The sequence below is a fragment of the Ostrea edulis genome, chromosome 3 (assembly GCF_947568905.1).
Source record: "Ostrea edulis chromosome 3, xbOstEdul1.1, whole genome shotgun sequence".
Lineage (NCBI taxonomy): Eukaryota > Metazoa > Mollusca > Bivalvia > Ostreida > Ostreidae > Ostrea > Ostrea edulis.
The window spans coordinates 87,665,782-87,737,870 of NC_079166.1; the positions used below are offsets into that span (position 1 = coordinate 87,665,782).

The following is a 72,089-nucleotide window of genomic DNA, read 5'->3' on the forward strand; positions in this document are numbered from 1 at the left end:
TGTTTATACACAGTACATTTAGTATAGGTGTAGATATGTAGTAGTGTTTATATACAGTACATTTAGTATAGATGTAGATATGTAGTAGTGTTTATATACAGTACATTTAGTATAGATGTAGATATGTAGTACAGTGTTTATACACAGTACATTTAGTATAGGTGTAGATATGTAGTACAGTGTTTATATACAGTACATTTAGTATAGGTGTAGATATGTAGTACAGTGTTTATACACAGTACATTTAGTATAGATGTAGATATGTAGTAGTGTTTATATACAGTACATTTAGTATAGGTGTAGATATGTAGTACAGTGTTTATATACAGTACATTTAGTATAGGTGTAGATATGTAGTAGTGTTTATATACAGTACATTTAGTATAGATGTAGATATGTAGTACAGTGTTTATATACAGTACATTTAGTATAGGTGTAGATATGTAGTACAGTGTTTATAGACAGTACATTTAGTATAGGTGTAAATATGTAGTACAGTGTTTATACACAGTACATTTAGTATAGGTGTAGATATGTAGTACAGTGTTTATATACAGTACATTTAGTATAGATGTAGATATGTAGTACAGTGTTTATATACAGTACATTTAGTATAGGTGTAGATATGTAGTAGTGTTTATATACAGTACATTTAGTATAGGTGTAGATATGTAGTACAGTGTTTATACACAGTACATTTAATATAGGTGTAGATATGTAGTAGTGTTTATATACAGTACATTTAGTATAGGTGTAGATATGTAGTACAGTGTTTATATACAGTACATTTAGTATAGGTGTAGATATGTAGTAGTGTTTATATACAGTACATTTAGTATAGGTGTAGATATGTAGTAGTGTTTATATACAGTACATTTAGTATAGGTGTAGATATGTAGTACAGTGTTTATACACAGTACATTTAGTATAGGTGTAGATATGTAGTAGTGTTTATATACAGTACATTTAGTATAGGTGTAGATATGTAGTAGTGTTTATATACAGTACATTTAGTATAGGTGTAGATATGTAGTACAGTGTTTATACACAGTACATTTAGTATAGGTGTAGATATGTAGTAGTGTTTATATACAGTACATTTAGTATAGGTGTAGATATGTAGTACAGTGTTTATACACAGTACGTTTAGTATAGGTGTAGATATGTAGTAGTGTTTATATACAGTACATTTAGTATAGGTGTAGATATGTAGTACAGTGTTTATACACAGTACATTTAGTATAGGTGTAGATATGTAGTAGTGTTTATATACAGTATATTTAGTATAGGTGTAGATATGTAGTAGTGTTTATATACAGTACATTTAGTATAGGTGTAGATATGTAGTACAGTGTTTATATACAGTACATTTAGTATAGGTGTAGATATGTAGTAGTGTTTATATACAGTACATTTAGTATAGGTGTAGATATGTAGTACAGTGTTTATATACAGTACATTTAGTATAGGTGTAGATATGTAGTAGTGTTTATATACAGTACATTTAGTATAGGTGTAGATATGTAGTATAGTGTTTATACACAGTTCATTTAGTATAGGTGTAGATATGTAGTACAGTGTTTATATACAGTACATTTAGTATAGGTGTAGATATGTAGTACAGTGTTTATAGACAGTACATTTAGTATAGGTGTAGATATGTAGTACAGTGTTTATATACAGTACATTTAGTATAGGTGTAGATATGTAGTGTTTATATACAGTACATTTAGTATAGGTGTAGATATGTAGTACAGTGTTTATAGACAGTACATTTAGTATAGGTGTAGATATGTAGTACAGTGTTTATATACAGTACATTTAGTATAGGTGTAGATGTGTAGTACAGTGTTTATATACAGTACATTTAGTATAGGTGTAGATATGTAGTAGTGTTTATATACAGTACATTTAGTATAGATGTAGATATGTAGTACAGTGTTTATATACAGTACATTTAGTATAGGTGTAGATATGTAGTACAGTGTTTATATACAGTACATTTAATATAGGTGTAGATGTGTAGTAGTGTTTACATACAGTACATTTAGTATAGGTGTAGATATGTAGTAGTGTTTATATACAGTACATTTAGTATAGATGTAGATATGTAGTACAGTGTTTATATACAGTACATTTAGTATAGGTGTAGATATGTAGTACAGTGTTTATAGACAGTACATTTAGTATAGGTGTAGATATGTAGTACAGTGTTTATATACAGTACATTTAGTATAGGTGTAGATGTGTAGTACAGTGTTTATATACAGTACATTTAGTATAGGTGTAGATATGTAGTAGTGTTTATATACAGTACATTTAGTATAGGTGTAGATATGTAGTACAGTGTTTATATACAGTACATTTAGTATAGGTGTAGATATGTAGTACAGTGTTTATATACAGTACATTTAGTATAGGCGTAGATATCTAGTAGTGTTTATATACAATACATTTAGTATAGGTGTAGATATGTAGTACAGTGTTTATATACAGTACATTTAGTATAGGTGTAGATATGTAGTACAGTGTTTATATACAGTACATTTAGTATAGGTATAAATATGTAGAAGTGTTTATATACAGTACATTTAGTATAGATGTAGATATGTAGTACAGTGTTTATATACAGTACATTTAGTATAGGTGTAGATATGTAGTACAGTGTTTATATACAGTACATTTAGTATAGGTATAAATATGTAGTAGTGTTTATATACAGTACATTTAGTATAGGTGTAGATATGTAGTACAGTGTTTATATACAGTACATTTAGTATAGGTGTAGATATGTAGTACAGTGTTTATATACAGTACATTTAGTATAGGTGTAGATATGTAGTATAGTGTTTATATACAGTACATTTAGTATAGGTGTAGATATGTAGTACAGTGTTTATATACAGTACATTTAGTATAGGTATAAATATGTAGTAGTGTTTATATACAGTACATTTAGTATAGATGTAGATATGTAGTACAGTGTTTATATACAGTACATTTAGTATAGGTGTAGATATGTAGTACAGTGTTTATACACAGTACATTTAGTATAGGTGTAGATATGTAGTACAGTGTTTATACACAGTACATTTAGTATAGGTGTAGATATGTAGTACAGTGTTTATATACAGTACATTTAGTATAGGTGTAGATATGTAGTACAGTGTTTATATACAGTACATTTAGTATAGGTGTAGATATGTAGTACAGTGTTTATATACAGTACATTTAGTATAGGTGTAGATATGTAGTACAGTGTTTATATACAGTACATTTAGTATAGGTGTAGATATGTAGTACAGTGTTTATATACAGTACATTTAGTATAGGTGTAGATATGTAGTACAGTGTTTATATACAGTACATTTAGTATAGGTGTTGATATGTAGTACAGTGTTTATATACAGTACATTTAGTATAGGTGTAGATATGTAGTACAGTGTTTATATACAGTACATTTAGTATAGGTGTAGATATGTAGTACAGTGTTTATATACAGTACATTTAGAATAGGTGTAGATATGTAGTACAGTGTTTATATACAGTACATTTAGTATAGGTGTAGATATGTAGTACAGTGTTTATAGACAGTACATTTAGTATAGGTGTAGATATGTAGTACAGTGTTTATAGACAGTACATTTAGTATAGGTGTAGATATGTAGTACAGTGTTTATATACAGTACATTTAGTATAGGTGTAGATATGTAGTACAGTGTTTATATACAGTACATTTAGTATAGGTGTAGATATGTAGTACAGTGTTTATAGACAGTACATTTAGTATAGGTGTAGATATGTAGTACAGTGTTTATATACAGTACATTTAGTATAGGTGTAGATATGTAGTACAGTGTTTATAGACAGTACATTTAGTATAGGTGTAGATATGTAGTACAGTGTTTATACACAGTACATTTAGTATAGGTGTAGATATGTAGTACAGTGTTTATACACAGTACATTTAGTATAGGTGTAGATATGTAGTACAGTGTTTATATACAGTACATTTAGTATAGGTGTAGATATGTAGTAGTGTTTATATACAGTACATTTAGTATAGATGTAGATATGTAGTACAGTGTTTATATACAGTACATTTAGTATAGGTGTAGATATGTAGTACAGTGTTTATAGACAGTACATTTAGTATAGGTGTAAATATGTAGTACAGTGTTTATACACAGTACATTTAGTATAGGTGTAGATATGTAGTACAGTGTTTATATACAGTACATTTAATATAGGTGTAGATGTGTAGTACAGTGTTTATATACAGTACATTTAGTATAGGTGTAGATATGTAGTAGTGTTTATATACAGTACATTTAGTATAGGTGTAGATATGTAGTACAGTGTTTATATACAGTACATTTAGTATAGATGTAGATATGTAGTACAGTGTTTATATACAGTACATTTAATATAGGTGTAGATGTGTAGTACAGTGTTTATATACAGTACATTTAGTATAGGTGTAGATGTGTAGTACAGTGTTTATATACAGTACATTTAGTATAGGTGTAGATATGTAGTACAGTGTTTATATACAGTACATTTAGTATAGGTGTAGATATGTAGTACAGTGTTTATATACAGTACATTTAATATAGGTGTAGATGTGTAGTACAGTGTTTATATACAGTACATTTAGTATAGGTGTAGATGTGTAGTAGTGTTTATATACAGTACATTTAGTATAGGTGTAGATATGTAGTACAGTGTTTATATACAGTACATTTAGTATAGATGTAGATATGTAGTACAGTGTTTATATACAGTACATTTAGTATAGGTGTAGATATGTAGTAGTGTTTATATACAGTACATTTAGTATAGGTGTAGATATGTAGTACAGTGTTTATACACAGTACATTTAGTATAGGTGTAGATATGTAGTACAGTGTTTATATACAGTACATTTAGTATAGGTGTAGATATGTAGTACAGTGTTTATATACAGTACATTTAGTATAGGTGTAGATATGTAGTACAGTGTTTATATACAGTACATTTAGTATAGGTGTAGATATGTAGTACAGTGTTTATATACAGTACATTTAGTATAGGTGTAGATATGTAGTACAGTGTTTATATACAGTACATTTAGTATAGGTGTAGATATGTAGTACAGTGTTTATATACAGTACATTTAGTATAGGTGTAGATATGTAGTACAGTGTTTATATACAGTACATTTAGTATAGGTGTAGATATGTAGTACAGTGTTTATATACAGTACATTTAGAATAGGTGTAGATATGTAGTACAGTGTTTATATACAGTACATTTAGTATAGGTGTAGATATGTAGTACAGTGTTTATAGACAGTACATTTAGTATAGGTGTAGATATGTAGTACAGTGTTTATAGACAGTACATTTAGTATAGGTGTAGATATGTAGTACAGTGTTTATAGACAGTACATTTAGTATAGGTGTAGATATGTAGTACAGTGTTTATATACAGTACATTTAGTATAGGTGTAGATATGTAGTACAGTGTTTATAGACAGTACATTTAGTATAGGTGTAGATATGTAGTACAGTGTTTATATACAGTACATTTAGTATAGGTGTAGATATGTAGTACAGTGTTTATAGACAGTACATTTAGTATAGGTGTAGATATGTAGTACAGTGTTTATAGACAGTACATTTAGTATAGGTGTAGATATGTAGTACAGTGTTTATACACAGTACATTTAGTATAGGTGTAGATATGTAGTACAGTGTTTATATACAGTACATTTAGTATAGGTGTAGATATGTAGTAGTGTTTATATACAGTACATTTAGTATAGATGTAGATATGTAGTAGTGTTTATATACAGTACATTTAGTATAGATGTAGATATGTAGTACAGTGTTTATATACAGTACATTTAGTATAGGTGTAGATATGTAGTACAGTGTTTATAGACAGTACATTTAGTATAGGTGTAAATATGTAGTACAGTGTTTATACACAGTACATTTAGTATAGGTGTAGATATGTAGTACAGTGTTTATATACAGTACATTTAATATAGGTGTAGATGTGTAGTACAGTGTTTATATACAGTACATTTAGTATAGGTGTAGATATGTAGTAGTGTTTATATACAGTACATTTAGTATAGGTGTAGATATGTAGTACAGTGTTTATATACAGTACATTTAGTATAGATGTAGATATGTAGTACAGTGTTTATATACAGTACATTTAATATAGGTGTAGATGTGTAGTACAGTGTTTATATACAGTACATTTAGTATAGGTGTAGATGTGTAGTACAGTGTTTATATACAGTACATTTAGTATAGGTGTAGATATGTAGTACAGTGTTTATATACAGTACATTTAGTATAGGTGTAGATATGTAGTACAGTGTTTATATACAGTACATTTAATATAGGTGTAGATGTGTAGTACAGTGTTTATATACAGTACATTTAGTATAGGTGTAGATGTGTAGTAGTGTTTATATACAGTACATTTAGTATAGGTGTAGATATGTAGTACAGTGTTTATATACAGTACATTTAGTATAGATGTAGATATGTAGTACAGTGTTTATATACAGTACATTTAGTATAGGTGTAGATATGTAGTAGTGTTTATATACAGTACATTTAGTATAGGTGTAGATATGTAGTACAGTGTTTATACACAGTACATTTAGTATAGGTGTAGATATGTAGTACAGTGTTTATATACAGTACATTTAGTATAGGTGTAGATATGTAGTAGTGTTTATATACAGTACATTTAGTATAGGTGTAGATATGTAGTACAGTGTTTATACACAGTACATTTAGTATAGGTGTAGATATCTAGTAGTGTTTATATACAGTACATTTAGTATAGGTGTAGATATGTAGTACAGTGTTTATATACAGTACATTTAGTATAGGTGTAGATATGTAGTAGTGTTTATATACAGTACATTTAGTATAGGTGTAGATATGTAGTAGTGTTTATATACAGTACATTTAGTATAGGTGTAGATATGTAATACAGTGTTTATATACAGTACATTTAGTATAGGTGTAGATATGTAGTACAGTGTTTATAGACAGTACATTTAGTATAGGTGTAGATATGTAGTACAGTGTTTATACACAGTACATTTAGTATAGGTGTAGATATGTAGTACAGTGTTTATATACAGTACATTTAGTATAGGTGTAGATATGTAGTACAGTGTTTATACACAGTACATTTAGTATAGGTGTAGATATGTAGTACAGTGTTTATACACAGTACATTTAGTATAGGTGTAGATATGTAGTAGTGTTTATATACAGTACATTTAGTATAGGTGTAGATATGTAGTAGTGTTTATATACAGTACATTTAGTATAGATGTAGATATGTAGTACAGTGTTTATATACAGTACATTTAGTATAGGTGTAGATATGTAGTAGTGTTTATATACAGTACATTTAGTATAGATGTAGATATGTAGTACAGTGTTTATATACAGTACATTTAGTATAGGTGTAGATATGTAGTACAGTGTTTATATACAGTACATTTAGTATAGGTGTAGATATGTAGTACAATGTTTATATACAGTACATTTAGTATAGGTGTAGATATGTAGTGTTTATATACAGTACATTTAGTATAGGTGTAGATATGTAGTAGTGTTTATATACAGTACATTTAGTATAGGTGTAGATATGTAGTAATGTTTATATACAGTACATTTAGTATAGGTGTAGATATGTAGTACAGTGTTTATATACAGTACATTTAGTATAGGTGTAGATATGTAGTACAGTGTTTATAGACAGTACATTTAGTATAGGTGTAGATATGTAGTACAGTGTTTATATACAGTACATTTAGTATAGGTGTAGATATGTAGTACAGTGTTTATATACAGTACATTTAGTATAGGTGTAGATATGTAGTAGTGTTTATATACAGTACATTTAGTATAGGTGTAGTTATGTAGTACAATGTTTATATACAGTACATTTAGTATAGGTGTAGATATGTAGTACAATGTTTATATACAGTACATTTAGTATAGGTGTAGATATGTAGTAGTGTTTATATACAGTACATTTAGTATAGGTGTAGATATGTAGTACAGTGTTTATATACAGTACATTTAGTATAGGTGTAGTTATGTAGTACAATGTTTATACACAGTACATTTAGTATAGGTGTAGATATGTAGTACAGTGTTTATATACAGTACATTTAATATAGGTGTAGATATGTAGTACAGTGTTTATATACAGTACATTTAGTATAGGTGTAGATATGTAGTACAGTGTTTATACACAGTACATTTAATATAGGTGTAGATATGTAGTATAGTGTTTATATACAGTACATTTAGTATAGGTGTAGATATGTAGTACAGTGTTTATATACAGTACATTTAGTATAGGTGTAGATATGTAGTACAGTGTTTATATACAGTACATTTAGTATAGGTGTAGATATGTAGTACAGTGTTTATATACAGTACATTTAGTATAGGTGTAGATATGTAGTACAGTGTTTATATACAGTACATTTAGTATAGATGTAGATATGTAGTAGTGTTTATACACAGTACATTTAGTATAGATGTAGATATGTAGTACAGTGTTTACATACAGTACATTTAGTATAGGTGTAGATATGTAGTACAGTGTTTATACACAGTACATTTAGTATAGGTGTAGATATGTAGTACAGTGTTTATATACAGTACATTTAGTATAGGTGTAGATATGTAGTACAGTGTTTATACACAGTACATTTAGTATAGGTGTAGATATGTAGTACAGTGTTTATACACAGTACATTTAGTATAGGTGTAGATATGTAGTGTTTATATACAGTACATTTAGTATAGGTGTAGATATGTAGTGTTTATATACAGTACATTTAGTATAGGTGTAAATATGTAGTACAGTGTTTATACACAGTACATTTAGTATAGGTGTAGTTACGTAGTACAGTGTTTATATACAGTACATTTAGTATAGGTGTAAATATGTAGTACAGTGTTTATACACAGTACATTTAGTATAGGTGTAGTTACGTAGTACAGTGTTTATATACAGTACATTTAGTATAGGTGTAGATATGTAGTGTTTATATACAGTACATTTAGTATAGGTGTAGTTATGTAGTACAATGTTTATATACAGTACATTTAGTATAGGTGTAGATATGTAGTACAATGTTTATATACAGTACATTTAGTATAGGTGTAGATATGTAGTACAGTGTTTATATACAGTACATTTAGTATAGGTGTAGATATGTAGTACAGTGTTTATATACAGTACATTTAGTATAGGTGTAGATATGTAGTAGTGTTTATATACAGTACATTTAGTATAGATGTAGATATGTAGTAGTGTTTATACACAGTACATTTAGTATAGATGTAGATATGTAGTACAGTGTTTACATACAGTACATTTAGTATAGGTGTAGATATGTAGTACAGTGTTTATACACAGTACATTTAGTATAGGTGTAGATATGTAGTACAGTGTTTATATACAGTACATTTAGTATAGGTGTAGATATGTAGTACAGTGTTTATACACAGTACATTTAGTATAGGTGTAGATATGTAGTACAGTGTTTATACACAGTACATTTAGTATAGGTGTAGATATGTAGTGTTTATATACAGTACATTTAGTATAGGTGTAGATATGTAGTGTTTATATACAGTACATTTAGTATAGGTGTAAATATGTAGTACAGTGTTTATACACAGTACATTTAGTATAGGTGTAGTTACGTAGTACAATGTTTATATACAGTACATTTAGTATAGGTGTAAATATGTAGTACAGTGTTTATACACAGTACATTTAGTATAGGTGTAGTTACGTAGTACAGTTTTTATATACAGTACATTTAGTATAGGTGTAGATATGTAGTGTTTATATACAGTACATTTAGTATAGGTGTAGTTATGTAGTACAATGTTTATATACAGTACATTTATTATAGGTGTAGATATGTAGTACAATGTTTATATACAGTACATTTAGTATAGGTGTAGATATGTAGTAGTGTTTATATACAGTACATTTAGTATAGGTGTAGATATGTAGTACAGTGTTTATATACAGTACATTTAGTATAGGTGTAGATATGTAGTAGTGTTTATATACAGTACATTTAGTATAGATGTAGATATGTAGTACAGTGTTTATATACAGTACATTTAGTATAGGTGTAGATATGTAGTAGTGTTTATATACAGTACATTTAGTATAGGTGTAGATATGTAGTACAGTGTTTATATACAGTACATTTAATATAGGTGTAGATATGTAGTACAGTGTTTATATACAGTACATTTAGTATAGGTGTAGATATGTAGTATAGTGTTTATATACAGTACATTTAGTATAGGTGTAGATATGTAGTACAGTGTTTATATACAGTACATTTAGTATAGGTGTAGATATGTAGTGTTTATATACAGTATATTTAGTATAGGTGTAGATATGTAGTAGTGTTTATATACAGTACATTTAGTATAGGTGTAGATATGTAGTAGTGTTTATACACAGTACATTTAGTATAGGTGTAGATATGTAGTGTTTATATACAGTACATTTAGTACAGGTGTAGATATGTAGTACAGTGTTTATATACAGTACATTTAGTATAGGTGTAGATATGTAGTACAGTGTTTATATACAGTACATTTAGAATAGGTGTAGATATGTAGTACAGTGTTTATATACAGTACATTTAGTATAGGTGTAGATATGTAGTACAGTGTTTATATACAGTACATTTAGTATAGGTGTAGATATGTAGTAGTGTTTATATACAGTACATTTAGTATAGGTGTAGATATGTAGTACAGTGTTTATATACAGTACATTTAGTATAGGTGTAGATATGTAGTGCAGTGTTTATATACAGTACATTTAGTATAGGTGTAGATATGTAGTAGTGTTTATATACAGTACATTTAGTATAGGTGTAGATATGTAGTAGTGTTTATATACAGTACATTTAGTATAGGTGTAGATATGTAGTACAGTGTTTATACACAGTACATTTAGTATAGGTGTAGATATGTAGTAATGTTTATATACAGTACATTTAGTATAGGTGTAGATATGTAGTAGTGTTTATATACAGTACATTTAGTATAGGTGTAGATATGTAGTACAGTGTTTATACACAGTACATTTAGTATTGGTGTAGATATGTAGTACAGTGTTTATACACAGTACATTTCCTCACCGATTGTCCATTTTTCGTTGAAGAAAGAAATTTGGTTTCTTTTTTGATTATATATCCAAGGTCAACAAGAATTTTATATAGTTAACTAATAAGGATTAATTTCTTTGGTTGATGATTAATGAAGACATACCAGTAATTATCAAAGTGGTTGAATATTTTGTTAAAACATTTAGAAAAAGAGGTGATATTATAAAACTGCAAAAAAATGAATGTAGTTTATCATTTATGAAAGGTGAAGATAACAGTTATCAATCTAAAGAGAGAAAAAGCAAATACAAAATACAAGTAGATAGTTTTAACATGACCTTTTCAAGTGTGTATTTGTATATTTATTTCAACTATTGTATTTTATATCATTTGATTGTACAGCGTGGAACGTTCTTAGTGCAGATCATGTTTTAGATTTTAGTAATTTTACTTCACGTTATTAATGTTTTGCTAGCATTATTTTGATATTATCTGTCTTAAATACTTCTGGTGTGTCCAGGGGTCCGTGTTTGCTCAACTATTTATTTTGTATTACTTATAGGAGTTATGAGATTGATCATTGACCGTTATCTTCACCTTTTATTGTAATTTTGTTTCTACTTTTATAACACGCTGTATCATATTTATTGTGTGCAGCGCTTTAGAGTGGTTATTGATTGATTGTATATTATTTAACGTCTCTCGAGAGAATATTTCACTCATATGGAGACGTCACCACTGCCGGTGAAGGGCTACAAAATGTAGGACTATGCCCGACGCTTATGACCATTGAGCAGGGAAGGATCTTTATCGTGCCACACGTGCTGTGACACGGGACCTCCGTTTTTGCGGTCTCCTCCGATGGATCGCCCCATTTAGTCGCCTCTTACAACAAGCAAGGGGGTACTGGGGACCTATTCTATCCCGGATCCCCACGGGACTTAGAGTGGTTATTCATAGTCATATAGATTGTTATTATTATTATTACATGTAGATAGTTGGGCAATCACGGACCCCTGGACATAGCAGAGGTGGGATCAGATGCCTAGGAGGAGTAAGCATCCCTTGTCGACCGGTCTCACCTGCCGTGAGCCCTATATCTTGATCAAGTAAAACGGAGTTATTCGTAATCAAAATCAGTGTGCCAAAAACGGTCTAAGAATTGGTATGAAACACGTCAGACAGGATTTGACCCAATGATAGGTTGTATTGGCAAATTAGATCGTTTTAACGACTATAGAATTTGCGAAATGCTGACTTTAAACAAGACTGTTGAAAACCCTGCACCATCAACTTGGTTGTCAGTAGCTTACCTCGATTTGAAAACTGATCATAGACAGAAGAACAAGCTGTTGCATTTGGAATTATATAAATGTATATAGAACTAAACAAGATGTACTGTGAGCAATGCTCACTAAGAATACCCCCCGCTTACCCCAATCTCCCAAAGGGTGTTGTTAATAGGTATAAATTACCTCTTTCCTGAGTGTAAAAATATGGTATGCATTTGTAGAAGAAAATGTAAGATATAGTCCGAACACAAATCCATGGCATAAACCTATAATTTTGACCTTGAGATCAAAGGTCAAGGTCATAAAGAGGTCATGAATGTACATGACACATCGTCTCATGGTATACACTCATGTGTCAAATATGGTATGCCTATGTCAAAGAACAAAGAAGTTATGGCCTGGACACGAATCCATTGTAAAAACCTTTACTTTTGACCTTGAGGTCAAGGTCATATGGAGGTCATGAAGGTACATGACACATCGTCTCATGGTGATACACTCATGTGTCAAATATGGTATGCCTATGTCAAAGAACAAAGAAGTTATGGCCCGGACACGAATCCATTATAAAACCTTTAATTTTGACCTTGAGGTCAAGGGTCAAGGTCATATAGAGGTCATCAAGGTACTTGACACATTGTCTTATGGTGATCTACCTGTGTGCCAAATATGGTATGCCTAAGTCAAAGAACAAAGAAGTTATGGCCCGGACACGAATCTGCACAGACAGACAGACGGACGGACAGACGGACAGACAGACAACAGAGTGATTCCTATATACCCCCCAGAACTTCGTTCGGGGAGTATAGTTATAGTGGCCCATGACCCTCTTACTATCGAATTACAGTTTGTATTAATCTAGATGCAGTTCGGCTAAGTAAAGAATTTATTTAAAGAACAAGCTGGTTTGCTTGTACTATTCAGCAGTAGATTTAGATGGGCGTTACAAGAGTCATCACCCTTTGTTTCAATATCTTTTAACTAAATCAATCTTTTGTATTAGTAATTTTGGACTCTTCACCCCCTTCCCTTTGAAAATTTTCTGGATACGTTATGATATAACAGGGACTGTATTTGATTCATTTTCTAATAAATCATTCAATTTTACCTCACTAATTTAGATGGACTCAAAATAGTTCAAGAGACATAAAGGATACAACAAAAATGAAATTAAGGCTGTTTGTTCGTGCACTGAAGTTTACTTTACATATTTAATCTTAAAATCACAACCCCAATCTGTAGCAGAAATTGAGAGAGACCTGTAAATAAGAAAATCTCATTATTACAAGGAATATACACAGGATATGAAATTGACACGAGTAAGAATGTACAAGCCATAGTGTACTCATATAAAGAGAACTCTACTCACCAGAGTAAACGAACAATCGGTGAGCTCCGCTGCTTTGTCTGGCTACAAAATACAATGTAACACGTGATACAAGGATATCATTATACTAGTAATTATCATGGTGTATAAATGATCATAATTGTACAGGTATAAAAAATATTCGGAGCTATTTTCTCTCATTTTGAAATATGAAACGAATATTTGTCAGTGATATTCAAAACTGATTTCTCTATTTGTGAAAAGACTTGTATACACATGTTTTTGTGAGATGAACTTTCTTGATATCAAATTTACAGTCATTTCAAGCGTATGATTTTACAATATCGCAGCCCTCATATCAAAATATCTGACAAAAAATTAAATAGACAAAGAACTAAAACTTGAAAAGATATGAACCAAGCGTTTAACTACCCTGGCCTATATGAATACTTGATATAAAGCACATAGAAATTCACTATAACCGATACCCACTTCCGCCTCCTTCCTGGGGTTGAACTTGCGGCCTTCTTACTAGTAGTGCCGAAGGTGAAAGTTTTGGAGTGCAAAATTAACAAACACTCAAATAATTGAAGATATCTTTAATCATTTGTAGATATCAATTCAATTACTGCGCACAATAACATTGAGTTGATACGCGCACCAAAACAATCATTGTGTACAATGTTGATTTGATAAGTGTATCAGTTGAATTGATGAAAGCAATAATTGATTTGATGTGTTATTGTTCTCATCAATTCATTTAATGAGGGCATTATTGTGGTAAAGATTATTGCTAACAAAATTTAATTTGGAGCTCAGTATAAATGATTTAATGACCTCTTTCATTCTATTGAAAATACAAATATTTACAACGATTTTGTAAGGAATTAATCCATTCATCAATTCTTACGATTGATTCCGCTGTGGATAATTAGATAGCTTCTCGTCGATTGTCTCCATCATCATTTGAGGCAGCGTGTGTGGATTTAAAATCGTGGTTTGTGACGATGACTTGAGAGTTGAAGATAGCAATAATTTAATTATTGCTCACATTAATTGAATTGATGCATACATCAATTGAATTATTTCTTTCTTCAACTGAATTGTGGCCTGCATCAATCATATTGTTATCATGAAAGATTAAATTGTAGTCCTCATCAATTCAACAGACTAGTATATGCTATTACATGTAACTATTCAATTAATTCGCGCAATAACTCAGAATTGAAGATATTATCAATTATTTGAAGAGATCTTCAACTGAATTGTGCGCATGAAACGAATTTATGATATCTTCGAATGAATAAAAATACCTTCAATTACTGAGTTTATATCAATTTGGAGTTCCATAGAACATAATGTTAGATTACAGCCAATCACAAAGCACGGGCTTATTCAATCATATGATATAAAACATTCTTACCTTGGTCTGTTACTGACTTTGTAGTTGTCTGTGCAATCTGTGACGTAGTTGTCTGTACAATCTGTGACGTAGTTGTCTGTGCAATCTGTGACGTAGTTGACGGCGCAACCTGTGCTGTAGTTGTTTGTGCAACCTGTGACGTAGTTGTTTGTGCTATCTGCGATGACGTCAAAGGTACCGTTGTGGTCATTATAGAATTGGAGGTCGAGGTGGAAGACTTTGTTGTTGTCTCCGCAACAGGCGCAAGTCTGTCTGAAAAAAATGTGCGATTCACAGAATTTGTCTCAAATCTAAATCCGTTCATACTGACCATGAACAGCTCTAAAGTGCTGTTCATTTCTTAAATACAAGTAAAAAATTCTCGAGTGGGACATTAAACAAGATATTTTTAGTTTTGCCTTTGATTTATATGTATGATATAAAAGATTCTTACCTTGATTTCTTATTGACTTCGTAGTTGTTTGTGCAATCTGTGAGGTAGTTGACGGTGCAACCTGTGATGACGTCAAAGGTACTGTTGTGGTCATTATGGAATTAGAGATCGAGGTGGAGGACGTTGTTGTTGTCTTCGCTACAGACGCTAGACTGTCTAAAAGAATGTGAAAACCATATACTTATACAGTAACCTATAGAAATATCAACAGTTTGGACGGTATACACTGTAGTACTTCGTTACTAGCTTGAAAATACGGATGTATATTTAATCGCTGTGATAAAATTTAGAAATTCATTTCAAAATTAAGGATTATCTCCCTCATGCATAGTTCTTATCCCTTGACGAATTTGACTCCACTTTTTTTGGCACTCTGTTTTTCCCCAAAATAGCTCTTAGGGCCTACAAGTTTACTGGTATTTCGGATTTCAAAAATTTCGGTTGAACATCACTGAAGAGACATTATTTGTCGAAATGCGCATCTGGTGCATCAAAATTGGTACCGTATAAGTTTTATATTATGACACCTGCGTCGAGGTATCTGCTGGTGGACTGTTAGCCCCCGAGGGTCTCTACAGCCCAGTTACTAGCTTGAAAATACGGATGTATATTTAATCGCTGTGATAAAATTTAGAAATTCATTTCAAAATTAAGGATTATCTCCCTCATGCATAGCTCTTATCCTTGGACGAATTCGACTCCACTTTTTTGGCACTCTGATTTCCCCTAAGATAGCTCTTAGGGCCTACAAGTTTACTGGTATTTCAGATTTCAAAAATTTCGGTTGAACATCACTGAAGAGACATTATTTGTCGAAATGCGCATCTGGTGCATCAAAATTGGTACCGTATAAGTCTTATGTTATGACCCCTGACTCGAGGCATCTGCTGGTGGACTGTTTTTCCCAAAAATAGCTCTTAGGGCCTATAAGTTTACTGATATTTCGGATTTCAAAAAATTTGGTTGAGCATCCCTGAAGAGACATTATTTGTCGAAATGCGCACCTGGTGCATCAAAATTGATACCGTATAAGTTTTATATCTATATAATCTACAAATTGTACTGATGACCATCATTTTCCTTGCGTTGTAGTTGTAAACAACATGTAGTAGGGTTACTTTAACGGCTGAAAGATCGAAAGAAAATTTTATGTAAAAATTAATAAATTCATTACGCTTCACGTCGACATATTTTTCAAAAATGAAACACACAAGTTATAAATAGAAATAATAAACACACAAGTTATAAATAGAAATAATAAACACACAAGTTATAAATAGAAATATCATTACCAGAATAATAAACACACCAGTTTGACTGAACACTTATAAATAGAAATTTAATTACGAGAATAATTGAGTACATAAAAATGGTCCTACACTGTATATTCTAGGGACATTTTCTAATCTAATATTTTCTAATAACAATTTTGTATCGGATAAGATAACAATACAATTGTCACAAAAGTCTATTTTACTAAGTTGAACAAGAAATGAAGGATACAAATCAAACAATGATAATGTATATAAATTGTTCTTTAACAATCAAAATAAAATGACATTTCACGGAGATTTGTCCAAATCAAGGACAATCATTGATTACTGTAATACTTACAGTTATACACTTTACAAAGGACGGGACACGTGTATGGTATGTTACTATAATACTTACAGTTACCCACTTTACAAAGTACGGGACACGTGTATGGTATGTTACTATAATACTTACAGTTACATACTTTACAAAGGACGGGACACATGTATGGTATGTTACTATAATACTTACAGTTACACACTTTACTAAGGACGGGACACGTGCATGGTATGTATCGATGACGTTTTGTCTATTAACAATAATAACTTTCATTCATATGTCGATTTGATATATCCCTGTGAGCTCGAAATAAAGGACACCACAGAGTCGTCCACTTCTGCTTCATACTTATATATTTTATTGAAAGTAGACATTAACGGCAAACTGACAACTCAACTGTATGACAAACGGAATGATTTCAGCTTCCCCATATTTATGTAGCAATACTCCATTATTACCTGCCCATGGTGTGTTTATATATCTCAACTGATTCGATATGCAAGAGCTCGTTCTGCTTATGGTCAGTTTTTAAATCGATGTAAGCTATTGACAAACAAGTTGATGTTACACGGGTTTCAAAAGTCTCGATTGACGTCAGCATTTTGCAAATTCTATGGTCGTTATAACGATCTAGTTCGTCAGTACAACCTTGCATTGGGTCAAATGCTGTCTGACGTGTTTCATACCGATTGTTAAGCCGCTCTTGGCACACTGATTTTGACTGCGGATAACTCCGTTTACCTGATCAGGATATAGGGCTCACGGCGGGTGTGACCGGTCGACAGGGGATGCTTACTCCTCCTAGGTACCTGATCCCACCTCTGGTGTGTCCAGGGGTCCGTGTTTGCCCATCTATCTATTTTGTATTGCTTGTAGGAGTTAAGAAATTGAAATTGATCAGTTCGTTATCTTCACCTTTCATGCATAATACATGTACCTACAGTTACACACTTTACAAGGGACGGGGCACGTGTATGGTATGTCACTATAATACTTACAGTTACACACTTTACAAAGGACGGGACACGTGTACGGTATGTTACTGTACTGGGCACACTGGGCTATGGATACTGACGAAGTACAGAAGGAAGGGTCGGGCGTCAGAGCGGAGCAGTTCACTGTAAAATAAATGATGCTCGTTATAAACGTAACAATTAATCACAACAAACGTCATAAATAGTCACAATATATACAAGAGTGTTTATACCAGATATACTAGGTGCCTAGGAGGAGTAAGCATCCCCTGTTGGCCGGTCACACCGTTGTGAGCCCTGAACAATCCGTAGTCTAGATCAGTGGGCCAAGAACGGCCCATCAATCGGTATAAAACATTTCGGACAGTATTTTGCCCAAATGTAGGTTGTATTGTCAAACTGGATCATTATAATGACTATAGGATTTGCAAAATGTTGACTCTAAACGATACTGTTGAAACCCCTGGAACATCAACTTGTTTGGTAGTAGTCTGCCTCGATTTAAAAACTGATCATAGGCAGAACAAGCTCTTGCATATTGAATCAGTTGAGAGAGATAAACACCATATCATATGCAGGTGATAATGGAATATTGCTATATGTACATACATATGGGAAGTTGACGATGGAGAAGCTGAAAACATCCCGTTCGTTAAAAAGTTGAGTTGTTATATTCATTTGATCGTGGGGATCCTGGTTAAAATAAGTCCTCAGTAACCCTTGCTTGTCGTAAGAGGAGACTAAATGGGACGGTCCTTCGGATGAGACCGCAAAAACCGAGGACCCATGTCACAGCAGGTGTGGCACGATAAAGATCCCTCCCTGCTCAATGGCAATAAGCGCAGAGCATAGGCCTAAATCTTGCAGCCCTTCACCGGCAGTGTTGACGTCTCCATATGGGTGAAATATTCTCGAGAGGACCGTTAAACAATATTAAATCAATCAATCGATAAAATTTCTAAGTACGAAGAAGATGTGGGGAACTCACTCTATGTTGTCTTTTTTCCCCCGAGTTCATAGGGATGCATTGAATCGAAATATGAATGAAAATTGATGTAAATTCCTAATTTTATGCGACGAATTTATTATCGCGTAATTTCGCGAGAAGCATTACACCCAACTAAAATCATACGCTTGTATTTTTGTATTGCTTAAAGCTGACATGAATTAATAAATACGTACACCTTTCTCATCTTATCCTCCATATTTCTTTCAGGTAGCCTAATTTACTCTACCCGTATATACCCCAAATGTGATTGTCACACCTGAGTGATTTTTCTAGGTGGACTCGACCAGTGCACATCCCCGATAGGAATATATAGGGAATCAGAAACAAATAAAATAACATTTTAAAACATTATGCTTTGCTCAAAATTACAAAATTTTGATTGTTTACTAATGCAACATTCTGGAAGTTTAGATAAGTTAGACAAAAAAAAGTTTTTCTTGCATACTTGCAAGTGCATGCAAGTATTTGCATTTTCTAATAAAATAAATGCGGATAAATCATTTGCCAATTACATACTGATAGAATGGAATAGGCAAAGAGCATAAAATATATTATTTATATCAATTCTTGCAAAATAAAGGTGCATGCCATATGCATAATATGCAATGCACAAGGTATAATCGCCAAAAAAAGTATCAAATACGGGCGTCTATTCAACAGGTATCGGAGATGTGCACTTACCGAAAATATTAGATTCTCTTTATTCTGATAAATCCACGAAATAAAATGATAAACTCCATTTGTATCTCGTTAGAACTTTACAACACGTTATCATTCCATTATACAGACTGCGACACACTTCACCCGTGCCAAACAGGGTGTCTCCGATCAGGGGAGACGTCAGAGTCGAAAATTTTTCCTGTATTGAATGTTTGTCTGGTCGAGGTTTTGCAGTTTATAGAAATCGGGAATCTAATATCTGGTTGGATATATTGCGTGTGCAATTCAAAATTTCTCGATGATCATATACAAACTTGGATATACAAATAAGGGAATAATGATCGAAAATATACATCTGTGTGCAAATGCGTGTATTACATTTGCAATCCATAATAAACAGTTCATTACACAAAGACACATATGAAAGGAAATTTATAAACGAAAATATAGTCTTGTTGTCTCTTTTGGAACCACATAATTATTTACGGTCTCTGTATGTCCATATTCATTGAGAGAGAGAGAGAGAGAGAGAGAGAGAGAGAGAGAGACCATCCTACACTTCGATTTATAATATATCATTTCACAGAAGGAAAGAAAATTGATCACTTATATAAATGTAAGCTTACAAGCATTAAAAATTTCCAGCTATTTAAAAATTTGTGATAGACAATATATTGGAAACGTACAGGAGTTGATGCTTATAATTGAATTCATTACAAATTTTTAAAAAAAATATTAGTTTGAATTGTGCATGTCAAAAATACTTACTGTGTATGTTAGAATAACGGGGGGAAAGTAAATTGTCAAAAAAAGTGGGAAAAGCAGACCAGCCTTCCTGCCCACCCCAACCCCCTGTTTTCGTGCCTGAAACAACATATCAATTCGTGTTGAAAGAAAGGTGCATATCTACATTTTATTAAATTCCAAAGGAGCTCGAATCTATGTGTTTCCCTATTAATTATTTTGTATGCAAGATTCGTTCCCGAATTTAGAATCATGCTTTCAGTCAGAGCAGAAATGAATTCATGTTGAAGTACATCTAGTTTGAATGCAAATGTTGGGTTCCTTCTTTTAATTTCATCAGACTCATTAGAAACCCCTCTCCCAAACTATGCAGCTTTGTTTTTATTGATATCTAAATCGGTATAAATGAATCCGGATATAAATTATTTAATGTTTTTTCGTGATCATATAGATATTGATACTGATAATGAAAAAACAAAATGTTTATACTCTTGCCTTCTGCATATCCTACTAATGCATTACAGTATATTGACATTGTATCATTTCAAATAAAACCTCAACACGAATTTTACTGATTTATGCATACTAACATCTTATCGAATACATTTGAATTTGAAATTTCTACGTACAGCAGTATGGCCATTGCGCCAGATCTACGAAATGAAAATATTTATGAATAAATTACACTCAAGCCTCAAAGTAATCATTATGGCATGTTACAGAAACGTTAAAACACACAAATACTATAGTCCTGCAATGCATGCATGCAATTTTTCTGAATACATGTGCTCATGAATGAAGTTCCTACGCTTGAAAATATTTTGGTCTTTATGCATTTTGTTTTGTGATTTTGGTTTACCATTCCTTACACTATGTAAATGAAGGAAAACTTAGTAAAGGGTGCAATTCTACATGCACCATACAATTAGTATACATGCATGTGTTGCAAAGCAAAATGTACATGTAATAACCAGACATGTATCGTCATTTTTCATAGGGGGGGGGGTACAACAGGAGAAAAAATGGAAAATTGGATTCTTCAAAAGTTCTTGCCATTCAAAATAATAGTTAAAAAAGATGACGAAAACAGCAATAAAATAAAACAAAACACCCAAACAAACCAAGATGTTTTGTCCGATGTTCAAAGTCCTAATGTGGGGGTGAAGGGTTAAAGAGTCTTTTACTTTGACTACCTCAATAATTTCCCCCTACACTTCATTTTCTTCAATCGTTGGGGGTCGGATGGGATGGTTAGAGTCCTCTACTATGAGTGCCTCATATCCTCATTTTCTTAATTGGTGGTGGTGTGTGTCTTCTACTATTATATCAGAACTTTCAAGCTGGGGTAAGTGGGGGAGGGGTTGTCACTCAATGTATCTTTTATTTGCATTACAAACTAACAAAAAATGGATATTGTTATTAAAGGTGGGTGACAGACACTCTTGTCCTCTCTCCTTGATGTTTGATAACGACGCATGATATGATATACTTGATGATTACATTTTGCATTAGTACAATTTGCGTCGAGTTCGACGCAGAATGTAATAACGCAAAATGGCATAGATATATAAGATCTATTGAGCGCCAAATTAGCATAAAATTAAGTAATTGAAAATAACATTATTTAAAAATATGTTTAATGTTTAATTATTGCGTCCTTTAAATGAATCAAATAAATCTGTATTATTAATTAATGAAAGCAATATTGAGTTACTAGTACTGTTCTCTTTTTATTGAATTAACGATATCATTTGTCTTGTTAAGATCTCGATTACTACAAGATCATCGGTTCTCTCTCTATCTCTCTCTCATCGTTATCTCTCTCTCTCTCTCTCTCTCTCTCTCTCTCTCTCTCTCTCTCTCTCCGTACACTCGTACAGTGTTGTATATGCAAATTTATGTACCTAAATGATTTCCTGATTTATAAATCTGCAATACTCTGACCAGTAAATCATATGGTATAAGGATTCATGCACAATACAGGGTAAATATTATTCTCTGATACTTCCCTTATTGAAGATAGCTGATCGGCACGAGCTAAGTGTGTCGCAGTCTGTACAATGGACAATGTTGTTTACTGTTGGAATGCAAATGGAGTTTATCGTTTTGTTTCATGGATTATGCAAATAAAGGGAGTTTTACTACTACTTAGAGTATTTTCGACAAAAGTACACGTACATCTGCGGTCCTTTACAGATATTACGAGTAGGCCCAGGTAAATAGTCGTCCGCATTCGATGCGTTTTCATGGCGAGCATACATGCCATTTTTATAAATACAGTAGTATTTATGTCTTTGCCTTTTACTTGAAGTAATTGTGAATGGTATAGATTGTATACTCTTTGCTTATTCCATTTTATCAATAGATAAAAGATGAAAAATTTCTCCGCATTTTTGTATAGTTTTGACATATTTACTGCAAATGTACGCACGTTCACGTAAAGAAAAGGCATTCTATATATATTTATCCAAATATATATATTTAGAATGATTTACTACTGTGCGATATGTTTATTATAATTTTGAGCACTGCGTGGTGTTCCAAAACGTGATTTCATTTCTTCTTGATGTCCTATAAATTAGTATCGGAGATGTACGTGTTATCTGTCGAAGTTACCCGCACAGGTAAATCGAAGACACTGATGTGAAGTGAAGCGTAGCAAAGCTCGTCCCCTTATATACCATGCGAACCCTGATACATATAACAATAGAAATTCCAACTAATATGGCGGATTAGCAGAGAAATATGGCGGACATATAGAATTATACTATATTTATTAATTCATGTCAGCTTTAAATACAAGTAAAGCACTCGCGAATTTCTGTTATCGCGACTTGACGTATACGCACATAGAATAGGGAATTTACAAAATTGTTAACATATAAAACGCCGTTGACATACATGTTGGTCGGTTACATTAAACATCACAATTACGCATAATGAATGTCACGCTTAATCACAATAAACGCCGTGATTATTCACAATAACAGTTATACCCCCCGAACGAAGTTCTGGGGGGTATATTGGAATTATTCTGTCTGTCTGTCCGTCTGTCCGTCTATCCGTCCGTCCGGCCGTCTGTCTGTCTGTGCAGATTCGTGTCCGGGCCATAACTTCTTTGTTCTTTGACTCAGACATACCATATTTGGCACAAAGGTGGATCACCATAAGACGATGTGTCAAGTGCCTTCATGACGTCTATATGACCTTGACCCTTGACCTCAAGGTCAAAATTAAAGGTTTTTTACAATGGATTCGTGTCCGGGCCATAACTTCTTTGTTGTTTTTTTACATAGGCATACCATATTTGACACATGAGTGTATCACCATGAGACGATGTGTCATGTACCTTCATGACCTCCATATGACCTTGACCTGAAGGTCAAAATTAAAAGTTTTTAAATGGATTCGTGTCAGGGCCAAGACATCTTTGTTCTTTGACATAGGCATATCATATTTGACACATGAGTGTATCATCATGAGACGATGTGTCATGTACCTTCATGACCTCCATATGACCTTGACCTGAAGGTCAAAATTAAAAGTTTTTACAATAGATTCGTGTCAGGGCCATGACTTCTTTGTTCTTTGACATAGGCATATCATATTTGACACATGAGTGTATCATTATGAGACGATGTGTCGAGTACCTTCATTACCTCTATATGACCTTGAACTTTGACCTAAAGGTCAAAATTGATTATAGGGTTTTGACATATTCATACCATAAGACATGGGTGTATCACCATGAGACTGTGTGTCATGTACATTCATGACCTCTTTATGACCTTCACCTTTGATCTCAAGGTCAAAATTATAAGTTTATGCCATGGATTTGTGTTCGGACTATATATTCCATTTTCCTCTACAAAGGCATACCATATTTTTACACTCAGGAAAGAGGTAATTTATACCTATTAACAGCACCCGTTGGGAGACTGGGGTAAGCAGGGGTATTCTTAGTGAGCATTGCTCACAGTACATCTTGTTACGACTAGTCATAATAACTATCAAAATTAATCACAAAGAAAAGTATAAAATGTGCCGGAAGAGAAAAGGTTAATCATGATGGGATAGAAGACCTCCGAGTTGTCTCTGAGTCAACATTTTTTTTTTTTTAATTCTCTTTCATAACATGAAATTTGTTGCACACCCCACCCCCACTTGTAAACAAAGGAAGGGGAGATATTACTATATATAAAGAACCTGTCTGTCCCAACTGTTCATTTAAAGATATAAGTTTTATTTCATGTAATGGAATTGATTGAAAAGAGTGTAGAATTTAACTGATAAATTGAACCCATGTCTTAATGGGCGAACACTCCCTCCCCTCGATAGAAATTTGAAGTTTGGAATGGGGGAAATTGTCCCCTGCCCTACAATTTTAGGATTTTCAATATTAGTGGTTATTGTTTCGAACTTTTTAATTTTTTTTATTTTGTTTGTCACTTGTTTGAACAAAAGTGAAATCAAGTTCTCCAGCTGGTCCCACTTGGAAAATAACATGTTAAGTGTCTGAGTAGTGTTTTCCTCTGATTTGGTGCTTTTAAATTATTAAGCACCAATGGAAGGCAAAAAAAAAAAAAAAAAAAAAAAAAAAAAACGAACAGTGATCAATCTTATAACTCCTATCAGGAATACAAAATAAAGAGTTGGACAAGCACGGATTCCTGGATATACCAGAGGTGGGATCAGGTTCCTGGAAGGAGTAAGCATCCCCTGTCGATCGGCCACACCTGCAGTGAGCATGATGTCTTGATCAGGTAAGCGGAGTTATCCGTAGTCAAAATCAGTGTTCCAAGAACGGCCTAATAATCGGTATAAAACACTAATCCATCTACCCTTTATTTTCAGGATTTATAAGTGGTTTCCTTCTACTACACTTTGGACCTACCACATTTGATAATATCTACCGAGTGTTGAGTACTGGAATCGGCGTGGGAGAGTTCACGGTAGTATATTGGTAACACTGAGTGTTGTAGATTTATCATCATTTGATATCGATCGGAGTAGATTCGAGTGTCAGTGAGCAGTGCAATGGTAAGCATTTACTTACTGGGACAATAAAACCACTCACGTGAACACTGGCTTCCGGTATAGTAAGGTCTGTTCAGTGAGCAATGACATGTACACGTGGTCAAGTCAAGAATTCCATCGTTCTCACAAACCACTCCACCACAATCTGAAAGAAAGCGACAAATAATGTACATAGGGCTACAGGACACGCGGAAAGGTAGACATTATTCAATTGAACTTCATAACTCTATTACTTCATCAACTGCGCGTCCCTCATGTACATGTAATTAGATTATTTCTAAATAAAGTGAACAAAATTTTTATACAAGAACACATTTTGATATGTTCTCCAATTTTTTTTTCATCATCATCTCGATATGAAGAATTCTTGTATAATTTACAAAATATGTTGAATTTTCATGTTGCACATGCAGCCTTTATATATCTGCTTTCGTAAGTCAGTGGTTAGTTACATCGATTAACTAGTAAAGCAAGATTTCAAGGTTCGGATACCGGTTGGATACCCGATTGTTTCAAAGATTTTTTACGTAATACGTATGAGCTGGATTTTCGTTTTTAATTGTAACAACCAGGAACATTCAAAATATGCTAACTCTAAAACAGACGACATTGCAATGCAAGGTGAAGATAACGAACAGTGATCAATCTCATAACTCCTATAAGCAATACAAAATAGATAGTTGGGCAAACACGGAGGTGGGATCAGGTGCCTAGGAGGAGTAAGCATCCCCTGTTGCATACACATCAATATTTTTGTAGAAACAAAATAGGACGTACGTGAATGTCATGAAACAGTATATATTATTGAGAAACGTCACGCATGTCCTGAAATACATTTTGCCTCATACTTACTGCAAAGGTTATTTTCACATCTGTTGGGACAGTCAGCACAGCTGGTGCCGTTTTTATAAGGCTGCATATTGTAAGAATTCCCTCTGTAAAAGATAACATCTGTATCAATCTGAGATTTGTTTGTTATTTGTAAAACTGTGTTCACGTCACTAAAAAAACATAGTCTAGCCTTATCTAGTGATTGGCTTAAAACCATTTTTAAGAAACAGATATTCAACCAAATGGGGTGGAGTTGCAATCCCTGCATCCCCTCTCTAGATCCGCCATCCGTCTCCAGATCCGCCACTGTAATCGGTAATCAGAACGAAAGAGCGTGGTTTTAGATAAACTGATCTAGTTATAAGGTCCCAGTTTGAATTCATAATTTAGAGTTTACCATTATCATTCTGGTTATTGACAAGTTATAGCTGATTGTAGTGATTATTTATATCTTGACCACCTGTCTGGTTAAATCGATTAGATAAAGGTCTGGATGTACTGCTTATGTTTGATTGTATTGATTGTACAATGTTGGGTTTTTCCCCTTACCTTCGCGCTGCCCAGTCTCTGGTTGTATTGGCTAATGTGTGGTGATATTGACAAATGATATTGACTAATGTATGGTGATATTGACTAATGCATGATTATAGTCACTTCTGGTGATATTGTCTGATACATGGTGACATTGACTAATGTAGATTAATATTGACTGATATATGGTGATATTGACTGATGTATGGTGATATTGACTGATGTATGGTAATAATGACTGATATATGCTGATATTGACTAATATATGGATATATTGACTGATGTATAGTAATATTGACTACTCACCCTGGAGAGTAATTACACACATAGTAGTGTACTCCTTTCGCTTGGCAGTGGGCGTAGCCACAACCCACTTTTATGGAGTCTGCCCATACAATCTGTAAAATCAAAATATAATCAAGTAGTACTCACTATAATATTCTGAAGAGTCTGTCAGGGTCATTGAACAAGGTTAAAGTCAGATATTAATAACCAACTTGTGTGACACACAAACAAACACAAATATGTAGAAACCTCTATACACAAAAGCACTTACATACATGTAGATATACATATATACATAGAAACATGCAGACAAAATCAAATATACACACAAATTTAAACAGAAAAATACATACATAGATATACGCAGATAGACACATGTAGAATTGGACTCTCAAACACATACATAGACACAAACACACATCATTATAAATACAGAAAACACAGGTATATACACAGAAACATACAAACATGTAGACACAGACAAACACAGGTATACAGAAACATACAAACATGTAGACACAGACAAACACAGGTATACACACAGAAACATACAAACATGTAGACACAAACACAGGTATATACACAGAAACATACAAACATGTAGACACAGACAAACACAGGTATACACACAGAAACATACAAACATGTAGACACAGACAAACACAGGTATATACACAGAAACATACAAACATGTAGACACAGACAAACACAGGTATACAGAAACATACAAACATGTAGACACAGACAAACACAGGTATACACACAGAAATATACAAACATGTAGACACAGACAAACACAGGTATATACACAGAAACATACAAACATGTAGACACAAACACAGGTATATACACAGAAACATACAAACATGTAGACACAGACAAACACAGGTATACAGAAACATACAAACATGTAGACACAGACAAACACAGGTATACACACAGAAATATACAAACATGTAGACACAGACAAACACAGGTATATACACAGAAACATACAAACATGTAGACACAGACAAACACAGGTATACAGAAACATACAAACATGTAGACACAGACAAACACAGGTATACACACAGAAATATACAAACATGTAGACACAGACAAACACAGGTATATACACAGAAACATACAAACATGTAGACACAGACAAACACAGGTATAAAGAAACATACAAACATGTAGACACAGACAAACACAGGTATACACACAGAAACATACAAACATGTAGACACAGACAAACACAGGTATATACACAGAAATATACAAACATGTAGACACAGACAAACACAGGTATACACACAGAAACATACAAACATGTAGACACAGACAAACACAGGTATACACACAGAAACATACAAACATGTAGACACAGACAAACACAGGTATATACACAGAAACATACAAACATGTAGACACAGACAAATACAGGTATACACACAGAAACATACAAACATGTAGACACAGACAAACACAGGTATACACACAGAAACATACAAACATGTAGACACAGACAAACACAGGTATACACACAGAAACATACAAACATGTAGACACAGACAAATACAGGTATACACACAGAAACATACAAACATGTAGACACAAACACAGGTATATACACAGAAACATACAAACATGTAGACACAGACAAACACAGGTATACACATAGAAACATGCAAACATGTAGACACAGACAAACACAGGTATACACACAGAAACATACAAACATGTAGACACAGACAAACACAGGTATACACACAGAAACATACAAACATGTAGACACAAACACAGGTATACACACAGAAACATACAAACATGTAGACACAGACAAACACAGGTATACACACAGAAACATACAAACATGTAGACACAAACACAGGTATACAGAAACATACAAACATGTAGACACAGACAAATACAGGTATACACACAGAAACATACAAACATGTAGATACAGACAAACACAGGTATACACACAGAAACATACAAACATGTAGACACAAACACAGTTATACACACAGAAACATACAAACATGTAGACACAGACAAACACAGGTATACACACAGAAACATACAAACATGTAGATACAGACAAACACAGGTATACAGAAACATACAAACATGTAGACACAGACAAACACAGGTATACACATAGAAACATGCAAACATGTAGACACAGAAAAACACAGGTATACACACAGAAATATACAAACATGTAGACACAGACAAACACAGGTATATACACAGAAACATACAAACATGTAGACACAGACAAACACAGGTATACAGAAACATACAAACATGTAGACACAGACAAACACAGGTATACAGAAACATACAAACATGTAGACACAGACAAACACAGGTATATACACAGAAACATACAAACATGTAGACACAGACAAACACAGGTATACACACAGAAACATACAAACATGTAGACACAGACAAACACAGGTATACAGAAACATACAAACATGTAGACACAGACAAACACAGGTATATACACAGAAATATACAAACATGTAGACACAAACACAGGTATATACACAGAAACATACAAACATGTAGACACAAACACAGGTATATACACAGAAACATACAAACATGTAGACACAAACACAGGTATACAGAAACATACAAACATGTAGACACAGACAAACACAGGTATACAGAAACATACAAACATGTAGACACAGACAAATACAGGTATACACACAGAAACATACAAACATGTAGACACAGACAAACACAGGTATACAGAAACATACAAACATGTAGACACAGACAAACACAGGTATATACACAGAAACATACAAACATGTAGACACAGACAAACACAAGTATACAGAAACATACAAACATGTAGACACAGACAAACACAGGTATACACACAGAAACATACAAACATGTAGACACAGACAAACACAGGTATACAGAAACATACAAACATGTAGACACAGACAAACACAGGTATACAGAAACATACAAACATGTAGACACAGACAAACACAGGTATACACACAGAAACATACAAACATGTAGACACAAACACAGGTATATACACAGAAACATACAAACATGTAGACACAGACAAATACAGGTATACACACAGAAACATACAAACATGTAGACACAGACAAATACAGGTATACACACAGAAACATACAAACATGTACACACAAACACAGGTATATACACAGAAACATACAAACATGTAGACACAGACAAATACAGGTATACACACAGAAACATACAGACATGTAGACACAGACAAACACAGGTATACACACAGAAACATACAAACATGTAGACACAGACAAACACAGGTATATACACAGAAACATACAAACATGTAGACACAGACAAACACAGGTATACACACAGAAACATACAAACATGTAGACACAGACAAACACAGGTATACACACAGAAACATACAAACATGTAGACACAGACAAACACAGGTATATACACAGAAACATACAAACATGTAGACACAAACAAACACAGGTATACACACAGAAACATACAAACATGTAGACACAGACAAACACAGGTATATACACAGAAACATACAAACATGTAAACACAGACAAACACAGGTATACAGAAACATACAAACATGTAGACACAGACAAACACAGGTATACAGAAACATACAAACATGTAGACACAGACAAACACAGGTATACACACAGAATCATACAAACATGTAGACACAGACAAACACAGGTATATACACAGAAACATACAAACATGTAGACACAGACAAACACAGGTAAACAGAAACATACAAACATGTAGACACAGACAAATACAGGTATACACACAGAAACATACAAACATGTAGACACAGACAAACACAGGTATATACACAGAAACATACAAACATGTAGATACAGACAAACACAGGTATACAGAAACATACAAACATGTAGACACAGACAAACACAGGTATACACACAGAAACATACAAACATGTAGACACAGACAAACACAGGTATATACACAGAAACATACAAACATGTAGACACAGACAAACACAGGTAAACAGAAACATACAAACATGTAGACACAGACAAATACAGGTATACACACAGAAACATACAAACATGTAGACACAGACAAACACAGGTATATACACAGAAACATACAAACATGTAGATACAGACAAACACAGGTATACAGAAACATACAAACATGTAGACACAGACAAACACAGGTATACAGACAGAAACATACAGACATGTAGATACAGACAAACACAGGTATACAGAAACATACAAACATGTAGACACAGACAAACACAGGTATACAGAAACATGCACATTGTAGACATATATACAAACACAAATAATTATACAGATACATGCAGATACTAACACGTTTCACAATCACATCCACCTTTTCGTTTTACCTGTGTATAGTGACCAACTCCTGGCGGAATTGGTCCCCCATAAGTGAATTCATAGACCTCAGCATACCATGAGTAGATGGTGACATTCCAAGTAGATTTGTATCTTGCCCACAACAAATTCTGTCCCGCAGAAAATCGCCCTGAAATGCAACATCTTTATTCCGTAGACAGATCTTAGAGTCAATGTGTTTGCAAATCGCAGTCTATATTATTGATAGATGAATATTTAGTAGTCTTGCCTGGGATCCACCTCTGATAATTTCCGTCATGCTTTAACTCGCAGTTCTCCGCCCATTTTTGAGCCACTAATGCAACATCATTGTCCCAGCTCTACAAAATTTGAAATCTATCTCTGTTCATAGCTGTACATTGGTTCTTTATTACAAACATGTTTTTCATTCATAGGATGTAGTAGCCCAGTGAAATTCACAATTCACCTTGTCGACTCAAAATCAACAGATATATTTTACTCTTTATAGGAATCCAGTGTAAATTTGATGTCTGTTAAGCAATATAGAGCAGAAAAAAATATCGTGTTCAGAGTAGTTTGACCATTGACCCCGTGACAAGTTTGATTTCAGTCAAACTAAAATTTCTTAAGATATTGAGCAAACAACAATACAACACCTGATCTACCGACCGACCGACAGGTAGAAACCATTAGCATGCCACATTTTTCGAGGAGCATAAAATATGCATTGATAGCTTCTTTGCTAAACGCTTAGTATGTAAAATGCGGGTCCCTTAGAAACCGAGCAGGCATTGGTAGGATAAAGAACCAACGATAGTCAGATGGTTATTTTACAAGTGGATCATTTGTAGAAATCGAATGGAGAGAAGGTGACTTAATTCAAGGTGATGCTTCATTAGTCGGTAAAAAGGTCGTTTAAGGTCACGATTGACTAATTTGGTTGTGCTTTAAACTTTTCGATGCATCTGCCATTTTTGATATATGTTTAAACACATGTTAAAATGACCAAGTTAGTCTTTCTATTCATTTCCGTCTTCTTCTATACATACGCAAAAACAATTGATCTGTGTTATGTCTATGTAGTAATAGTTTTCCAGTCTATTTTACTCCTTGTCATGTTATTTTTTTCCTTCTAATTTTTAATGTACACATTTATGTCTATCATTTTATACTGCTAAGCACCTTAGGGTAACTTGTAAAATTTGGCGCTATACAAATATTTCTATTAAATGTATAATAGACATTTAATTACATGTACTTAATCCTTGCGTGTCGGAAGCTAGATTTCTGTGAAATAAAATTACAGCATGTAGGCAAGGTATGGAAACAACCATACGAGCCTGGGTCAAGGATATTCCACGATAACCTATATGTAAACAATAAAAGAAATTCAAACAATGAATAACTATGTCGTCTCTTTTTACATTTTTTCATGTTTCAGGAAACTTAAAGACCCAATTTTAAGTTGACACCCCCAAATTGTAAGCTGCCTGCCAATCAAACATTTAACAATAGATCTCAGGTGGAGTGACATCTGCAGACACTGTGGTCTGGGGCTACCCCAGAGAGGTGTTTTGATAACAATAACAGCCAGTATCTACAGGCATTCTTTAGATCTTGAGGAAGCCCAGTATACCTGAGTTTTGATAGCAAATGACCTGTCCACAACTGCTGTTTTCTTGTAATTCAATTGTTTTTAAAAAGGCCCCTGAACAATGCAATTTCAATATAATTGTAATTTCCCCTCTTTATATACTTGTACATGTATTATAAATTACACAATCAGAAATTAAACAATAATTTGCACAATAAGTTTTAAAACTTGTAACCTATTGAAATAATTTATGTCATCAATTTACGATACCTCTATATTTATAACAGAAATTATCATTGAGTCAATGACAGAGAGAGAGAAAGAGGGGTGGGTGTAAAATGTTTGTCAGCTACCCTTAGGAATACAACCATTATTCAAACACTATGACCACAGAAACTCTGCAGAGGTCACTGAGACAGGTCCTGTGTATATCAAAACTATAAAAAAAGCATGGACAGGTAGATTTCTACCATGTTCTGCCTCTGTGTATTTCTTTGAGTGCCATGGGATATAGCAATTAAAACACTTTAGTAGACCCTGGCCACTCCAGGTAAATAACATCTGTTTAGATTAGGCTCCGCCTACATTTTCACTGACCGTATGGTCATGAGATGGGTCTTTAACTACATGTGTCATTACCACAGAACACTACATTTATCTACGTTTTAAAAATGTCTTATGCCACTGATTAAGATATAAGTTAAGCTTTCTGAAACATAAAAAAAATTGTAAACAGAGACGTCATAGATCGGAGAGAAAAATCTATTCAAAGTTCGAATTTCCTCCATTCTTTACATATTGTTTCAATTGTTACTACAAGTTATAAGCTATATGAGAGAATTAAATATCAGTGATGTAATATACTCTCAGACAATGCAGACAAACAATATGGTAAACTACGAACCTATGCATTATTCAAAACTAAGATTCTGCAGAGAAAAATATTTTTCCGTAATTCGTAATCCTCGTGTTTTGCAGTGTTTCACAAATTTTAGAATCAGTTCTCATTCTTTGGCTATTGGAACTGGACATTACACACAAACACATGTAAATGAGAGAAAACGTACTGTCTGCAAGTCTGACTGTGTAGAGGATGAATTCCATTTTGTATTTGACTGTATAGCATACCAACACCTAAGAACACCATTCATAGAGTCCATGGACATTTTGTGCAAGAATTTTATGTAACAGAGGAAAGTTTATCTGGCTTAAAAGCAACGAATTGAACAATATTATTGCAAAATTTGCCAATTACATATAGCTGTTCATTATTAAGAAACGTTGTTTTATGATGGATTTGTAATTTTTATTTCTTTATCTATCTTTTGGATAATCACTTTAAAAAAAAAAGATTTATGTATATGAACTTTGCACTCTTTGCACCCCCCCCCCCCGAACCCAAAATTGGAAATAAATTACTTACAAATTACTTACTTACTATAGGCTTTAGTGCAATATCAGTCGCTGAATTCCCTCTTTTAAATTTGACCCTCTGACTCTTCCAGTATAAAAGCGCGGGAGGGGAAGACAAATGTCAGAGGATTTAGACCCCTCCCACACACACATGTACACACACACAAACTCATTTTTTGCCATAAAACAAGAAATTACTGACATATATAGTAAAACTCCAGATTTGGCACCCAAAATGGTTGAGTATATTGGTGAATACTTCACTTTTACGTGTGGGTCGATCTTTTTTGAAAAGAATGGATCAGCAACTGACAGGATTTGCAGATTAGATAGGGGCCAATTACAAAATGCAAGAGCTAGAGGCATGACTTAAAGTTCAAAGGGCTGCAATCTAAAGCTATATGAAAAACAAGGATGGGCTTTACAAATTATGCAAACTTCAAAAGCGAGCTGCTAGAGTGATTTTAAATAGAAATTTTTATACACCTACAACAGAAATGATGCAGCAACTTAGATGGATGCCTCTGTCAGACTATTTTGTATATAGAACTATCATTCTTGTCTTCAAAGTTTTACATAGTCTAACCCCCGATTATTTAGATGTTTTTCAGTATGTTCATGAAATTAGCAGTAGATCTACCAGATTAAGTCAAAGTAATTCATTATATATCCAGAGAGCAAAGACATATTATTTTAGAAGATCTTTTACAATTTACAGTTCGCAGGTATGGAATAATATACCAGAATTTTTAAAATATTACCCAACATTGGAAACTTTTAAATCCGCTTATTTTAGAATTTTTTTCATTCAGGAAATTAAAACCATATAGATTTGTTTTTGATTATTTTCAGTTTTATTTTTATTTGTTTATTAATCTATTTTCAGTTTTAAATATGTAAATAGCATACATGTATGTATACAACATACCTTCATATACTATTTTATATTGTATCTGTATAATACTGCTGTCTGTATATATGTTTTCAGGACCACAATGTAAACTAGTTTTAAACATTGTTGTTGGATTTTTTCTAGAACAAAATGATAAAACCAAATCCTTAAATTTACTTATTACATATATAGCCTACAGAATATACAAACATAAAATGTTATGTAGATTAGATTCTTTAAGTGAAACGACTTTTAATATGTATAATCATGTTAAAAAATCATTATGTTTCTATACATCAGTATTGAAGTATATAAATGCAAAAGAGCATAAATTTTTTGAACATCTTTGTAAATTAATGTAACTTGACTGCTGTGAAGAGACCAGTATATACTATCCTTAAATATTTATCATTATAACTATACGGTCAACTTAAGACTACATTGTTTATATATTATTCCTTGAGTAATTTCTATGTTATTCTACTGTTGATATATCTACATTAACGTTGTATATGATATTTTTATGACTTCGAAAAATATTTAATATTATGTATTTTCATATAAATTATATATATACCTTATATAAAATGATAATCATAATAAAATACATTCAATCCAATGGGCCTCTGGCACCATTGTTGAGAATTAAGAGGGAGTATCCGATGATATTTTATCCCAAATAGTATGTATACTTTTTAATAAATGATGAAATTATATATATAAAAAAACAAAAACAAACAAGAAGTCCATGGGCCACATAGCTCACCTGAGTCACCTTGGCCAATATCAGAAGATTTTCCATATATATTTGCATGTAAAACCTTGGTCCCTATTATGGCCCAAACTACCCTTTGCAAACTTGAATCTACACTATGTCAGAAAGCTTTCATGTAAATGTCAACTTCTTTGGCCCAATGGTTCTTTTAAAGCTTTTTTCTATATTTGTATGTAAAACTTTGACCCTCCCCCACTTGTGTCCCCATCCTACCCCCCGGAGACCATGATTTGAACAAACTTGAATCTGCACTATGTCAGAAAGTTTTCTTGTAAATATCAGCTTTTCTGACTCAGTGGTTATTGAGAAAAAGATTTTAACTATATATTTGTATGTAAAACTTTGATCCCCCTTGTGGCCCCATCCTACCCCCGGAGCCCATGATTTGAAGAAACTTGAATCTGCACTATGTCAGAAAGTTTTCATGTAAAAATCAGCCTTTCTGGCTCAGTGGTTCTTGAGAAGAAGATTTTTCCTATATATTTGTATGTAAAACTTTGATCCCCTATTGTGGCCCCATCCAACCCCCGGAGCCCATGATTTGAACAAACTTGAATCTGCATTATGTCAGGAAGCTTTCATGTAAATCTCAGCTTTTCTGGCTTAGTGGTTCTTGAGAAGAAGATTTTTAAAGTTTTTACCTATATATTTGTGTGTAAAACTTTGATCCACCCCTTGGGGCCCCATCTTATCCCCGGGAGCCATGGTTTGAACAAACTTGAATCTGCACTATGTCAGAAAGTTTTCATGTAAAAATCAGCTTTTCTGGCTTAGTGGTTCTTGAGAAGAAGATTTTTAAAGTTTTTCCCTATATATTTGTGTGTAAAACTTTGACCCCCCCCCTCCCTTGGGGCCCCATCTTATCCCCGGGGGCCATGATTTGAACAAACTTGAATCTGCACTATGTCAGAAAGATTTCATGTAAAAATCAGCTTTTCTGGCTTAGTGGTTCTTGAGAAGAAGATTTTTAAAGATTTTTCCTATATATTTGTATGTAAAACTTTGATCCCCTATTGTGGCCCCATCCAACCCCAGGGGCCCATGATTTGAACAAACTTGAATCTGCATTATGTCAGGAAGCTTTCATGTAAATCTCAGCTTTTCTGGCTTAGTGGTTCTTGAGAAGAAGATTTTTAAAGTTTTTCCCTATATATTTGTATGTAAAACTTTGATCCCCCCTTGTGGCCCCATCCTACCACCGGGGGCCATATCAACTTGAATCTGCACTATGTCAGAAAGTTTTCATGTAAAAATCAGCTTTTCTGGCTTAGTGGTTCTTGAGAAGAAGATATTTTTAAAGATTTTTCCTATATATTTGTATGTAAAACTTTGATCCCCTATTGTGGCCCCATCCAACCCCAGGGGCCCATGATTTGAACAAACTTGAATCTGCATTATGTCAGGAAGCTTTCATGTAAATATCAGCTTTTCTGGCTTAGTGGTTCTTGAGAAGAAGATTTTTAAAGATTTTTCCTATATATTTGTATGTAAAACTTTGATCCCCTATTGTGGCCCCATCCAACCCCAGGGGCCCATGATTTGAACAAACTTGAATCTGCATTATGTCAGGAAGCTTTCATGTAAATCTCAGCTTTTCTGGCTTAGTGGTTCTTGAGAAGAAGATTTTTAAAGTTTTTCCCTATATATTTGTATGTAAAACTTTGATCCCCCCTTGTGGCCCCATCCTACCACCGGGGGCCATGATTTGAACAAACTTGAATCTGCAAAATGTCAGAAAGCTTTCAGGTAAATTTCAGCTCTTCTGGCCCAGTGGTTCTTGAGAAGAAGATTTTTAAATGACCCCACCCTATTTTTGCATTTTTGTGATTATCTCCCCTTTGAAAGGGACATGGCCCTTCATTTGAACAAACTTGAAAGCCCTTCACCCAAGGATGCTTTTGGCCAAGTTAGGTTGAAATTGGCCCAGTGGTTCTGGAGAAGAAGTCGAAAATGTGAAAAGTTTACAGACAGACGGACGCCGGACAAAATGTGATCAGAATAGCTCACTTGAACCTTCGGTTCAGGTGAGCTAAAAACTAATTGTGCTATCCTGTTTAAATAAAGGACATTATTATTATTATTATTTAGCTGACTCATTTTTATAGTCCTGAATAATTATGCTTAATTGAAAGACAAGTAATCGTAAATATACAATGCTTCAAGTATCAATCACAATACGTTACACGCCACACTTTTGAAATTTTCTGGATCCGCTCCTGTTCATTGTACGTAAGAAACAAATTTTACGCACCATCTTCATCATATTTTTGGCTGGGGGATTCACCCGGGACCTCAAAAAATTGTGTTTGTCGACTATTGCTTTCTTCTCAACCTCTGTCACGCCTGTGGATAGGTAAAATGCAAAAATAGAGCTTGGGGACTTTTTATTTACAAAATGGGAGTTCATTATATCGTAAACTGGTTCATGGTATGATAGCACACACTCACCACTGCTTCCCACCTCCGCGGATTTATTCAGACATGCGCTGTGGTTTTCTATGACCGTAAATCTGGGTTCACACTTCTGAAATGGTCAAAAATTCATCAAAACGACAAAGTAAGAACCTCGATAAATAGTCGTCGCTCGATGAGTATAAAAAGACAGAAATCAACAATGAGTTGAATTTAACAATATTAAAATGGCAGAACTCAACAGTGGATTATATCAAACAATCTGATACAAAACTATTAATCATGATGAAAAGAATAATTCATTATGAAACGATCAATCAAAATTTGTTATGAAACTAGTGATAACGATTTGTAATAAAGCAATACAATATATATCGTGATACAATTGGTATTAATCCGCAGAACAATTCTCATGGCTGTATTTGTTTCGAGACTGAAAAACGTTTGTGTATGATAAATTTAAATTTCTATAAACATATCTTGTTATTTTCTGTACCATTTGAGAAGTTTTCACGTCACAGTAGACGGATAGTCACGGTTGATTACATTTCTTTCCTCTCTCAGTGACACCGACACCTATTTACAGAAACACGTGTCTGCGCTCCGTGCGGTGAGAGGAACCAAGCGTGATTTTTTTTACAGATACAAGTATCTATGTTCCGAGTACAGAGAAAACTTAAGCGAAATCAACTAAGGGTATCCGACGATGAGAGGTCAACAGGGAAAGTCCCACATATTTTGACATAGATATATCTTCACTTTTCATCCAAAATACCCGTGACTTGCTCCCAATATCAGGCGCTTAAACAAGATACGGTCACTATCTGTTACACGTCTGAGGTTTGACGGTACCGGAATCAAAATTTGAATCCGGGATTTCCCTATTATGAAGCGAACATGCTATCCAGCCATTGATTTTTTTAAATGTTGATTCATATTAATATCTAGGCTGTAACAAAAAAAATTACATACCTGTCCCGATGAAACGATGGACATCACGTCTACAATACAAATCAAACACAATGAAAAGAAGACAGACATGACAAACACTCTATACCCAGCCAAATTTATGACAGGCCATAAAAATAACGAACTGTAAGACTTGACAATTCTTTAAGTCATTTTCTAGTTGAAAGATTGTCAGCCAGATTCAGTAAAAAGATATTAAACACATACTTAAATCATAACTATCGTGCAGTTGAAAAATATTGTGAAGAAGTCTTACTGATGTAAAATACATCCCATAATGTACCTTTCCCCTTCATTTTAACGGTATACAATTCTAAAGATGTTAGCAGCTATTTTCTCCCATTTTAAAATATGAAACAAATATCAGTCATTGATATGTCTCCATTTTTGAAGAACTAAATCATATACACATTGTTCTTGACTGTAAAAAATTATAGTCATTTCGAGTGTATCAGTTCGCAATATCGAATCCCTCATATCAACACATATGTATTTGATAAACAACTAAGAGGACAAAGAATTAAAACTAGAATAGACTGACATCTTAACTTTATGACAAACGGAATGATTTCAACTTCTCCATCGTCAACTTCCCATATTTATGTAGCAATATTCCATTATCACCTGCATATGGTGTTTATATATCTGAACTGATTCGATACGCAAGAGCTTGTTTTGTGTTTAGTCAGTGTTTGAATCGAGGCAAGCTACTGACATACAAGTTGATGGTACAGGGGTTTCAACAGTTTCGATTGAAGTCAGCATTTCGCAAATTCTATAGTCGTTATAACGATCTAGTTCGTCAATACAACCTGTCATTTGGGTCAAATGCTGTCTGACGTGTTTCATACCGATTGTTAGACCGATCTTGGCACACTGATTTTGGATAACTCCGTTTATTTGATCGGGATATAGGGCTTACGGCGGGTTTCACCGGTCGACAGGGGATTCTTACTCCTCCTAGGCACCTGATCCCACCCCTGGTGTGTCCAGGGGTCCGTGTTTGACCAACTATCTAGTTTGTATTACTTAAAGGAGTTATGAGATGGATCACTGTTAGTTATTTTCACCTTTCATAGATATTATTTTTATAGTTTACTACCTGTAATGGATATTGAATATAAAACACATAGAGATTCACTAACAGGGTACCTACTCCAACCCCTGTCCGGTTTATATACGGTACATTAGCAGTGCCGAATACGAAGCTGAAAGAAATGTTTGTTGGATCACAGCCAATCACAAAGCACGGGCTTATTCAATCACATAGGGTGTCAACGCCTACCGCGACAAGGGACCTCCGTTTTAAGGTGATATCCTAAAGACCCGTGATTCTTACTTCTAAATGCTGAGCGTTTGGCGAGAAAACACTCGTAACCTATGTTTACAACTTAAGTTTGATGCGGCTATGGCACGAGTGTGGCTCGAACTCACGACCTTCCGGTTACGAAACTAACGCTAAATCACTGAGACACCGCGACCGGTCAGGCATTCAAAAAGTTTTATTCAATCATATGATGTAAGAACATTCTTACCTGGGTTTACTAATGAATGTGTAGTTGTTTGTGCAATGTGTGACGTCAAAGGTACCGTTGTGGTCATTATGGAGGTAGAGGTGGAGGGCGTTGTTGTTATCTCCGCTACAGACGATAGGCTGTCTGCAAGAATGTGAAAAACATATATTCAGTAACCTCTCTTTCCATAGAAATATAAACTATTTGGTCTGTATATATCAATACATTTTCTCATGAATGCGTTGCAGTTGTAAACAACACACGGATGAATACAGCTAGATACAGCGCGGCTACTTTAACGGCTGGGAATTCCGCAGAAAGTTAGGTGTAGAATTAAGAAATAAACTCCAATCTAGAAAATAAATGATATTATGACCACTTTAATCACGAGAATATTACGTACGTAAGAATGTGCCTACACTGTATATTATAACCCCAATGCCATTGAATAACAATACCATTGTTACAAAGCTTTGAAAATGTTCTAAGTTGAGCAAGAAATAAAACATACAAATCAAATAGTGATAATGCATAAAACCTTCTTTAACAATAAGAATAAAATGACATTTCACGGAGATTCGGTCACTTCAAGGATAATCCTATTGATTACTATAATACTTACAGTTACACAGTTTACATAGAATGGGGCACGTGTATGGTGTGTTACTATAATACTTACAGTTACACACTTTACAAAGGACGGGACACGTGTATGGTATGTTACTGTATTGGGCACACTGGGCGATGGATACTGAAGACGTACAGAAGGAAGGGTCAGGCGTCAGAGCGGAGCAGTTCACTGTAAAAATAGAGGTTCATAATAAACCTCCCAATTACAAAAAACGTCATGGCTACTCTCCATAAACGTCACAATTAGTTACAATAAACGTCACAATTAGTTGCAATAAACGTCACAATGACTTCAAATTAACTTCACAATTACTTACAATAAACGTCAAAATTAGATACAATGATTCACATCACGGTTAGTCAAAGTAAACGCTATGATTAGTCACAATAAACATCCCAATTACTCACATATACTTGATGGGTTGTCACAATTAGTTCCAATAAACGTCAGAATTAATCACAATAAACGTCACAATTAATCACGATAAACGTCACAATTAGTTACAATAAACGTCACAATTAATCACAATAAACGTCACAATTAGTTACAATAAATGTCACAATTAACGCCATGGTTACCCATAATAAGTTTTACGATTAGTTACAATAAATATCAAAATTAATCACAAACAAAACTCTAACATGTGCCGGTAGAGAAAGAGTTTATCACGAAGGGTTAGAAGACATCCGAATTTACTCAGGTTAAACATTGTTTTGATTTTCTCTCTCTCTCTCTCTCTCTCTCTCTCTCTCTCTCTCTCTCTCTCTCTCTCTCTCTCTCTTCTTTTTCATAACATAAACCTTTTTAGTAAACAAAAGGACGGGGAATATTACTAATATATATAAACAGCCTGTCTGTCGTAAGTTTTTATTTAAGGATGAAGGATTCTTTTGATTAGTTGCAATAATGAATCCAAAAACAAGCACATCGAATCGAGGGTTGGGATTGCCACATTCCCTATCCTTTATCTTTACATGCAAAGTAAGGTATATCTATAATGGATCCCTTCACCCATCCTATTTTATGCAGTGGAACTGAAATGTAAGTATGCATGTTTGATCCCATAAATTGAACGTCCCCTCTCCTAGATAAGATTCTGAAATTTATGATGTGGAAATTGTCTCCCTCCCTACGATTTCAGGATTTTGAATAATTGTGAAGGGAGAAATAGAACTAAAGGGAAACTTTTTTTTTTTTTCTGGCTTTGTTTATTATCATTTGTTTATTGTTGTTTTGTTTGTTTTCTTATTTTCTGGTTTTCTTTTGTGGGATTTTTTTTTTTTTTTTTTTTTGGTTTTCTTTTTTGGGTTGGGGGTTGGGAGTGGTTACTTCTTTGTTTGTTCGTGGGTTTTCTTTATCTTCTTTCCTTTACTTGTCATTTGTTTTGAACAATTATGAGGTCAACTTCTCCAGCTGGTCCCACTTTGAAAATAATATGCTAAGTGTCTGAGTAATGTCATCCTCTAGTGCTTATTTGCTTATTCAGATGCTTATTTTTCAAGGACTACCCTTTATCTTTGGTATTCATAAGTGGTTCCCCTCTCTTACGCTTTCAAAAGTGGATCTACCACAGTTGTCAGTATCTACCGAGTGTACAGTACAGTAGTCGACGTGGGAGAATTTACGGTAGTACATTGGCAGCATTGAGTGTTGTAGATTTCTCCTCATTTGATATCGATCGTAGTAGATTACAGTGTCAGTGAGCAGTGAAATGGTAAGAATTTACTTACTGGGACAATAAAATCACTCACGTGAACACTGGCTGCCGGTATAGTAAGGTCTGTTCAGTGAACAATGACATGTACACGTGGTCAAGTCCAGAATTCCATCGTTCTCACAAACCACTCCATCACAATCTGAAAGAAAGCACCAAATAATGTACATAGGGCTACAGGACAAGCCGAGAGGAAGACATTATTCGATTGAACTTCATAACTCTATTAAATCATCAGCTTCGCGTCCCTCATATATATATGCACACTCTTTCTAAAAAAAATTAACGAAATTCTGATATTTTTTTCCAAAACTCTTTTCTTTCATCATAATTATCTGTATCATTTTCGAATCAGATTAATGTTCGTTATCTTCACCTTGCATTGAACACCGGTGATGTCCATTTATACAACTTACAGTAATACATCAGAGCTAAGTTTATGTTTTTAATTGCAACAATCAGGAACTATGAAGATATGGTAATATAGATCAATATTATTTTGTAGAAACAAAATCGGACGTAAATGAATCTCACCAAACATTATATATTATTGACAAACGTCACGCATCTCCTTAAATACATTTTGCCTCATACTTACTACAAAGGTTATTTTCACATCTGTTGGGACAGTCAGCACAGCTGGTGCCGTTTTTATATGGCTGCATATTGTAAGAATTCCCTCTGTAAAAGATAATATCTGCAGATAATTCCGTTTACCTGATCAGGATATAGGGCTCACGGCGGGTGTGACCGGTCAACAGGGGATGCTTACTCCTCCTAGGCACCTGATCCCACCTCTGGTGTGCCCAGTGTTTCATACCGATTGTTAGACCGATCTTGGCACACTGATTTTGAATAACTCCGTTTATCTGATCGGGATATAGGGCTTACGGCGGGTTTCACCGGTCGACAGGGGATTCTTACTCCTCCAAGGCACCTGATCCCACCCCTGGTGAGTCCAGGGGTCCGTGTTTGCCCAACTATCTATTTTGTATTGCTTATAGGAGTTATGAGATTGATCACTGTTCGTTATCTTCACCTTGCACCTGTATCAATCCGAGAATTTGTTTGTCATTTGTAAAACTGTGTTCACGTCACTAAAAAACAAAGTCTAGCCTTATCTTGTGATTTGTTAACGTAATGGCGGATCCAGAAAACTTTCAAATGGGGGTGCCCCAAAGTTTGTACCTTTTTCACCTAAGCATCCAAGAAGAGCAGAAATGGAAAAGAAATGTTTTTTAAAAAACAAAAAACAAATATTCAACCAAAGGGGTGGGGTTGCAATTCCCATAACCCCTCTCTCTCTCTCTATCCGCCTTCCCTTTCCAGATCCGCCCCATCTCCAGATCCGCCACAGTAACCGGAAACCAGAGCGGAAGAATGTGATTAGAAATATACTGATGTAGTTGGAAGGTTCCAATCTTTATTCATTATTTGACAATCTGGAGTTTATTATTATCATTCTGGTTATTGCCAAGTTATAGCTGATTGTAGTGATTATTTATATCTTGACCACCTGTCTGGTTAAATCGATTAGATAAAGGTCTGGATGTACTGCTTATGTTTGATTCTATTGATTACTTATGACTGATTGTACAATGTTTGCGGGTTTTGTCTTGTCTAAGCATTGCCCAGTTATTGGTTGTATTGACTGATACATGGTGATATTGACTGATGTATGGTGATATTGAATGATATAGGGTGATATTGAAAGATATATATATATATATATATATATATATATATATATATATATATATATGGGAATATTGACTGACGTATGGTGACATTGACTGATGACTAATGATATTGGCCAATTTTTGCTTATATCAACTAATGTTTGATTATAATCACTAATGGTGATATTGACTGATATATTGACTGATTTATGGTGATATTGACTAATGTCTGAAGATAGTCATTAATGTATGGTAATATTGACTGATGTATGGTGATACTGACTGATATATAGTGATATTGACTGATGTATAGTAATATTGACTACTCACGCTGGAGAGTAATTACACACATAGTAGTGTACTCCTTTCGCTTGGCAGTGGGCGTAGCCACAACCCACTTTTATGGAGTCTGCCCATACAATCTGTAAAATTAAATCAAAATCAAATAGTACTTACTCTAATATTCTGAAGGGCCTGTCGGGGTCAGTGAACAAGGTTAAAATCAAATATTGATAACCAACTTTCGTGACACACAGAGAAACACAAATATGTAGAAACCTCTATACACAGAAAAACACATACATAGATATACACAGACACAACCAAACATGTGCAAAGATACAAACACACATCAATACAAACATATACACAGAACACACATACACACACACATTCAGACAAAGACAAACACATATACACAGACATAAAGAAACATGCAGACATAGACACACACAAACACACAGACATACATATATACAGAAACATACAGACACAGACAAACACACAGACATACCGAAACATGCATACAAAAACACATGCATATACACAAACACACAGACATACCGAAACATGCAAATAAAAAAACCCACATATACAAGGTGAAGATAACGAACAGTGATCAATCTCATAACTCAATACAAAATAGATAGTTGGGCAAACACGGACCCCTGGACACACCAGAGGTGGGATCAGGTGCCTAGGAGGAGTAAGCATCCCCTGTTGACCGGTCACACCCGCCGTGAGCCACAAACACACATACACACAGAAACATGTAGACACATGGACAGACAAACACATGCATAGACATAAATATACATAGATACAAAAATATATTATGAGATTGATCACTGCTCGTTATCTTTGCCTTTTATTCAGAACATCCCGTGGGGATCCGTGTTAGAATAGGTCATCAGTACCCCCTTGCTTGTCGTAAGAGGCGACCGCCCCGGTCCTTCGGATGAAACCGCAAAAACCGAGGTCCCGTGTCGCAGTAGGTGTGGCACGATAAAGATTCCTCCCTGCTCAATGGCCATAAGCGCCGAGGTTAGACCTAAATTTTGCAGCCCTTCATCGGCAGTAGTGTCGTCTCCATATGAGTGAAATATTCTCGAGAGGGACGTAAAACAATATTCAATCAATCAATCACTCAGAACACACAGACATACCGACACATAGATACATACACAAATATGCAAATACAGAGACAAAGATATTTCATACACACACACACACACACCCATTTTCATTTTACCTGAGTATAGTGACCAACTCCTGGCGGAATTGGTTTTCCATAAGTGAATTCATAGACCTCAGCATACCATGAGTAGATGGTGACATTCCAAGTAGATTTGTATCTTGCCCACAACAAATTCTGTCCCGTAGAAAATCGCCCTAAAATGAAACATCTTTATCACGTACATAAAGATCTTACAGTTAGTATGGTTGGAAATCTATATAATTGACAGATGAATATTTAGTAGTCTTGCCTGGGATCCGCCTCTGATAATTCCCGTCATGCTTTAACTCGCAGTTCTCCGCCCACTTTTGTGCCACTAGTGCAACATCATCATCCCAACTCTACAAAATTAGAAATCTACCTCTGTTCATAATTATACATTCATTAATTATTACGAAAGAATCTATTTTCGTCTATAGGTTATAGTAGCCCAGTGACATGCATAATTGACCTTGTGACCTCAAAATCAACATTGACATTTTACTCTTTATAGGACACCATTAACACAAATTTGATATTTTTTAAACAAAGAGTTCTTAAAAGATATTGAGGGGGAAAATTATTATATTCAGACTAATTGGACCATTGACCTTGTGACAAGTTTCATCAATGATGTCAGTCAAGCAAAGATTTCTTAAAGGACACATCTCGTGTTTTCAAAGTATACAGAATTATATGCATTTTGTCTTCCTTATGCTTATAGAAATTAATTGCAATAGTTCGTTCATTGAAGTATTGCGATAATTAGTCACAATATGGACTTAAATCTAAGCCCCGATTTCAAAAAGCCTAGTTAATTAGATAGGTAGTCACGTGGTACAGTGACGTCATATGCGACCTTCGTCGATCAACTTGTTGTAATAGTAGTGTTAGATATTTTTAAAAACTCGGGTTTTAGGGCCTAATTTATTTACCATGAATAACATTTATTTCGATGTTGACAAATTTCCCGAGTCTTATATCTTTTAGCCACCAGTGCATACAAATAGCGACCCAAATGTAGCAAGGAAAGCGAGTATGAAATCTGCATAAATTTGCGAGTAAATAATGTTTACATGGGATCACTGTCTAAACACTATTTGGTAATGCCATTTCTGTAAACAACTGTAATTAGCGTTGTTGCTTTTCTAAAATAAACAGAGCAATTATTATTAAATTTATTTTTGGAGAAGTTAGATAGACCTAAATTATAATACGATTAATTATGTAGCATTGACAACTATAGACCTACTGTCACGGGTGCATTTCGGGGAAAAAATATAATAAAAATGATCAAACTTATTGTGAAAATCACAATACTTTTAAATTATTTTATTCAAGCAATTTTATTAATCATTCTTTTTTGTTATCTACACATTGTTACTGTAACGTGCGAGACCCGAGCGATCTCCTTGGGATCGTACTTGGTTTGTCCAAGTCTTATAAGGATAATAACGAATGCAAAATATACAGATAATGGACACTTGTCTAGTGTAAAACAAATTCAAATATACAGATATGCTTGTGTCACTTGCCTAGTGCTATAATTAACAAAGAGAAATCACTTATGCCTATTTTAATCAAGGTGCTGCCTCTTGGCTACCCACACAACTTGGCAGCTTGCCACTTGGCTTACTCACACAACTTGGCAGCTTGCCACTTGGCTTACTCACACAACTTGGCAGCTTGCCACTTGGTAGCTTGCCACTTGGTCACCCGCACTTGCCACTTGGCTTATGCAAACACTCGTATAGCCACACGAACCGTAGTCAACTTGGCTCTCTGTGATCACTTGGTCACCCGCACTTGCCAAACAGTAGTATAACTATGATAACTACTTACATTAGTACTAGTTCTGACTCTCACGACTATGGTCTCTAGTTTATAATTAAGTCTGACAAGAATTTGTCGTCATGCAAGTTGAACACGTCAATTCACACCCTAGCACACCGGCCATTTTCGTACATAAATAATCTTTACGTCAATAAGCATAATTTTCTATAGGCAAGAATCCGATTTTTGAGCTTACTTTGCTCATCTGAACCAAACATTCATTTTCATCTTATTTATATACATACAACATTCCTTCTTGTAATATCTTTTAATCAATTAACACGTTAATTAAATTATATACAATGATTTCTTGATTTACAAAATACTGCAAAGGGGAGTAACTCTCAACCGCTTCATTTCTCCCCCCTGAAGCTCATGCGTCCCGCATGACAATATTCACAAGATAACATTGCACTATTTGGCACAAAACAAAGATTAGATTACACAGATATAAATGAAAAATTTAGAGACTGCTGAACTGTCTGCTCAAATGTTAGCCTATCTGTTCTATTACACATGTCACAAGTCTGCTTTCTACAACATTTTCTCCTTCTTCACGGTGATGACTTTTTCCCCCATTCTCTCTGACAATGGTGGTTGTAGTTATTGACTTTGTATACCGGACTGGCTCTGTTTGAGTACAGGAGTCTACCATGTCTCTCTCTGTCTACAAGTCTGCAGACCTAGCCGACTGGACAGGAGGATCTCTCTGCTCAGACTCAATCATAATAGAACAAGGTCGAGCTACCTTGGGTGGTGCTGGGCTGTATACTGGCATTGGAGAAGTTCTCTTCCTAACAGTAGGATCACATGTTGATCGCCTTTTTGTCGCCTGACTTCTCCTTTCAAGCTGCACAGTCTCTATAGCCTCCCCAATACTAACATCTGGGTCTTCAGCCAACCACGCGTCATCATCCTCTGATGCAGATCCATCATTGTCTCCTTCAGTCCCTTTAGACGAAATGTTCTCACTACTTTGCGTATCTTCTACAGTATGGTCGTCACATGTATCCTCCGTCACCTTGCTACACGAGGGATGGTCATTTTTCTCACTCTGTCTTGTTGAATGATTTCGTTTGACATGCCTCAGATAATTAATCTTCTTGTCTGTGGAATAGTCACACTGTTTGCAGAAGAATCTGTTCTCAATATGGTGTTTGACTATCCCAGTTCGGCCAAAGTCAAAGTTATTCTCTGCAAACAGGCTTGCATATTTAAAGAGAAACTCTTTCGCCTTCTGTCTCTGTTCAGAAGTCAACCCGCTTTCCGATTTTCTGAGTAAATCGGCAAGGTCCTTACGTAGCTCTTTGGGTGGTAATATGTCGTCATACAGAGCCTTTTCCTGTACTTCTCCAATTCCTGTCAACTGTCCTACAACTGTCCCTGTATGCAACACCTTGGATTCCTCACTGACGTTCATCAACCTTACAGGAACTGTTTCCCGTGGACACACAATCATCCTTGCGGTCAATGCACCTGCTTTCATAGTCTCCTTGCATACTGGCTCTACTATACTATCGCATCTTGGCAGATTTAATCCATCTGGCACACATACTTTCCCTTGGATAATGACCTCGCTTCTTGGGGGAATACTCACAGCCCCTACTGTTGTAACGCGGAAACAGCCTAGTGTCCCCTTTATTGACATAATGATATCCTTTCCGTTAATGCTCAGCACTTCATTGCTCATGTCTATTGTACAGCTGTTTGCCTTTAGGAAGTCAAGACCTAAAATGCCATCTACCTTGATGTCGGTCACAACAGCTTCGTTGTGGTAGATCTTTTTGTCAATAGTAAAGTTAAACTCCGCCTTCCCTCTGACAGACAGTGGAGTACCATTGGCAGACATAATGGTCTGCTTTACCGTATGTAGGTTTGGTCTAACAGTTTCTGACAATCTCTCGTACAATCTTGCCGACACGAGAGTAACAGTAGCCCCGGTGTCAACCAAAACTTTTGTCCTCTCACCCTGGATATTGACACTGACGAACAACCCACATTCTTCAATTAAAGATCCGAGTCCAACAGACACTTGGGGACCTTTACTTGGTCCTTTGTCATCTGGGTGAGTCTTCGACTTGCAGTCATCAGTTTTACCATATTTCTGTTTGGGCCTATTTCTCAACGTAGGAGAGTTGCGCTTGATGTGCCCTGGTTTGTTACATTCATAGCATATGATTTCTTGTCTTGATCTATATGACTTCTTAACACTGTTCTTGTGCCACCTGTTATTCTCTTGTTGCCTCGATGTCTTTAGTTCCTTCAGCTCTTCTGCTAGGCTTTTCATACTATATTCCATACACTTCACCCAGCCCTCAAGTCTGCCGCTTGCAACTGTTTCAGGTTGCTCTTCTACCACAGCTGATCTTCAATGTCCCTTTAGCTCTCTTTCCCTTCATCTGACTCTGTTATATGCCTCTAGCTCTACTGCGAGACTTATAGATTCATTCAGGTTTGCTGGTCGTGACTGTTTGATTCGAATACGAATATCGGAATCTATAAGTACATCTATGAAATGATCCTTTGCGAGTGTTTCTCTGACTTCACCAGGTGCCGTTGGATACGCTAAGTTTGTAAGGCGTCGAATGGCTTGACCTAGCTCAGACAATGTCTCTGTCGCCTTTTGTCGTCTTTCAGCTGCACCCTGTATAAATCAGTCTGGTTTGGAGGAGAGAATCTTTCTTGCAGGGATCTAACAAGGGCTCCGCAATGCTGTCCTCTGTCACTTGGCATGTCAACAAGTACAGCTTGAGCTTGTCCACGCAGTGACAAAGCAAGGAACAATCCCTTTTTCTCCTCGTCCCAACCATTGACATTGGCACAGGCTTCAAAATGGCACTTGTAATCAAACCAAGAGTTTGAGCCATCGTATGTTGCTGGCTTAATGGCAATTTTACTGTCTCTATCTGCTCTAGGCATCTCTGTCCGGAATGATGCACTTCTATGGTCTTTAGGAACAACCGGTTCAGAAGACTTCTGACGATCACTAGCGCCAAAGGACAGATTGCTTTTCAGCCAGTCACTATCCTCTTTTCCTTTACCCTGTTGCTCGTCAGCAAAGTGTACCTTCGGTCGCGCCCCTCCACTGGCATGAGCATATTGCGACCTGCCTCTTTGGTCATACCTTTCGTAATTTGCATCTTCCTGTGCACTGTGGTCTGTAAACGAAAATGATGTATCTTTTGGCAACATTTCTCGTCGGTACAACTCATAAGATCCATGTGTCAAATTGTCTTGACTTTTTGTATCATGATATTTATCACTCATTGGAGTGGAGCTGTCAAGACGATATTGCTTCAATTTCTCCTCCATCCTATCCAACGTTGCACGCAAACTTGCGTCCATAGCAATGTGGTCTTTTCCCGTTGCACTCATTACGTCCTATAAGATCCCGCCGCTGCCACCAAATTTTGTAACGTGCGAGACCCGAGCGATCTCCTTGGGATCGTACTTGGTTTGTCCAAGTCTTATAAGGATAATAACGAATGCAAAATATACAGATAATGGACACTTGTCTAGTGTAAAACAAATTCAAATATACAGATATGCTTGTGTCACTTGCCTAGTGCTATAATTAACAAAGAGAAATCACTTATGCCTATTTTAATCAAGGTGCTGCCTCTTGGCTACCCACACAACTTGGCAGCTTGCCACTTGGCTTACTCACACAACTTGGCAGCTTGCCACTTGGCTTACTCACACAACTTGGCAGCTTGCCACTTGGTAGCTTGCCACTTGGTCACCCGCACTTGCCACTTGGCTTATGCAAACACTCGTATAGCCACACGAACCGTAGTCAACTTGGCTCTCTGTGATCACTTGGTCACCCGCACTTGCCAAACAGTAGTATAACTATGATAACTACTTACACTAGTACTAGTTCTGACTCTCACGACTATGGTCTCTAGTTTATAATTAAGTCTGACAAGAATTCGTCGTCATGCAAGTTGAACACGTCAATTCACACCCTTGAACACCGGCCATTTTCGTACATAAATAATCTTTACGTCAATAAGCATAATTTTCTATAGGCAAGAATCCAATTTTTGAGCTTACTTTGCTCATCTGAACCAAACATTCATTTTCATCTTATTTATATACATACAACATTCCTTCTTGTAATTTCTTTTAATCAATTAAATTATATACAATGATTTCTTGATTTACAAAATACTGCAAAGGGGAGCAACCCTCAACCGCTTCAGTTACTTAGGAAGTGGGAACGCGGCGTGCTGTTGTTGTAAACACGTACGCGTTCCTTAAAAAACAATGAAAGCATTATAAATCAATTCAAAGTTGGGAAATATCATATTTTATTATTTATAATTGAAAGTTCTATTATCTTTTATCTTTAAATTTCTTTTTTAAAATTACCAGTTGGTAGACACTGCTAGCAAAGTTCTGCCTATATGTTGTTACAAGGTACAGGTCAGTTGGTGCGAGTGTGTATTGAATTTGATAGCAGAACAGAAAGCATATATGCGGTAGGCCTATATGTAACAGTGCGAAGCTTCGATAGAACCATTTTCTTGCAGTTTATATACGTCTTTGTCCAAGAGCTTGTTTGAAAAAGTATAGGGGCAAACTCTACTGGGGTTTTTTATGGCAAAGTCGTTGTGCCGACAAAAAATATTCACGTCTTGTCCCTCATACCTTCCTTCGAAAATTGAAAATCCAAATCATCTCTACTGACAGCAAGTACACCCTTAAACGGCACAAAACACCCCAAATGCAGTGTTATTTACAAGCTGTTAATGTGATAATTGTTTGTTTGTCAATCAAATCTAATCTATTTATGAAATGGCTAACAACCGTTTTCAAATCTTCTCGCTCGAGGTCGCATATGACGTCACAGATAATGGCGCGTAATATATCGAAGAAAATGTGCATATCGCAAGATTTGAATTTCATCGCTATCAAACTCGAAAACTACGCAAATTGTTTCTTTTAAAACACATGTAAAGTAGTTTTAGGCATGAAATGAATTAATTTTGCTGAAAAAAATTAATAAGTTTAAAAACATGCGACGTGTCCTTTAAGAAATTGAGCGGATACCCAGCACAATACTTGGTCTTCAGACCGACCAACAGGTAGAAACCAATAGTAAGCCCCCTTTTTTCAAAGGAACAAAACAAATATGCAACGATTTCTTTAGTAAACAAACTTAGCATTAACCCCACGTTTGGTAATCGTACTTATACTCCAACTGACCTTTCAAAAGATCAAATTCTTCAAAATCACGTTTCGGGGTTAGACACATTTGATATCCCAGTCAATGGGTCGGATGAATATGAGTTATCGTACTTATACTGGATTCCTAAACTTCATAAAAACCCATCCAAACAACGATCCATAAGACAGGGCCCAATTGTAAGACACAAGAACTAGAGACATGGCTTAAAGTTCGGAGGGCCGCAACCTAGAGCTGGCTATCATTCGTATTTGCAACTTTTTAGATGCTTAATTGAAAGACAAGTAATCGAATTATTTTTAAATGCAAGCATACGTTGTTTCGTATACCAATCAGAATATGTTTACACGCCACGTTATTGAAATTTTCTGGATCCATTCCTGTTGCTACTCTGAAACAAAATACACACCATTTTCATCATATTTTTGGCTGGTGGTTTCACTTGTGACCTCAACAAATTGTGTGTGTCGACTATCTCTTTCTTCTCTACGTTTGTCACACCTATGGAGAGGTAAAATGCATCAATAATAGAATTGGGATATTTTTCTTTCCAAAATGAGAGTTCATGATATCGTAAACTGTTTCATGGTATATGGCACACACTCACCACTGCTTCCCACCTCCGTGGATTTATTCAGACATGCGCTGTGGTTTTTTATCACCGTAAATCTGGGTTCACACTTCTGAAATGGTCAAAAATTCATCAAAACGACAAAGTAAGAATCTCGATAAATAGTCGTCTCTCGATGAGTACAAAAGGACAGAAATCAATAATGAGTTAATTGAACAATATGAAATGGCAGAACTCAGCACTGGATTATATTAAACAATGTGATAGATAACTAATCATAGCCATATGCTTTAAATTTTTAACAATACCAATTTGTAATGAAAATAACAACTCATTGTGAAAATTTGTTATGAAACTAGCAAAGACGATTTGTAATAAAACAATACAATATTTGTCGTGATACAGGCACATAGTTAGGTTTCGTGAGAAATTGTGATATTTCGTGATGTATCATTCTCGCAATAAACATGCAGATGTATTAATCCTCAGAATAATTCCCATGACTTTGTTAGTTATACGGGCAAATATTGTCTTTTTCTACAATTGAAAAAGCTTTTCTTCAGAACTGGAAAACGCTTGAGTAAAACTGCATTTACAAACACTGAAGCATACTACTAAACCATTTGAATCGTTCCGTCCCGATAAGAATCATTCCATTCCCACATCAAACCGTTACATTCAAATCTTTCAGCGTTCCGTTACCAAACCAAAGCGTTCCATTCTTATCTAAAACCGTTTCCTCAAACAATTCATTCCGGAGTGGCGATTCGGAACTCACGTGCCAGTGCATTATTGTAGGACAATATGACACTTGGTAGAAACACGTATCTGTGCTCCGAGTGGAGAGAGGAACGAAGTGGGATTTATTTACAAAAAGTACGTGTCTGTGCACCGCGTGGAGAGGAACGAAGTGGGATTTATTTACAAAAAGTACGTGTCTGTGCACCGCGTGGAGAGGAACGAACTGAAATCAACCATGGGTATCCGACGATGAGACGTCATCAGCTGTAGGTGAAGTACCACATATTTTAACCTATCTACATGTACGACGCTACAGGCTCTGGTTGTACTAACGCCTATCGTAACAAAGAATCTCCCCCTTTTTTTCTTTTCTTTTTTTTTTTTTTGCCCTTCTCTTCATTTTGTGTTCTTTATGGGATTTATGAGATTAGTCACTGTTATCTTCACTTCTCGTCTCAATGCTCCTAATGCTGGGCGCTTGGAGAAGGCGCAGTTACTACCCCTGTTACACCTCTGAGGTTTGACACGGTACTGGAGAAAACAGTCACTAACTGTTACACGTCTGAGGATTGTCGCGGTAGTGGAGAAGGCGCAGTTACTAGCTGTTACATGTCTGACGTTTGACGCGGTGGTGGAGAAGGCGCAGTTACTACCTGTTACACGTATGAGGATTATCGCGGAGTCGGGATTGAGAATCGAAGCCGGGAAAGTTAATTCAGATAATTCATATTATCTAGGCTGTGATAAGTTTTCCAATGTTAATTCATATAATATAGGCTGTAATAACTATACAATGCAAGGTGAAGATAACGAACAGTGATCAATCTCATAACTCCTACAAGCAATACAAAATAGATAGTTGGGCAAACAATGTTACTTCATATTATCTAGGTGTGATAACTTTACAATGTTAATTCATATTTTCTAGGCTGTGATAAGTTTTCCGATGTTAATTCATAAAATCTAGGCTGTATATACAATGTTAATTCATATTATCTAAGCTGTAATAATTTTGCATACCTCTTCTGGAGGAGTGATGGTAACCACGACTAGAAAACAAATGAAACAATATAAAATAACAAAACATAACGAAATGTAACATATCTACTGCAAGAGTTGACAACTTCCTAAATCGTTTTCCGGTTAAGAGATTGTCAGCCAGATTCAGTAAAAAGATATTAAACACATACTTAAATGACTACCGTGTAGCTGAACATTATTGTGAAGTCTTACCGCTGTAAAATATATCCCATAAAGCACCGGTATTTTTCATCTTAACGGTATACAGTTTTCAAAATATTTGCAGTTATTTCCTCTTATTTTACAACACAAAATAATTATCAGTCAATGCTATTTCTCAAATGACAAGAAACTACAATGTAAATCTATACATATTTTCTGTGCAATGAAATAAAATATATAGTCATACGAGTGTATGATTTTACAATATCGAAACCCTCATGTCAAAATAATTAACAGTTACATGTAAGTGGACAAAGAATTAAAACTTGGATAGATACGCTTTTTACAGTTCATTGATTAAATTAACTTTACTACCCGTAGTGGATATTGAATATAAAGTACATAGAAATTCACTAAATGGGTACCGACTTTGATCCCTTTCCCGGGTTAGAAAGCATGACCTACTAGCAGTGAGGGCGAAAGTATTGTTCTATTTTTCCAAGCTTGTTGGATCTCAGCCGTTCAATCATATGATATAAAACTATTCTTACATGGGCTTGTTATTGACGTCGAAGGTACCGTTGTGGTCACTATGGAATTGGAAGTTGAGGTGGAGGGTGTTGTTGTATCCTCTACGGATGCAACACTGTCTGAAAGAATGTAAAACTCATACAGTAACCTCTGTTTCCATGGAAATGCAAACAGTTTGGAATGCATATAAATATAATCATCTACAAATTGTGATAACAGCCATCATTTTCAGCTGTAAACAACGCATCTGTGGATACAGATATAGTTCAGTTACTTTTAACGGCTGGGAATTCCGACAGAAAGTTAGATGTAAAAATAAGAAATAAACTCCGATGGAGAAAATAAATGAGTGTGTGACCTGCAATATTTCACATCAGCATCCTTTTCAAAACAGAAACACGCAAGTTTGACTGTATAGAGAAATATAATTACGATAATTACGCAAGTTTGATAGTACACTTATATCAGGAACTATAATTACCAGAATAATTACGTACGTAAGAATGTGTCTACTCTGTATATTCTACCAGAATAATTACGTACGTAAGAATGTGTCTACTCTGTATATTCTACCAGAATAATTACGTACATAAGAATGTGTCTACTCTGTATATTTATATCAGGAAATATAATTACCAGAATAATTACGTACGTAAGAATGTGTCTACTCTGTATATTTATATCGGGAACTATAATTACCAGAATAATTACGTACGTAAGAATGTGTCTACTCTGTATATTCTAGTCACATTTTCTAATCTAACTTTTTCTAATCGCTATTCCATTTTGGATTGAATAACGATACAATTGTCACCAAAATTTGAAATTGTACTAAGCTGAACAAGATATAAACGATACAAATCAAATGGCGATTATGCATATCAATTTTCTTTAACAATTAAGATAAAATACCATTTTACGGAGACTTTCTCACAAGGAAAATTATACTGATTACTAAAAAACTTACAGTCTTACATCAAGGAAAATCATACTGATTACTAAAAAACTTACAGTCTTACATCAAGGAAAATAATTACTATACATGTGTAATACTTACAGTCTTACATCAAGGAAAATCATACTGATTACAATAAAACTTACAGTCTTACATCAAGGAAAATCATACTGATTACAATAAAACTTACAGTCTTACATCAAGGAAAATCATACTGATTACAATAAAACTTACAGTCTTACATCAAGGAAAATCATTACTATAATACTTATAGTTACACACTTTACAAAGGACGGGCACGTGTATGGTATGTTACTATAATACTTACAGTTACACACTTTACAAAGGACGGGTCACGTGTATGGTATGTTACTATAATACTTACAGTTACACACTTTACAAAGGACGGGTCACGTGTATGGTATGTTACTATAATACTTACAGTTACACACTTTACAAAGGACGGGTCACGTGTATGGTATGTTACTATAATACTTACAGTTACACACTTTACAAAGGACGGGTCACGTGTATGGTATGTTACTATAATACTTACAGTTACACACTTTACAAAGGACGGGTCACGTGTATGGTGTGTTACTATAATACTTACAGTTACACGTTTTAAAAGGACGGGTCACGTGTATGGTATGTTACTATAATACTTACAGTTACACTAATACAAAGGACGGATCGTGTGTATGGTATGTTACTATAATACTTACAGTTACACGCTTTACAAAGGACGGGGCACGTGTATGGTATGTTACTGTATTGGGCACACTGGGCGATGGACACTGAAGACGTACAGAAGGAAGGGTCAGGCGTCAGGGCGGAACAGTTCACTGTAAAATAGAGGTTCATAATAAACCTCCCAATTACAAAAAACGTCATGGCTACTCTTCATAAACGTCACAATTAGTTACAATAAACGTCACAATTAGTTGCAATAAACGTCACAATGACTTCAAATTAACTTCAAAATTACTTACAATAAACGTCACAATTAGATACAATTATTCACATCACGGTTAGTCAAAGTAAAAGCTATGATTAGTCACAATAAACACCCCAATTACTCACAATATCCTTGATGGTTTGTCACAATTAGTTCCAATAAACGTCAGAATTAATCACGATAAACGTCACAATTAGTTACAATAAACGTCACAATTAATTACATTAAACGTCACAATTAATCACAATAAACGTCACAATTAGTTACAATAAACGTTCCAATTAAGGTAGTGATTGCAAGGCATCACGTGGTTTATTCATGTAGTATCTAAAAAGAAACTATTTCGTTTCCGATTCCAGAATACGTCAAGCGCTTATGCATCAGTAATAAAGACGGACGATGGAAACAGACTTGTCAGCTATAACCAGAAACAGGGTAAAGTGAAAAAATGTTTAGAAATATACAAATGAAATACAATACAAATGAAAAATCCCTTATGTTTTAATTATTTTTTTTTTTTTTTTAAATAGTCATTAGGCCCTAAGTCTCCATAATACATGTACCCCCCCCCCCTCACCTGTTAATTTTCAGTCTTACAGCACGTAAATTTAGTTCACAAACCACTAAGCCTATTAAAATCATAATATATAATGCTATGAATTTCATAACATGTAGGCCTATATTGTGTTAGTGCACATAAATCTAAAATGCTACTATGTAACGTGGATGTTAAGAGAAATCAGAAAGTGTGTATTCTGAAAAGCAGCACTTGCTGTTAATATCTTTTTCTCAATTAGTTCAGTTATTTCTTATAATATAAAAAGTAAGAAAGTTTCGTTGTTTGATAATCGCTTGGTTTGAAAGGAGAGAAAAAACAAAAAACAAAGGTCTTGCAGGTATCGACGTCACAATGCACAGTTTACATCGGATGGGTCACATTTCTCGCGTTTTGAACATACGCTTACAGAGCATGAATATACAAGTAATTTCAAATAGAAAGTAATAAAAACATCTCCAAAGCAACAGTTCTATCATTCTATGTAGAATAAATTCAATAATAAACATCAAAACATTTTCATAGTTTTAATATGAGTTGAAATAAATACATGTAAGATGCATATCTATTGTAATTATCACCTGCAGCATTTATGTAAGAAGGGGGAGGGGGTAACTATAGTGATCATAGCGCCATAGTAAACCTGAAAACCAATATTGATACTTTCAGCAAAAATTCCTCCTAACATATGTTAAAACATATTTAAAAATTAAAAAAAATTAATTGGTCATTTATTCCTCAGGGGGTGAAAATATGTCTGCTTTGGTGAAAAATTCCGAAATTGCTCATAAGCAGCCCTGCTTCTACTTCATATGAAAATAAATGGACATATTAATACAAACCATATATCATTTAAGGCTTTAACGTCAATTTCATATAAAATTTGTATCCCTTGCCCCTTTTGTATCATTTTTAAACATCACCTGAAATACCTGTACCATTTATTACGGAAAGTCAACAAGAGGGGTTACTATGACAAAAGCATCACAATTTCCGTGAAAACCCTATATGATACTTTCATAATGAATTACAGATACTGTCAACTATAAAATATGTAAAAATCAAAAAAATTCATAGATTCTTTAATTTTCAATGACCCATGCAATCACTACCTTAATCACAATAAACGTCACAATTAGTTACAATAAACGTCACAATTAATCACAATAAACGTCACTATTAGTTACAATAAACGTCACAATTAGTTACAATAAACGTCACAATTAATCACGATAAACGTCACAATTAGTTACAATAAACGTCACAATTAATCACAATAAATGTGACAATTAGTTACAATAAATGTCACAATTATTCACAATTAACGCCATGGTTACTCATAATAAGTTTTACGATTAGTTACAATAAATATCAAAATTAATCACAAACAAAACTCTAACATGTGCCGGTAAAAAAGGGGTTTATTACGAAGGGTTAGAAGACATCCGAATTTACTCAGGTTAAACATTGTTTGTTTGTTTTTTTCTCTCTCTCTTCTTTTTCATAACATAAACCTTTTTAGTAAACAAAGGGACGGGGAATATTACTAATATATATAAACAGCCTGTCTGTCGTTAGTTTTTATTTAAGGATGAAGGATTCTTTTGATTAGATGCAATAATGAATCTAAAAACAAGAACATCGAATCGAGGCTTGGGATTGCCACATTCCCTATCCTTTATCTTTACATGCAAAGTAAAGTATATCTATAATGGGTCCCCTCGAGGACCCATCCTATTTTATGCAGTGGAACTGAAATGTAAGTATGCATGTTTGATCCCATAAATTGAACGTCCCCTCTCCTAGATAACATTCTGAAGTTTATGATGTGGAAATTGTCTCCCTCCCTACGATTTTAGGATTTTGAATAATTGTGAAGGGCGAAATAGGACTAAAGGGAAACTTTTTTTTTTGCTTTGTTTATTATCATTTGTTTATTGTTGTTTTGCGTGTTTTCTTATTTTCTGGTTTTCTTTTGTGGGATTTTTTTTTGGGGGGGGGGGGGGGTCTTTTTGGGGTTAATTCTTTGTTTGTTCGTGGGTTTTCTTTATCTTCTTTCCTTTGTTTGTCATTTGTTTTGAACAATTATGAGGTCAACTTCTCCAGCTGGTCCCACTTTGAAAATAAAAAGATGCTATGTGTCTGAGTAATGTCATCGTCTAGTGCTTATTTGCTTATTCAGATGCTTATTTTTCAAGGACTAATCCATCTACCCTCTATCTTTGATATTTATAAGTGGTTCCCCTCTCTTACACTTTGAAAGGTGGAGCTACCGAGTGTAGAGTACAGTAGTCGACGTGGGAGAATTTACGGTAGTACATTGGCAGCATTGAGTGTTGTAGATTTCTCCTCATTTGATATCGATCGTAGTAGATTACAGTGTCAGTGAGCAGTGAAATGGTAAGAATTTACTTACTGGGACAATAAAATTACTCACGTGAACACTGGCTGCCGGTATAGTAAGGTCTGTTCAGTGAACAATGACATGTACACGTGGTCAAGTCCAGAATTCCATCGTTCTCACAAACCACTCCATCACAATCTGAAAGAAAGCACCAAATAATGTGCATAGGGATACAGGACACACAGAGAGGAATACATTATTCGATTGAACTTCATAACCCTATTAAATCATCAGCTTCGCGTCCCTCATATATATATGTACACTATTTCTAAAAAAAATTAACGAAATTCTGATATTTTTTTCCAAAACTTTTTTCTTTCATCATAATTCGATATTATAGGGTTATTGAACTTATATTGGTGAATATTGGCACGAGTTGGCTGTGAAAATGCACGAGCATGCGAGTGCATTTTGACAGCCAACGAGTGCCAATATTCACCTATATAAGTTCAATAACCCTTTTATTATATAGCTAAAGTATTTAGTTGTTAAATTATATCCCTTTTCACTCAAACTACTCCAAAATAGACGAGAATTCATCAATATTGGCAGTGTGTAATAACAGCATGCATTTCTTAACTGTTCAATATTTAACCCGTCATTAATGCATGAAGCAAACTGATTTTGTAAATGGGGACATCATAATTTATGTACAGTAAAACATTTTGCTTAAGTAAATATCAAATACCGGCTCTGTCAGATTCGGAGGACCGTCGTCTGCCATTTTGGCTTGTTTACGTCGTTACGGTAACGTCAATATTGAACGCTCATACTCGGAATGTTTCGGGCGCATACACTTTACGCAATGCAAAGTTAGCGTTCAATAAATTCTCAGGATATTGAACGCTAACATTCTCTAGATTTTACGCAGATTTTATATTAGACTATTTATTAGCTATATAATAAAAAGAATTCCTGTATCATTTTCGAATCAGATTTCTGTTCGTTATCTTCACCTTGCATTGAATACCGGTGATGTCCATTTATACAACTTACAGTAATACATCAGAGCTAAGTTTATGTTTTTAATTGCAACAATCAGGAACTATGAAGATATGGTAATATAGATCAATATTATTTTGTAGAAACAAAATCGGACGTAAATGAATCTCACCAAACATTATATATTATTGACAAACGTCACGTATCTCCTTAAATACATTTTGCCTCATACTTACTACAAAGGTTATTTTCACATCTGTTGGGACAGTCAGCACAGCTGGTGTCGTTTTTATATGGCTGCATATTGTAAGAATTCCCTCTGTAAAAGATAACATCTGTATCAATCTGAAAATTTGTTTGTCATTTGTAAAACTGTTCACGTCACTAAAAAACAAAGTCTAGCCTTATCTTGTGATTTGTTAACGTAATGGCGGATCCAGAAAACTTTCAAATGGGGGTGCCCCAAAGTTTGTACCTTTTTCACCTAAGCATCCAAGAAGAGCAGAAATGGAAAAGAAATGTTTTTTTAAAAAACAAAAAACAAATATTCAACCAAAGGGGTGGGGTTGCAATCCCCGTAACCCCTCTCTCTCTCTATCCGCCTTCCCTTTCCAGATCCGCCCCATCTCCAGATCCGCCACAGTAACCGGAAACCAGAGCGGAAGAATGTGATTAGAAATATACTGGTGTAGTTGGAAGGTTCCAATCTTTATTCATTATTTGACAATCTGGAGTTTATTATTATCATTCTGGTTATTGACAAGTTATAGCTGATTGTAGTGATTATTTATATCTTGACCACCTGTCTGGTTAAATCGATTAGATAAAGGTCTGGATGTACTGCTTATGTTTGATTCTATTGATTACTTATGACTGATTGTAGAATGTTTGTGGTTTTTTCTTGTCTAAGCATTGCCCAGTTATTGGTTGTATTGACTGATACATGGTGATATTGACTGATGTATGGTGATATTGAATGATATATGGTGATATTGAAAGATATATGGGAATATTGACTGACGTATGGTGACATTGACTGATGAGTAATGATATTGGCTAATGTTTGGTTATATCAACTAATGTCTGATTATAATCACTAATGGTGATATTGATTGATATATTGACTGATGTATGGTAATATTGACTAATGTCTGAAGATAGTCATGAATGTATGGTAATATTGACTGATGTATGGTAATATTGACTGATATTATAGAGTTATTGAACTTATATTGGTGAATATTGGCACGAGTTGGCTGTGAAAATGCATGAGCTTGCGAGTGCATTTTGACAGCCAACGAGTGCCAATATACACCAATATAAGTTCAATAAACCTTTTATTATATAGCTAAAGTATTTAGTTGTTAAGTTATATCCCCTTTCATTCAAACTACTCCAAAATAGACGAAAATTCATCAATATTGGCAGTGTGCATTTCTTAACAGCAAACTGATTTTGTAAATGGGGACATCATAATTTATGTACAGTAAAACATTTTGCTTAAGTAAATATCAAATACCGGCTCTGTCAGATTCGGAGGACCGTCGTCTGCCATTTTGGCTTGTTTACGTGGTTACGGTAACGTCAATATTGAACGCTCATACTCGGAATGTTTCGGGCGCATACAAATTACGCAATGCAAAGTTAGCGTTCAATAAATTCTCAGGATATTGAACGCTAACATTCTCTAGATTTTACGCAGACTTTATAATAGACTATTTATTAGCTATATAATAATTATAGGTTATAGACTTTGTATGGGAAAATATGACGACCGAGTTTTTTGGCGCGTAGACGGACCGAGCTTCCGAGGTCCGTTCGCGATAAAAAACGAGGTCGTCATATTTCCCATACAAAGTCTATAACCTTTTTATTATATACTTTCAATTTCATTTAGAAACTAACAATAATTTTATTTTTAACAATAACTTTATCGGTTTAACTGAGTAAAAGATGAAAAACACGAAAAATTTGAAAATTAACGGCGTAGAAATTTGATTGTGACGAAATGTTTGTGGGCCGGAATGTTTCCGGGCATATATCGTGGGATATATGCCCACAAACTTTTAAACAAAAAAGAAAAGATGAAATTGAAAGTATATAATAAATAGTGATATTGACTGGCGCATAGTAATATTGACTACTCACGCTGGAGAGTAATTACACACATAGTAGTGTACTCCTGTCGTTTGGCAGTGGGCGTAGCCACACCCCACTTTTATGGAGTCTGCCCATACAATCTGTAAAATTAAATCAAAATCAAGTAGTACTTACTCTAATATTCTGAAGGGCCTGTCGGGGTCAGTGAACAAGGTTAAAATCAAATATATTGATAACCAACTTTCGTGACACACAGAGAAACACAAATATGTAGAAACCTCTATACACAGACAAACACATATATAGATATACACAGACACAAACAAACATGTGCAAAGATACAAACACACATCAATACAAACATATAAACAGAACACACATACATACACACACACACACACATGCAGACATAGACAAACACATATACACAGACATAAAGAAACATGCAGACCTAGACACACACAAACACACAGACATACATATATACAGAAACATACAGACACAGACAAACACACAGACATACCGAAAGATGCATACAAAAACACTTGAATATACACACACACACATACACACAGACATACCGAAACATGCAAATAAAAAAAAACATATACAAGGTGAAGATAACGAACAGTGATCAATCTCATAACTCCTATAAGCAATACAAAATAGATAGTTAGGCAAACACGGACCCCTGGACACATCAGAGGTGGGACCAGGTGCCTAGGAGGAGTAAGCATCCCCTGTTGACCGGTCACACCCGCCGTGAGCCACAAACACACATACACACAGAAACATGTAGACACATGGACAGACAAACACATGCATAGACATAAATATACATAGATACAAAAATATATTATGAGATTGATCACTGCTCGTTATCTTTGCCTTTTATTCAGAACATCCCGCGGGGATCCGGGTTAGAATAGGTCATCAGTACCCCCTTGCTTGTCGTAAGAGGCGACCGCCCCGGTCCTTCGGATGAAACCGCAAAAACCGAGGTCCCGTGTCGCAGTAGGTGTGGCACGATAAAGATTCCTCCCTGCTCAATGACCATAAGCGCCGAGGTTTGGCCTAAATTTTGCAGCCCTTCGTCGGCAGTAGTGTCGTCTCCATATGAGTGAAATATTCTCGAGAGGGACGTAAAACAATATTCAATCAATCAATCACTCAGAACACACAGACATACTGACACATAGATACATACACAAATATGCAGATACAGACAAAGACAGAGATATTTCATAGACACACAAACACACACCCATTTTCATTTTACCTGAGTATAGTGACCAACTCCTGGCGGAATTGGTCCCCCATAAGTGAATTCATAGACCTCAGCATACCATGAGTAGATGGTGACATTCCAAGTAGATTTGTATCTTGCCCACAACAAATTCTGTCCCGCAGAAAATCGCCCTAAAAATGAAACATCTTTATCACGTACATAAAGATCTTACAGTCAGTATGTTTGGAAATCTATGTAATTGACAGATGAATATTTAGTGGTCTTGCCTGGGATCCGCCTCTGATAATTCCCGTCATGCTTTAACTCGCAGTTCTCCGCCCATTTTTGTGCCACTAGTGCAACATCATCATCCCAACTCTACAAAATTAGAAATCTACCTCTGTTCATAATTATACATTCATTAATTATTACGAAAGAAAACTTTTTCGACTATAGGTTATAGTAGCCCAGTGACATGCGCAATTGACCTTGTGACCTCAAAATCAACATTGACATTTTACTCTTTATAGGACACCATTAACACAAATTTGATATTTTTTAAACAAAGAGTTCTTAAGATATTGAGGAGAAAAATTATTATATTCAGATTAATTGGACCATTGACTTTGTGACAAGTTTCATCAAAAATGTCAGTCAAGCAAAGATTTCTTAAGAAATTGAGCGGATATCCAGCACAATACTTGGTCTTCAGACCGACCAACAGGTAGAAACCAATAGTAAGCCCCCTTTTTTCAAAGGAACAAAACAAATATGCAACGATTTCTTTAGTAAACAAACTTAGCATTAACCCAACATTTGGTAATCGTACTTATACTCCAACTGACCTTTCAAAAGATCAAATTCTTCAAAATCACGCTTCAGGTTTAGACACATTTGATATCCCAGTCAATGGGTCGGATGAATATGAGTTATCGTACTTATACTGGATTCCTAAACTTCATAAAAACCCATCCAAACAACGATCCATAAGACAGGGCTCAATTGTAAGACACAAGAACTAGAGACATGGCTTAAAGTTCGGAGGGCCGCAATCTAGAGGTGGCTATCATTCGTATTGCCCTGATGTCTTTTGCAACTTTTTAGATGCTTAATTGAAAGACAAGTAATCGAATTATTTTTAAATGCAAGCATACGTTGTTTCGTATACCAATCAGAATATGTTTACACGCCACGTTATTGAAATTTTCTGGATCCATTCCTGTTGCTACTCTGAAACAAAATACACACCATTTTCATCATATTTTTGGCTGGTGGTTTCACTTGTGACCTCAACAAATTGTGTGTGTCGACTATCTCTTTCTTCTCTACGTTTGTCACACCTATGGAGGTAAAATGCACCAATAATAGAACTGGGATATTGTTCTTTCCAAAATGGCAGTTTATGATATCGTAAACTGGTTCATGGTCACACTCACCACTGCTTCCCACCTCCGTGGATTTATTCAGACATGCGCTGTGGTTTTTTATCACCGTAAATCTGGGTTCACACTTCTGAAATGGTCAAAAATTCATCAAAACGACAAAGTAAGAATCTCGATAAATAGTCGTCGCTCGATAAGTACAAAAGGACAGAAATCAATAATGAGTTAATTGAACAATATGAAATGGCAGAACTCAGCAGTGGATTATATTAAACAATGTGATAGAAAACTAATCATAGCCATATGCTTTAAATTTTTAACAATACCAATTTGTAATGAAAATAACAACTCATTGTGAAAATTTGTTATAAACTAGCGAATATGATTTGTAACAAAACAATACAATATTTGTCGTGATACAGGCACATAGGTTTCGTGAGAAATTGTGGTATTTCGCGATGTATCATTCTCGCAATAAACATGCAGATGTATTAATCCTCAGAATAATTCCCATGACTTTGTTAGTTATACGGGCAAATATTGTCTTTTTCTACAATTGAAAAAGCTTTTCTTCAGAACTGGAAAACGCTTGAGTAAAACTGCATTTACAAACACTGAAGCATACTACTAAACCATTTGAATCGTTCCGTTCCGATAAATATCGTTCTATTCCCACATCAAACCGTTCCATTCAAATCTTTCAGCGTTCCGCTACCAAACCAAAGTGTTCCATTCTCATCTAAAACCTTTTCCTTAAACAGTTCATTCCGGAGTGGCGATTCTGAGCTCACGTGTCAGTCTAGTATTGTGGGACAACATGACACTTGGTCGAAATAAGTGTCTGTGCTCCGCGTGGAGAGAGGAACGAAGTGGGATTTATTTACAAAAAACGTGTGTCTGTGCTCCGCGTGGAGAGAGGAACGAGGTGAAATAAACCGTGCATATCCGATGAGAGGTCATCAGCTGTAGGTGAAGTGCCATATATTTTGACCTATCTACATGTACACCGCTACAGGCTCTGGTTGTTCAATGTTGTACTAACGCCTATCGTAACAAAGAATCTCCATTTTTTTTTTTCATTTTTTTTTTGCCCTTCTCTTCATTTTGTGTTCTTTATGGGATTTATGAGATTAATCACTGTTATCTTCACTTCTCGTCTCAATGCTCCCAATGCCGGGTACTTAGAGAAGGCGGAGTTACACGTCTGAGTCGGGATCGAGAATCGAAGCCGGGAAAGTTAATTCAGATAATTCATATTATTTAGACTGTGATAAGCTTACAATGTTAATTCATATTATCTAGACTGTGATAAGCTTACAATGTTAATTCATATTATCTAGACTGTACTAAGCTTAAAATGTTAATTCATATTACCTAGACTGTGATAAGCTTACAATGTTAATTCATATTATCTAGGCTGTGATAAGCTTACATTATTAATTCATATTATCTAAACTGTGATAACTATACAATGTTAATTCATATTATCTAGCTTGTAATAACTATACATACCTCTGCTGAGGGAGTGATGGTAACCACGACTAGAAAACAGATCAAACAATATAAAATAACAAATTAACATAACGAAGTGTAACATATCTACTGTAAGACTTGATAACTTCCTAAATCGTTTTCTGGTTAAGAGATTGTCAGCCTGATTCAGTAAAAAGATAATAAACACATACTTAAATGACTTCCGTGTAGCTGAACATTATTGTGAAGTCTTACCGCTGTAAAATATATCCCAGAATGCACCGGTACTCTTCATCTTAACGGTATACACTTTTCAAGATATTTGCAGTTATTTCCTCTTATTTTACAACACAAAATAATTATCAGTCAATGCTATTTCTCAAATGAGAAGAAACTACAATGTAAATCTATACAAATTTTCTGTGCAATGAAATAAAATTTAGTCATACGAGTGTATGATTTTACAATATCGAAACCCTCATATCAAAACATTTAACAGTTACATGTAAGTGGACAGAGAATTAAAACTCGGATATAAACGCTTTTTAAAGTTAATTGATTAAATTAAGATTACTACCCGTAGTGGACATTGAATATAAAGCACATAGAAATTCACTAAATGGGTACCGACTTTGATCCCTTTCCGGGTTAGAAAGCACGACCTACTAGCATTGAGGGCGAAGGTATTGTTCTATTTTTTCAAGCTTGTTGGATCTCAGCCGTTCAGAAAGCACGGACTTATTCAATCATATGATACAAAACTATTCTTACATGGGCTTGTTATTGACGTCGAAGGTACCGTTGTGGTCACTATGGAATTTGAGGTTGAGGTGGAGGGTATTGTTGTATCCGTTACAGAAGCTAGTCTATCTAAAAGAATGTGAAACTCATACAGTAACCTCTGTTTCCATGGAAATGCAAACAGTTTGGAATGCATATAAATATAATCATCTACAAATTGTGATAACAGCCATCATTTTCAGCTGTAAACAACGCATGTGTGTATACAGATATAGTTCAGCTACTTTTAACGGCTGGGAATTCCGACAGAAAGTTAGATGTAAAAATAAGAAATAAACTCCGATTTAGAAAATAAATGAGTGTGTGACCTGCAATACTTCAGATCAGCATCCTTTTTCAAAACAGAAACACGCAAGTTTGACTGTACACTTATATAGAGAAATATAATTACGAGAATTACGTACTCTGTATATTCCAATCACATTTTCTAATCTAACTTTTTCTAATCGCTATTCCATTTTGGATTGAATAACGATACAATTGTCACCAAAATTTGAAATTGTACTAAGTTGAACAAGAAATAAACGATACAAATCAAATGGCGATTATGCATATCAATTTTCTTTAACAATTAAGATAAAATACCATTTTACGGAGACTTTCTCACAAGTAAAATCATACTGATTACTATAAAACTTAGTCTTACATCAAGGAAAATCATTACTATAATACTTACAGTTACACACATTACAAAGGACGGGGCACGTGTATGGTATGTTACTATAATACTTACAGTTACACACTTTACAAAGGACGGGGCACATGTATGGTACATTACTATACTGGGCACATTCAGCGACGGACAATGACGTACAAAAAGAAGAATCGGGCGTCAAAGCGGAGCAGTTCACTGTAAAATAGATGTTGTGCATAATAAACGTCACAATTAATCAAAATAATGGTTATTCATAATAAATGTCACAATTAGTCACAATAAACTTTACGACAATTAGTCACTATAAACGTCACAATTTGAAAACAAGTCACAATTAATCACAATAAACGTCACAATTAGTCACTATAAGTCACAATAAACGTCACAATTAGTCACAATAAACGTCACAATCAATAGCAATAAACGTCACTATTAATCACAATAAACGTCACAATTAGTCACAATAAACGTCACAATTAGTCACAATTAATAACAATAAACGTCACAATAAGTCGTAATAAACGTCACAATTACTCACTATGAATATCACAAATTCGTTGCATTAAACTTAAATACCACGATTAGTCACTATACACACTGCAAGTAGCCACCATAAACGCCACGATTAGCCACAATAAACACGATTAGTCACAAGAAGCAACATCGTTAGTCACAATACCCGCCACAATAATTAACACATTTATTTATAGATAATGCTGATCTGCAGATGTCTATATACAAAACAGTTCACCGTAAAGGGTTAATTACAATAAACGTCAATTAGTCAAATGACTTAGATTTACTTAGTTCAGACCAAATCCTGGGACAATAAAATCACTCACGTGAACACTGGCTGCCGGTATAGTAAGGTCTGTTCAGTGAACAATGACATGAACACGTGGTCAAGTCCAGAATTCCATCGTTCTCACAAACCACTCCATCACAATCTGAAACAAAGTGATAAATAATGTACATAGGGCTACAGGACACGCAGGGAGGAAGACATTATTCGATTGAACTTCATAACTCTATTAAATCATCAGCAGCGAGTCCGTCAAATAAGTACACTATTTCTAAAAAAAAAAAAAAAAAAAAAAATAATAATAATAATGAAATTTGATGCAATAACATATTCTAACATTTTATCCAAAACCTTTTTTTCTCTCATCATCATCTCCTCGAGAATTCTTGTGTGATTTCCAAAATAGGTTGAAATCTATAGTGTAGCAATCTTATCAAACTTTAAATATCTGCTTTCGTAGCTAAAGGTTACATATTCTAATCAGTAAAGCCAGAGTCCCGGGTTCGAATACTGGTTTGATACCCGATTCTTTCATATTTTTCTCTCCGTCCTTGCTACAGTAATGTCCATTTATACAACTTATTTTAGTACATAGACCTGACTTTACGTTGTTCATTGCAACAACCAAAAACTATCAAAATAATCTCATAAGGTATCCGATCCATAAAAACCCCATTTTCTTTTCAAGAATCGTTTTGTAATACAAAACTTGGGATCAAATGAAAGATGATTAACATACATAGTCATTCACAAAAAGAATTTTCAAATTGACAAGGCATATATAAGAAATATATTTTACAGAAATTAACATTAATCCCAATGAAGAAACATATTTCTGACATAAAAAGTAAATTAGAATATGATTTCCAAGGAAAGCTTATGGTGAAAAGATTCCTATTACAATGGTCTTTCAAAATATGCGAAGAAAAGTAAAGATCGCCGTACAAATTATGAAAATATTTTTTCTGCATTTCTATA

The 72,089-nt window shown here is 34.7% G+C and overlaps 3 protein-coding genes across 3 annotated transcripts in view; all 3 read right to left on the bottom strand.

Annotated features, from left to right (window-relative positions):
- Positions 1–13,586: 13,586 nt before the first annotated feature.
- Positions 13,587–46,886, bottom strand: LOC125674523 (peptidase inhibitor 16-like). The gene is made up of 19 exons (XM_056159317.1): positions 46,843–46,886; positions 45,642–45,733; positions 44,231–44,313; positions 43,670–43,774; positions 41,967–42,086; positions 41,309–41,431; positions 39,777–39,805; positions 38,841–38,916; positions 38,644–38,735; positions 31,987–32,077; positions 31,748–31,887; positions 27,352–27,443; positions 26,536–26,618; positions 25,724–25,828; positions 18,258–18,377; positions 15,667–15,822; positions 15,234–15,485; positions 13,853–13,894; positions 13,587–13,742 (listed from the first exon to the last, which is right to left on the bottom strand). The coding sequence occupies exons 3-19, from the start codon at positions 44,295–44,297 to the stop codon at positions 13,687–13,689; spliced, it is 1,749 nt and encodes a 582-aa protein (XP_056015292.1). The 5' UTR covers positions 44,298–44,313; positions 45,642–45,733; positions 46,843–46,886; the 3' UTR covers positions 13,587–13,686.
- LOC130053668 (cysteine-rich secretory protein 3-like) lies at positions 45,638–49,294 on the bottom strand. The gene is made up of 4 exons (XM_056161056.1): positions 49,154–49,294; positions 47,078–47,168; positions 46,843–46,982; positions 45,638–45,733 (listed from the first exon to the last, which is right to left on the bottom strand). The coding sequence occupies exons 1-4, from the start codon at positions 49,292–49,294 to the stop codon at positions 45,638–45,640; spliced, it is 468 nt and encodes a 155-aa protein (XP_056017031.1).
- A 16,938-nt stretch (positions 49,295–66,232) lies between these two features.
- Positions 66,233–72,089, bottom strand: part of LOC125674520 (cysteine-rich venom protein Mr30-like) — a 14,533-nt gene continuing 8,676 nt past the window's right edge. The window contains exons 9-15 of the mRNA XM_048911676.2: positions 71,152–71,256; positions 70,388–70,504; positions 69,625–69,723; positions 68,893–68,921; positions 67,435–67,510; positions 67,247–67,338; positions 66,233–66,376 (exon numbers count right to left, since the gene is read on the bottom strand). Of these exons, the coding sequence (XP_048767633.2) occupies positions 66,233–66,376; positions 67,247–67,338; positions 67,435–67,510; positions 68,893–68,921; positions 69,625–69,723; positions 70,388–70,504; positions 71,152–71,256 (662 nt within the window). The remainder of the gene's footprint in view (positions 66,377–67,246; positions 67,339–67,434; positions 67,511–68,892; positions 68,922–69,624; positions 69,724–70,387; positions 70,505–71,151; positions 71,257–72,089) is intronic.

Excerpts from the sequence above, each read along its gene's own strand:
- LOC130053668 (XM_056161056.1), bottom strand. The coding sequence starts at position 49,294 with ATGGTAGACTCCTGTACTCAAACAGAGCCAGTCCGGTATACAAAGTCA. Across the intron at positions 47,169-49,153 it reads AAAGCAGACTTGTGACATGT|AGTTGGGATGATGATGTTGC; the intron begins GTAATAGAACAG and ends CTAATTTTGTAG. Across the intron at positions 46,983-47,077 it reads TTATCAGAGGCGGATCCCAG|GGCGATTTTCTACGGGACAG; the intron begins GCAAGACTACTA and ends GTTTCATTTTAG.
- LOC125674523 (XM_056159317.1), bottom strand. The coding sequence starts at position 44,297 with ATGCAGCCATATAAAAACGGCACCAGCTGTGCTGACTGTCCCAACAGA. Across the intron at positions 43,775-44,230 it reads ATGTGAAAATAACCTTTGTA|ATTGTGATGGAGTGGTTTGT; the intron begins GTAAGTATGAGG and ends GCTTTCTTTCAG. Across the intron at positions 38,917-39,776 it reads CCATCGTTTCATCGGGACAG|AAGTGTGAACCCAGATTTAC; the intron begins GTATGTAATTTT and ends TGACCATTTCAG.